The 72089-nt window shown below is 35.5% G+C and overlaps 1 protein-coding gene and 1 long non-coding RNA gene across 3 annotated transcripts; one reads left to right on the top strand and one right to left on the bottom strand.

Annotated features, from left to right (window-relative positions):
• Positions 1 to 5630: 5630 nt before the first annotated feature.
• Positions 5631 to 29435, top strand: LOC126967100 (uncharacterized). 2 transcript variants are annotated; one of them, XM_050811492.1, is made up of 7 exons: positions 5631 to 5840; positions 13088 to 13205; positions 13726 to 13881; positions 15211 to 15396; positions 18404 to 18504; positions 25144 to 25308; positions 28079 to 29435. In XM_050811492.1, exons 1-7 carry the CDS (start codon positions 5631 to 5633, stop codon positions 28136 to 28138), a joined length of 996 nt encoding a protein of 331 aa, XP_050667449.1. In that variant the 3' UTR covers positions 28139 to 29435. The 2 variants fall into 2 exon arrangements, 1 of the variants encoding a protein (XP_050667449.1); XR_007729921.1 differs by lacking the exon at positions 15211 to 15396 and having other exon boundaries at positions 5729 to 5840.
• LOC126967591 (uncharacterized) lies at positions 5820 to 40153 on the bottom strand. Its single transcript, XR_007730038.1, has 3 exons — positions 39986 to 40153; positions 35421 to 35617; positions 5820 to 6705 (listed from the first exon to the last, which is right to left on the bottom strand). It is a non-coding gene; the product is annotated as an uncharacterized LOC126967591 (long non-coding RNA).
• Positions 40154 to 72089: the final 31936 nt, after the last annotated feature.

Genomic DNA, 72089 nt, shown 5'->3' on the forward strand with positions numbered 1-72089 from the left:
GACTTCAATATTTTTAAATTTTAACATGATGTTATGGAACAGTCTCCTGCACCATGGAAATAAGGTCACTACAATCGTAACCCACCCGTGACAAAGCAGGCTATATAGCACAAGGACTAATGGAAAAATAGTTATATTACTCGCATTTTGAACCCTTGTAGTATTCTATTTTTATATTATCCTGTTGAAATATAATGATGAAAAGTACAGTAAATTCCATGCATTAGTAGCTTTAGAGCCTGTAAAGTTTTTCTTCACTATCCAAATTGTACAAACATGGCCTCTTTCAATTTTATTTCATGTATAGAGTATAGAAAACGTGATAATCGCTTTACTCAAACAAAATACTAACTTAATGTATATTTAAGACAGCAAATAATGTTTTGTTTTTTTTGTAGAGATATATTAACATTGAAATTTAAATAACAATACAAGGATGGATGATAGTTGTGTCGTCGGACGTCATCTAGCTTTTGTTTTGTTCGTGTCTCGCATGCTCGGTATAGCTCCAGTGTCGATAAGGAAACAAAATGGCAATTACACCGTGCGAGTCTCACGACCCTACGTGATCTGTGGAATGATATTCGTCGCCATATTCAGTAATTTTTTATCATTTATACTTACGAATCTATTTACTTAATTCATCAGTTCGTCTGAGACTGTTATGCGTGTTAATTTTGTGTCAAGTTATAATCGTAAACAATTGTTTCATTTACTTTACGTATAGCTCCATCCTCCTAAGCGTAATGTAAGGTCCTCATGAGGTGGCAGTGCTTGACCTTAAGTTACGTGCAAATGTTACACATACATTTTTTATCATTTTTATTTTTACTTGCGTCGACATTCTGGCTCCTTCTGATGTACAAGTTACGTCATATGGTGCTGGGGCTGCTGCTTCGACTGCCGAAGACAGAGAGCGTCGCAAATATGTCGGTCTCAGTGCATCATACGTCTTTGTGCGGTATGGTGTGGAGACACTTGGCCCGGGGGGCCCAGAGGCGCGGAGAATGTACTAAGTACTATCTTTGCGCCTCAATAAGGCTACTGAAAACCCAAGCGCTGGCAGCTATTTCGGAAATGCTGCCAGCATCCTTGGTACGCTTCCCCGTAATGATAGTTTAAATTTTATATAGCCACAGTATTGTAAATAAGATTTGTTTTTTTTGAATAAATAATACATTTTTTTATCAATTAAGTGTCACTAGAAATGTGAGTGTCTTTCAATGACTTTAGAGGAAAAGATTCAAACTTAATTTACTTGATTTTGTTAGATACACACGGGGACAACTTAAACAAAAAGCTTCTTAATAATATCTTATCAAAAACATATTAAGTTCCCTTGGGACTCGATTAATACTCATAATGGTGTAGATGAAATGATTGATATTTTCAACAAATACGTTACAAGTTTATTTGACCTTCACGGTCCAATACATAAATCAATTATAAGAAATAACTCTAAAACCTGGATAACGAACATGATTAAATTTATGATGACGTTACGAGACGAAGCTTTAGCAAACGCACTGAACAATAAAAGAGAGAGTTCTAAAAACTATTATCGGAATGTGAAAAACCATCTTAACGATCCAAACAAAATATGTGAGCATTTTCTGATCCTACCAGCCAATATTAGAACATACTCAGATATCGGAATTAGTAATGTCACACCCATCAATGACACCCTCAATTTGAAACCAACGACAGAAATAATTTGAAAGAAAATTATTATAAATATCAAGTCAAACGCGTCAGGTATTGATTGCCTAAATATAGAAATGCTAAAACTAACTCTTGATGTAACCCTTCCTATTATAACAAGAATAATCAATAAGTCCATCGAAACCAGCAGATTTCCATCTTGCTGGAAGAAAGCGATCGTAAGACCATGTCCGAAGAAGAACTGTGTTACTGAACTAAAAGATCTCCGCCCAATTTCAATTCTGCCCGTGCTGTCTAAAGTCTTGAATTAGTCCTGGTTAGATTATTCTCGTGCATTTGACTGTTTGCACCCGCAGTTACTTTTAGCTAAACTGCATCGATACGGTTTTTCAAGGAACACGTATAACTGGTTTAGATAATTTCTTACAGATAGATAGCAAATGGTGGTAATTGAAGGAAAAAATGGTGATAAGAGTTTCTCAACCTTAAGACCGCTGGTAAGAGGCGTACCGCAGGGCTCTCTATTAAGCCCTATTTTATTCACCATATTTACAGCTGACTTACACAATAATATTAAACATTTCAAATACCATCTTTATGCAGACAACTACTATTACTAGTAGTACAAACTAGTAGTACAAACTACTCGTTTGATAAAAAAGATACAATAGAGTCTATTAATAAAATTAACGACGATCTTAAAAATATCTACACATTGTCGGAGAATAACAGGCTGGTCCTAAACCCTACAAAATCTCAAATGATAGTCCTAGGAACGAAAACCCAAATTAATGCAGTGTTGGAAAGTAGCCTAAAAATTGACAACGTGGTCTTAGAACGGGTAACGTCCGCACGTAACCTTGGAGTTCTACTGGATGGTGAACAAAAGTTTGTGGAACACGTGAATACTAAAATTTGAACAGCTTTTTTTTAAATTAATGATCTTGTATCAAATTAGAAACTATCTTATAGTTAGTAGATTTGCGTTTACTTCTGTGCGAGTCTGTGGTACTATCGCAGTTCAATTACTGTAGCTCCGTCTATGGGCCGAGGTTGACCGCTAGTGCAGAGTGGGCAATACAGAGAGTGCAAAACTCATGTGTACGCTTTTGTTTCAACATACCCAGGAAAGCATATATAACTCCCTACTTGAATAGCAAGGGCATCCTGAACATGAGTGCAAGAAGACAACTTCACTATGCTTGTTGAACTCAAAAGGTTATTTGGAACAAGAAGCCTGAATATTTATTTGAAAAGCTCCGTTGGGTTAAAGATTTCAACGTACAACACATCTTGCGTGCAAACAGACAACTCGGCCTGATAATCCCTAAGCACAAAACAGCTCGGTTTAGGGGATCTTTCAGATTCTCTGCAGCGAAAATATGGAATGACTTACCTCCTCCTCTAAAGAAACAAATGAGTATCGAGACCTTTAAAAAATACCGTTTTGCTCTATTAAAAAAGCAACTTGCTGCGGAGAAATTGAACCACCTCTACTGGAAATATCTTTCTCTAAAAGATTTTTTCTGTGTACGGACATAAACACACGCTCACACTCACGCACATACGCAAACACACACGTACATACACACACACACTTACATACACTTGCAAGGGTAATCAGAACACTTTGTTTTTCTAATATTACATTTTATAAAAAAAAAGATAGCTTAAGTAGATAATTGGGGAGCCACAATACATTCACTCCCGCTAAACACCTTAGGGAGGAGGGGATGGCTGAAAAATAGCGCTGCATGGAAACATAAATCCATGATTCCATGTAGGTGAAGCTGAGCCTTTTCCTTTTGCCTTTTGTTTCATCGCGTATCCTAATTGTTCATTTTTGTATGGCAATAAAGAATTTATTATTATTATTATTACTATTAAAATACCGTCAAAGTTCCATTATATAAGTTTAATATTTGAATGGTGAATTAGCCGGAAAAGATTACCTAAGTATTGAGATTATTTAAAAGGATTACAGGATCTGTACAAGAACTTCCAATATTCCAAAATAGATTTTAAGCAAAATGTCATGTTTTTCAAATAGTAAAACTACAGGAAGTCATACATTTTAAATATTTTGTATAGAAGTCACTTCCTCATAGTAACTACACTGGCCTGCAAAAGTAAGTATCACACTTTTCAAATTAAATTTTTTTCTTAACTATAGAAGGTAGAGATTTAAGATTAAAAACGTTTTGTTGCAAATTTTATAGGCTTTAATTCTTAGAAACTAAAATTATACATTAGTATCATTTTTAACTTAAAAAAGATAAAACAATGTAAATAGACATTTTTAGTTTAGTCTAAAAAATTCAACTAAAATGTTTTACATGTTATTTAATTTTTAATAACTGGTATTGCCTCCTCGAGCTCTGATTACAGCTTCGAGCCGGTATGGCATACTGAACACTAGGTTTCAGAGCCGATGTTTGGCAATATTCTCGCATTCTTCTACTAGGGCCTGCTTTAGTGCTCTGAGGCTAGTAGGTGGTGGTCTGCGATTTCTGACTAGCCTCCCAAGCTCATCCCAGACAAGTTCAATCGGGTTGAGATCAGGACTTCTTGATGGCCAAGCCATCACGCTGATACCGACCTCCTGAATATACTCTTGTACGATATGAGCCGTGTGTGGCCGGGTATTATCATGCATCAGCATCGATCCATCACCCATTTTTGCTAAATACGGCCCTGCATACTCATTGAGAATCTCTTGAGCATATCTTTGCCCAGTGAGGGTGCCATTTTCTATGGCTACTAGCTCTGTGCGACCTTCTGAAGATATGCCAGCCCATACATGTACACTGCCTCCACCGTATCGCTCACCAGGTCACCTGTAAACACTTCGCCTTCCATAAGAAGTGTAGAGGGAGAATCGAGACTCATCTGCAAACAAAATTCTTGACCATTCTTCTTCATCCCACTGCATGTGTTCACGGGCGTATCGCAGTCTCGCTACTCGATGCTGTCTCTCGAGGTTTGGGCCACTCGCTGGTCTTCGGGGTTTCAAATTTGCTTCAGCAAGTCTTCTTCTCACTGTACTGTCACTAATGTAGTCCCTCCGGGTCTGAAGAAGCTGTTGCTGGACTTCAACTGCATTTTGGTGGCGATTTCTTAACACAGTGGAAATAATATAACGATCTTCTCGGGCACTGGTACACCTGGCTCTGCCATTACAAGGTTTCCTCAGATGGTGTCCAGTCTCTTCGTACCTTCGCTTTACCTTCTGGACCGTTCGTACCGTCACACCCACCATTCTTGCAGTGCGACGCATACTGATGCTTAGTTCCAGAAAAGCCATGATCCTCGCACATTCTTCAACTGAAAGAGGCATGATAAATAAATGTTATGTGCTTTTTAGCATAAATTTTTAAAACAAGACCCATCGATCTTGAAAAAAATTTAAAACATAAAGAAAAATGTGAATGGTAAAATTGTAATTCGGAAACGTCCACTTTGAAAAAGGAATGGTTTTGTTTTTGAAGTTTTTTTTCAGCTAATTCTTAAAAGAAGGTTACCGACTATAAAGTTTTTATGTACAAAATTAAATTCTCTTTGGAGTCCTTTTTATTTCGAAAGTATATCTTGTGAACTTGAAACGTTATCCCAATTTTAAAAGTGTGATACTTACTTTTGAAGGCCAGTGTATATCTCATAATTAATATAAAGCCTAACGTTCGTAACACTACTATGGTAACACTGTATTGTTACATAGATATGATCTAACTTACACACATAAAGAGCTATTTTGATAGATCGACTAACACTGGATGTTTTCATTGTGGTATTTTAGATTTAGTATGATATGGTAAGGTAATAAGTAATTATGAGCAATATCACAGATGAGATGAGATGGATAGGTACTCGTACTGACGTAGTCCTAATATAGAAACATCAGCATTAAGCAAAATAAAATCACATTACGCTGATATATTTAATTTGTTATAATTTCAGGTTGTATCAACATGTTTGTCACAGTAAATCTATATAATGTATTGTTTGAACATGATTATGCAATGACAACAATACTGGTAATTGTGGGAAAATGCTTAATAAGACAGATCGTGATCCTACATAGCAGCATATATGGACGACAGAGGATGATGGTGTTATCAAATTATGTGAATCAACTAAATGGTGTAAAACTGTCTTTAAATATAGTTGGAAACAACACCGTAAGTATATATATAAAAAATCTAATAATTTTAATAATGACAAAATAATTTTGCTGTAATATGGGTCTCGAAGCTAATTGTGGATTACAATTCTAGCGTTGTCTTGACTTAGGAATAGATTGATATGAAGTATACATGTATTGTTGTGGAACAATTATTGTCAACACTAGACTCAAGACAGCTACTATGTTTGGAATATTATCTAATGTAATATGAGTTTTTCAATCATGAAAAGTAAATCCTGCCAGTCCTTTTTCAACTGGCCCGTGGACCATATTTATTTTTTGTTGTTTTCTTTAGTGAGTACCCAGCTTCCAACTTTGTTTAACTCCTATACAATCATTCGTAAATTATCTGGAACGTCGTTATGGAGAGCGATGTCGTCGGCAAATAGATGGTTTCTCAATCACGCTCCGGGTATAATAAGGTCGCGGTTAAACCAATTAATATTTTGATTCATCCTTTAAGTGGTGATCTAGGTGATAATTTCTGACTGCATTCCTGATGTTTCTCTCTATCTCTATCTCATCTCTGACTCTGAACATGTGAATGTTGGTTTGTCTTTCCTTGACCTGGCTTAGAAGATGGTATTGCAACAGTTGGGATTGCTGCTATAGCAGAAAACGATACCGGAGTTCTTTGCTCATCATCAAGTTCTTGGGCACAAGCAACTGCCAAACAGATTCAGAGCAGTGATGGTCCAGAAATTATGGCCATATCTAGTCTTGGTCTTCAGCGATTTGATCCGATTCTTGGGCTACAAGCGACGCTGCCGTAAAATTCAATAAGTAAATTCCCGAGGCTCTAAATCAGGATTCTGTTTTACTTATATTCGCAACTAGTACGTATCCTTTTTTGAAAATACCTGCAACATCGTTTCATATCTAAAACGATAAAAAATAAGTTACTAAGGAGTAATGGCGCTCAGGTGTGCGGTATAACCCCAAACGGTCGTTTTGTAATTAATTTAAAAATAAAAAAAATTCATGCACTATTGTTTAAAATTGATAGCATTATCACAAAATAGAATAGTTTCTTGTCAGAAAAGTAAAATTAATAATTAAATAAACATTAAAGTTTTGGACTTGAAAAAACACCGAACCAAAATTTAGATCAGCGATCGAAGAAACGCACTTCACAGTAGCTTGACGCGAGCTGGCTGTCCGTTTGCAGCGCTGTCGTTTAGAGACCCCGTTCTCTCGTGCTTCACGGGACATGGCATGTTGCTAGGTTCCATTATAACAGAGTTACAGAGGTGAGCTCCATTAAGCCAGTGAGCGCTATTCCCCCTCCCTACCCTACACCGCCCATTGATGATACCTTCGTGGTAGCATTATTGTATCTATGTTTTCTAGATTCGTAGAGCTGTAGATAGAATATTATTTTATTAAGTAGCTCAAGCTAATAGTGAGTTGATGGATATCGGCCATACCAGAGCCGATAGAGATGAGTTGCCATCCTTAGAAATAAGACTGTGCGTTGAGCTTTTGGAGATACTTATAAGAAGTTTCGGTACAGGATTAATGCAGAAAGAATTTTGCACACAGTGGCTGTGCAAGGCAACAATTTCTCACGAATCGCATAGGGTGGAATGGCAGACATCAACCTCACGTTCTTTTGCAATATGTATACCCTTACCTAGATTGTAATTATAAATATTGTCCGTGTTATAATAATTGCAACGTTATGTATGTTTATATGTAGTTAATTATCCTTAATCAATTACCGAGTAAAATAAAATAAAAATATCGACTTGATGTCGCTTCATTGTGTGTCTTCTGCAGCATTTACCACGGAGGGTGTTTTGAAGACCTGTTTGACCTGATTCTTGCCATTGAATTTCCTTCTCCTACCACATGCCATAAACTTTATCCAAGTTCCTCATCATGGATGTATAGCGTTCCTCTTCAGTGGGGTTTTAAGGGAACTTTGTGCCACGTACAACCGAACCGTGTAATTTGTTTCCTTGCGCAATGTTTCCAAGACTATATGTGATGGATTCCTTCATACAAAGCGCCTACACCTACCACTCTCATGATTCAACAACGAAATATATACAATTTTTAACTGATAGATATTGATCAGATTTATTTTTAACTTACCTAAATAATAAAGGTAAAAGCAAATATCTTCAATGAAATCAAGACTTCTGAGACTTTTACGAAATACAATTATTGAAGTTAAACTTCTTTAGAAACGACTTCGACGTAACATAGATTTTGTTTGGAAGAAAAGCTGAGGTACCCTTTAACCGTAAATTTTTGTTGTTAACCATTAAAATGGAACGGTTTAATCAATCAATCAATCAAATTCTTTATTTGCGTATAAGCATGGTATGTAACGATGGTATAATCTTACAGTTTCTTATGTTGCGCTTAACTAGGCATGCAAATTAATTTAATACAGTAAATAGTATAAGTTAAATAACACATAACAAGATTAGATGATATATGTCTAAGTGTCAGAAACAATAAATATTAATTATCATAACGCTAAAAAATAATACAGAATTACAGACTCACATAATAATAAAATAATAACAGCCTACATAATAATAATAAATATTGTCTAATTAATTATTAACAAAAAGTTTCACATTTTATGTTATGACATTACTCGCGTTCAGAAATTCATTTATCGTATGAAATAGTCGCTCACTTAACCAATGTCTAAGTTTTTTCTTAAAAAGTCTTTTATTTAATAATTTTAAATTAATGGGCAGTTTATTGTATATTCTGACACTCACAGCAAGACAACTCTTGTCATACTGCAAGGTCAGGGGGTTTCGTCGAAAATTAGTCTATTTGGATCCCGGTGGTTTCTTTGAGGGTTAGTGTCACAAACTTTCTTGAATAACTCACTATTGAATTTCACAAATACACACAGTTCATAGATATAAAGACAAGCAAGTGGTAATAGTCCAAGTTTACCAAACAGAGGTCTGCAAGACTCATCAGGTGGCACGTTGCAAATAGCTCTCACACATTTTTTTGCGATATAAAAACCCTAGAAATATTTGTACAATTACCCCATAAGAACAGTCCGTAACGCAAAACAGACTCAATGTAAGCGTGATACGCTAATAATGTTGTTTGTAAACAAGTAACTTTTTTTATTTGCCGAAGAGCATAAACAAATTTGTTGATCTTGCTACAAACGTCAGAAATATATGACTCCCATCTAATGGTGTCATCCAGGAGCAATCCCAAAAACTTTGTGTGATTTGCTGTGTTAAGTGGTGGTATTATAATTAACATTTAGAATTGGGGTTTTGCTTTTAGTTGCGTTAAATTGAACATAATTTGTCTTTGCCAGATTTATCTTAAGGTTATTATGTCTAATCCATTGACTAATTGAATTCATCGTCATGTTTATGTCAGCTTCATGATCACTTACGGAGGCATTTGTGTCAGAAGCCAAAACTATAGAAATATCGTCTGCAAAGAGGACACATTTGTATCTTGATATGTTTATAATGTCACTAATATAAATTAAAAATAGAAACGGGCCAAGAACACTTCCCTGAGGAACCCCTTATTTAGTTAATTTATGGTCAGATGCGTATGACTTCATCTCGTTATTTTCATCAGGTTTCGTGGTGATAACTTATTGAGGTCTGTTTGAAAGGTATAAAGTTAACCATTCAAGGGTTCCTCTTATACTATGATCTTCAAGTTTTTTAATTAATATAGGATGAGATACTCTGTCGAAAGGCTTTGAAAGATCAAAAAATAGCCCAGTAGTCCAGTTTTTCTTGTTGAGATTAGATAAGATATTCTGTAGTAGTGAAAACATTGCTTGAGTCGCAGACTTCTCTTTCTGAAATCCATACTGATCAGTAGTAATTACATTTAATTAGAGACAAAATTCCATCCATCTTTTGTGAATGCATTTTTCAAAAACCTTTGAGAAGTTTGAGATTAATGTTATTGGGCGATAGTTCCTAATGTCGGACTTATTACCTTTCTTAAATATAGGCCTTATCACTGATAGTTTAAGTTAATATGGGAATGTACCACCGGCGAAAGATAAGTTTATTAAAAATGTCAGAACAGTTAAAAGACCACCACAACTTGCCTTCAAAACCTCTGTACACACTTCGTCATACCCTTCGGAGTTAGTATTTTTTAATGACATAATCTCGTTTAAAACCTCAACTTCCAACATAGGTCTTAAGAAAATAGTTCGCAAAGAGCTTTGATTGATAGGTGCATGTGGATGTCCATTTGTAGTCAAAACGGCATCAGTAAATTTGATAAAGTAATCATTAAATTCATTTGCTATTCTGTAGCATCTAACCCATACGGAATTATTTTTAATATCAATGTTCTTTATAATCTTATATTTGTTTGCAGTACTTATTTCATTGTCATTTACAGCCCATGAAGCTTTACACTTATTTTTACTATTCATTTTATATTTAATGTTGACATTTCTTTTTGAATTATAAATAAAGTTTTTTTAGAATTTTGAATATGTTTGGTATTTATTTTTGTCTCTCTTGGTTTTCAGTTTGTAAAAACGCAGTCTTCTTTTTGTTTTACAGCTTTGCTTAAGACCTTTACTAATCCAGTTTTGCTTTGAAGATTTATCACCGGAAATTTTAATTTTAATTTTGGGAAAGCATGACTTATATATGAGGCAAAACAACTCGTGAAATTCGGTAAAACCAACAGTAACATCAGTTGCTCTGTAGACTTCAGACCATGAAAAGGAATTTAAATAACTTGTAAATCTCGAGATATTTTCGTTACTATAATCTCTTTTATAAATGTAGTAAAGTTTATATTTTGTGATTTTATTTTTTATGGGAAATTTTAACATTTGTGCTGTATTGTGGTCAGACCGGTAAAGGGGCAATACTTCACACTATGAATTTTTAATGTTGCTCAGTCAATACAAGATTCTTTCCTCGTAGGTTCTTGGATGTGAATTGTTAGATTATGACTTTGTGCTAAATCCCGTAATTGATGGGTAATTTTATTCAGTTTTAAAGTATTTATGTTGAAATCTCCAGTGATGATAATATTTATTTTAACTTTGTATTTTATGGATATATCGTGTAGTAGACAATCAAGTTTAATCAGGAACTCAGTTGGGTTTGACTTGGGAGTTCTATAGACACATATAATTAGGAGTTTATTTCAAGGGATTTCTATACCACGCCATTCAAAGGCTTGTTTCATCGCATGCTTGTTTTATCCAAAAAAGTTAGTATGTTGCATGCTAATCCTATTTTGACGAGTATACAAGAGCCGACTCTGTTTATCTTTACTATTTTTTGACCTACAGTAGTTTGAAGCCATTTCGTAATTATGAAGATTAACAAAGTCAACACTTCCTTTTTTCAAGAAGGTCTCTGTAAAACATAAGACGTCCGGCTCTTTATCTTTTGATTTTAACTCTTGGATAGTTAGATCTAATAACTCTTTTTTGGATAAAAGGCTGGCGATGTTTTGAAATGAAATGAAATGAAATGATTTATTTGTATGAATCGTGGTAACATAGTTGTTAACAATTAATTGGTGTTCAGCACAATTTGCCAATATATCGGCATACAAACATTTGATTGTCAATATTGGAATTTTTTTATTTATACGTCATTAATACACATTACATAGCTTTAATTCAATAATATAATATAAAAAAAACATTAGTTTGTAGGTACCTCTCAAAAAATTACATTTAATACTATTATTTTTGGCTAAAGAATTCTTTTAAACTATAAAAGCATTTATCTATTAGCCATAATTTAAATTTTTTATGCATTAATATTTTAGGCATCTCTCTAATATTCTTTGGAAGGTGGTTCAAGACCCTAATACACATAACATTTGCGTTATTTTGATGAAGCGCTGTTCTACAGTATGGAGTCATCAGTCTATCAGAAGGCGAGTTGGATCTGTTAATCCTAATATGGAATAGTCCTTTGCTGGTTTAAAAAGTTCACCATGTTTTTTAATGAACATACAAATTTCTAATATATATAGACCAGTAAGCGTTAACAGACGGTGCTTTTTGAATAACGGTCTACACGATTCTAGAGTGATTTTTTGCCAGATTTTGTGCCAGAAAAACATTTGAAATATTAGTGAAGTTTCCCCATAGTATTAACCCGTACCGTACAAATGACGCAATAAAACCGTGGTATGCAGTAAGTGCAGCATTAAAGGATACAGTTTGTCGGAGCCTTCTTAAAGCCAAAACGAAATTATTTATTTTGCCTTGCCACTGTATCACATTGAGCTTTCCAGTTACAATTGCAATCTAATATAAGGCCTAAAAATTGTATTGTGTTTGTTTCTTTAATCGTTTGGTCACTGTGTGTTATATTAAGAGATTTATGTATTGTTTTATAATTATAAAATTGTATATATTTAGTTTTTGTCATATTAGCGAATAAATTATTCTCATTGAACCATGTCAATATAGTTTCAAAATTTTTATTAATAGTTATATTATAATTATTAATCGCTTTATGCTCGTCAGGAATAATTATGGATATGTCATCTGAAAATAATACACAGTTATAGTCAACCACATCGGGTAAATCATTCAAATAAATTAAAAATAGTAAATCCCATAAGACTTCCTTGAGGAACTCCAAATTTACTAATTAAATGGGGTGACTTGTATGTAGTCATCTCCAGTTTCTCATTTATTTTATTTATTTCTACAATTTTGTTTTTTATATATTACTGTACAAAGATATCTACACGGTATTTTTGTGAAATAAAACAAAAAGTTGTTGAAACAAATCGAATATTATCGTTTGTGGGGACGTATTTAACGATAAATAAAAAGCTTTGTCTCACTATTTACGTAAAAGCTAGTTTTCTGGCACAGGAATGTCACCTTGGTCAGTCCATTCAAGGCTTCTATTTATGGTGGAGGTTTAGGTAGGTGGAAGTTTGCATAAGAGGTGTATTAAATTAGTTTTTGAAGTCGGTATCGTAGTTTATTTTTGTATATGATTTGTTCATTGAGTTTTCTCATGTTGGCGCCAATACAGCATACAATATTTTGCGATATTAAAATTAAGTGGGGTGATAAAGAGAACCGAATCACTGTGAACTTATATGAACAAGTGGGTGGTATAGGTCCCACTTAAGTATTGAACACAACTATATGAATTATTGTATGTACAAACTTGACAGTTGTTTGATTTTGACTTATAAGTAATTTGATTATGTTATGGTACGTACTAGCCTGTGTTAAATTTAACTTCAGATTATGTTTGTTTTCAGAGATTGTCGAGGTTTCAGAGGTTTATGAATAAAATAATTAAAATAATGAAATTGATGTGTCTTGTGTTCTATTATATGTTGGTGTTTTTTGCGTATTGCTATCTTGGCTTCCCTAAGGGTAAGTTTTAAGAATATGTAATGTAATAGAATAAACAAGTATACGAATCAATTGTATTTATGATCAAAGTCAGACATTTGAAAGTATTCATGTCATATAGACTTGGAAACACTGCCCATAGCACAAGGAAGTATATTCCACATTTAGTAATATTATATGGATGAAAGTTTCTTGAAAACCGCTCTGTGGATGTACCATACAAGTATCTGCACAAAATGGCTCCCCAAGTGCTACAATATCTATATTGGCAGTCTACTGCCAACCATTGTGGTAATTACTTTCGGGATAGGTCTTATTAGTAAACTTCTTATTTTAGGAGTAGTAGGGATTCACCGGTTCTGACTCAAGAGTAGTAGCGATTCCCCGGTTCTGACTCCCGGGTTCTTGCTCATTTGTTCATGAAGCCTACTAAAAAAACTTGGAGGGCGCCCAGTGCCCTGGTCTTGAATGATAATGATAATGATATAATGATCTTAGATTTCTAGAGAGAAAACTTAACTTAATATAACATTTATTTCAGACTTCACATTATACAATAATTTATTTTTTGGCTTTTGTTGTCTGATGGTAGATCTTATAACATACCGCACAGTGCTGCTCTTCAATGAAATCTCCTCTACTTTGAATGCTCTTAACAAAAGCTTGTATGACTTCTCATGTTCAATTGTTCAAACAGGTAACATATTTTTTATTTAAATACCCATACTGTTTGTCACAAAAATGTTAATTTTACTTTAAACTTAAGTTAAAGACATAATAATGTACAGGTATGACATACAACGGACATAAAGATCTGTGACATGACGTGTCTATCGAATTGAAAAATATTAAAACAGATTATGACCATAAGTAACAAACATAAACTTGTTATGCCTACTACTCGGTTGGGTCGAGTAAGTAAGTCTTATGTTGGGCAATGTATATGCTTCTACAATATGATCCGAGAAAATGTACAAAACATTTGTGTTACGAAATTTAAAAGAATTGTTAAAAAACGTTTGTGGTCTTCTCAGGTCTGAGGCAGTCTCTTTTGAATGGGTGGTAGTTTTTGAGGTACAATAAGTGATTTTTAATCCTATTTTGAATAAAAATATTAGAATTTGAATTACTATCAGAGGTCTTCCGCACTTTTCGTACTTCTTGGTGGACCGACATTAGAAATGAGCTTTTTACGATCACTGCCCCGTCGCCTCTGTCCATGAATCCAGCTCGGAATCTCGTATTCGGCTCGGCTACTTCCAGCCAATAATCTTCTCCGGTATGGAGATTATCGGTTGACAGAAAGAAATCGGATGACGGAAGCCATATAGCGTAAACTACCATAGAAATAGTTCTACTCTCCGGACCTTGTTTTGACGGATACGGGTCGGACTCTAATCGGACGTAGTGCTTAAGCGCTTTTATTAGGTTATAGACAAGAATTTCATGCGATTATCATAACTGTTTCTAAAAGTTTGATAATTGTAGATTTTTTTGCTTTGATACTCAACTTTAAGATTAATAGAGGCTTTAACATTAAATATTAAAAATAATTGTTTACTATTGGAGAAATTGATACAAGTTGGACACAAATGTAAAATCTTTTTCAAAGTTAACTTTTACACGTTACGTTAAACGTTTATTTTATAATGTATAAATAATATAAATTCTACTCAAATATTATAATTATACTCCAAGAGAGTAAGGCACTGTATTATGTCATAGGCGTCATATTGGATATTGTGCATAGCGATGGATTCCTTGGTGAAGACCTGAGCGAAGCAAGGAAATTAAAACATAGAAATAGGTTTAATTATAAATATATAAGTTAGTAACAATAGTTCATTAAAATTTCCCAGCAACCGTTTTGTACCGCAACAGACTCACCTAAAGCCTAAAATAATTAGTTTTTAGCAGTACAATCAATCACTTGAGAGGTGAACAGTGTCGTTTTCACGTCTTTTGCTACATTTAATAATTATATTATGTTATATTAATAATATTTATTTTATTAATCTCGATCCAGGTCGGAACCGTTCGATCGAATGTGCAAATGAATTACGATTTTACAACAACAATTACGGAATGATTTGCAACGCTGGAAACAGTTTTCAAGAATCCATTCAATTTGAAATCGCAGTAATAATCTTCTTTTTAGTTTGTGACTGTGTTCACCAAGTTTCTACCGTACATTATTTAATAATAGTGAACTGTGAGTGTCTTCTTAGTTATAACAAAGTATATATTATAATAGTACAACTACCTAGTTATAATTCACATCTCTTTCCTAAGACATGCCCGAACCAATGGAGCACAAATTTCTATTTTATTAGTAGTGTTTTGTTTTACATAAAACTCATAGAGGTCTAGCATGTGGTGTCACACCAGATATCACCACCCCATTTCCTCCCGTGGGTGTGGTAAGAGAAGACTAGGGAACGGAGGATGGGCAACAGCATCTGTAACTACGTTTACTACGTTTCTACTTCAGTAAGAATTGGGAACTAGGTGAAACTAAATGGGTATACTATGCTTTGAACCAGACATTCCTTAGGTCATCTCTAATGACTATGTGAAGTCAGAAATGAATTAGGATTATAATTTAATACAATATTTAAAGTGCTAAGTTTTCGCAAAAACTATGATTCCCTCAACCCTAATCAGCTGTTTTTTGAACTCTCTTTGACCTTTAACAGAAGAAAAACGTAGATGTGACATAATATCAGATAATAGTAAAATGCCTACGATTCATTGCAGCTGTGAAGCAATTTGTGTTCTACTTTTGCCATGAAGACAAAGTTATTTTGTATGAGCATTTGCTTTAGCTGACATTGAAAATACTTCTAAATTTGTATTTGCTGTAGTTATGTATTACCTAATTAAGGATTTTTTTAATTCTAATCTTATTATGAAACTATGTAATGTTATTATTTACTCTGATTTCCGCGAGTGTTACAAATTTAAATAAAACACGTTTAAAAGATAAAAACTAGTGTAATTGTAACTATGTTTTTACATTTTGTGGTTTTTTAAATATGTTAGGTTGAAAAGATCGTCCTGTCTGCGTTAATACTCTTTGAATTGTGCTTTGAACCACGGTATTTACTGCTGTGTGTGTAAATGTCTATTCTAAAGGCATATACACATACTTCAATGTAGAATTACTTGAAGTTTTCTTCAAGTTACATTGAAAATAATTCCAAATTTGTAATTGTAGATTATGGGTACCACAACGGCACCTTTTTCTGTCGTGAAGCAAAAATGTGTAAGCATTATTATGGTTTGGTCTGAATGGCACTGCAGCTGTTCTTATTACTGCGCAAATGAGTCTTGACATTTTAATTCAAAAATATTTTATCCAATAAAGATAATTCTAATAGACTCCTATTAAGAAATTGTTCTTCACGGATTTTTTTTTGTCAAATATGGATATCTTTGACCATCCTCGTCACCGACACAGACACGCACACACCGCCTTCGCAGGCGTAGGCGCGGTCAACCACAGCAAACCACTGGCACTCGTCACTCTGACGATGGCCAGCGGCCCGCACCCTAGATACACCACACATTGTTTTGATACCCGACGAGACGTTAGTCCTCGTACAGTAATCGTTTCACTACACTCACTAACACATGGACTGACTGACGGACTGACATACACCACTTACACAACCACAAACACACTCAACAAACAGACACAAACACAAACATTCACACAAACATTCACACAAACATTCACACACATGCACACTAACATTTACACTACTTACACACATACAAACATACATACATACAATCATAAACACATACACACACACTTACATACATTACACTAAACATCACCACACTCGCCGGCGAGTGTTTTCTTCTCATCTTTTCATCTTCATTTCATCTTCATTTTCATTCTCTCTCCTTCCCACAAGCACACAGCCGGTCTGAGGTTCGAGTCTCCTTAGGAGACGCCCCGCGACTGTTGTTGCGTCGTCTTTGCGGCCTCCACGGCCCACGTCCTACTTCGCTGTGAAAGTCAGGGCTGCTAACAGCACAGAGGAGGTTTTAGTCGGTATGGGGCGTCCGCTTACGCGGACACTCGTAACAGTATTTCCTCCTCTCAAAAAAAAAAAAAAACCATCCTCGTATTAATAATATGTACTGAATTCCCGGACCGGGTTTTGTACCCGGCCTGGGTATGGAATGGGGCAGTTATTGAGTTTTTCGTAGGAAATTTCTCACTAGCAGCCCATAGTTCAGAAATGTAGATGCTCGCCCCCTATTACGTGGGAATTAAACATAGTGAAACGTGGTGGATACACCTCTAATCCTTCAGGAATACAGACGTGAAACTGTGTAATTTTATGTAATTTCTTATTTTGTTTATTTGTTTCAATAACAGGAAGTAAAAAATGATTGAATAATAACATAGACACAAGCCACATTTCATGTAGTGTGCATACTCCTTAATCATAGATTATTGTTTATGTTTAAGTCCATAGGTAGGTGACCTCAATCTGTTTATAAACAAAGGCCCCGCCTAAAACTGGCAGTCTCTTTAAATTTAGGGTTGTCTAAGAAAAGAAATTGAAAAATAATATTTTTTTTTCGTAGGGAAGTCTTTTTCTTTTATTTATTTATTAAAACTTAAACATCGCCATACTATTGCATATGACCCAAATAACGTACCATTGAAGGGATGTTATACCCTTTCTGGTTCACGTTGTATACTCTGGAAATTGTTGACTAGTACGTCTACTTTGTACAAACAATCCAGTTAGGCAGGTCCAATTTCGCGAAAGAGGACACTCGTCGCATGCAACTTCGGGAAGCTCCATTAAATCTTCTCGTCCCAAATAACGCAGTGTCTAAAGACGAACGTTTTCAACCAGTGTGTGAGTGATGACTTACGGTATGCAGACGTGGTCCCTAACTGTGGGCCTTATGAGAAATCTCATGATCGCTCAGAGGGCAATGGAAAGGGCTATGTTCGGAGTTTTCCTGCGAGATCGAAATAGAAATAATGAGATCCGAAGGAGAACCAAAGACTCCGACATAGCCCAAATGATTGCGAAACTGAAGTGTGTAAGAAGCCCTTAGCTCTAGCTAACTTATTAAATGGCACGTACAGTTTTTTTTCTTTTTGTGTTGTTCTGCACGCAACCTCACTATTGTCCATCTTATCACTCTGATATGTTAGTTTACAATTGAAAAAGTTCTTTTTTTAGCTGTCGACACACATAAGTTATTAGAAGACACGGTGTGGCTTGTTATGCAAGCATCAAAAATTATGGCGTTAACGGAACAGTGTCACAAAGCGCAACAAGAGGTACGTTTGAAATCTTCTACATCCTTCTTACTACTTCGATATAAATTAATGTATGTGTTAAGAAATATTCTGTAAACCAAAATAATAATCTATGCAAGTAAATGCAATAATCTAATAAAAGCTACAGAAGAAGGAGTTTATCTCCAGTCAAACAATATAAACAATAAAATCAAGCCAGCTGCAGCTAGACTTGTTCGGAGAACGCGGGGAGATGTTTTAAAAAAAGACAACTTGGATTTAAATTTAATTAATTAATTATGTCTAATACAACGAGTGTTTTAATTCTGAATTATTAATAGCTGAGTGTTAAATATTTATAATTTGAACTGTCGAGATTAAAGTATCCAGGTAAATTAAAATAGTTGCTTAAATTAATTTATTGATCTCATTATGTTCACGACGAGACACTGAGGCTTATTAAACAAAAATATTCAAAAAAAATGATCATAAAATGATAACTACTGGGCAAAACTACGTCAAATGGAACCAAATGACAAAAATTCCGCATCAAAGTAAAGAAGAATCACGAAAATGGGATCATAAATCTCAGCGTAATCGATTTACATACATAAAAAAATACAATTCGAATTTAAAAACTCATTTTGGAAGTCCGTTAAAAAGAAGGGCATTATCTCCAATGAATCAATATCTTCAAAAATCACTTCTATATTGTTTATAATTAATTTGCAATAAAAATTACACTTAAGACAATCCTCTCCACTATACACTAAGAGTATGTTACGTAGCGAGTGCGCTCGATCAATTGATTCCTAAACCTGCTTTTGGGTCTTCCGCGTAGGCCCTCACGGGCCTCGGTGTAACTTTCAGTGATGTCATCGCCGTCTCCAACAACGAGTGGGGCTCTGGGTGGGACCGGTTGGTCCGTGGTGTCGTATCCGGTGGTATCCTGATGTAGTGCGATCGATCCCGCGTAGTGTTGTGAGCGATCTGCGGACTGCGGCAGGGTAGTTGGTTTGCGCCCGCTGCTGAGCGAGCGGCGAGACCTAGTGACCTACGTGATCTAGTCGCCTGACTAGGTCACGTGGTAGTTCTCTTATGTCCGGCGGTCGTCTATGGTATGGCCCCAAGCCACGCAGATGCTGGAATCGCGCTCCATCGGTGCGTGCGAACACAGAGGTGATAAAGCAACGATTGAAGTCGTCCAGGCTCTCCATGCGCTGGAGATGACCTGATCCCGTACGAAGCGTGGTGCTCCGGAGATGGTGCGGCATTCGCAGCGACTTGCAGCCCATCTTGCGAACTTGGCTGGGGCCGCATAGGTGAGTCACGTGCAAACATACGCCTTGTACACGCCAGCACGGGACGGAGAAGGTTCCGTTGCAGCGCGCGTCTGAGCGACCACGTTCTTCACATGGCGCCGGCATCGAGAGGGTCCTGGTCACGCCGAGGTATTTGGCCTTCGTGGACCATTTGACGGTCTCGCCCATGAGTGACACTGGAGACGGCAATAAGCGCCCGCCCTATGGAAATCGCCTGAGTCTTCGCCATGTTGACCTTGAGTCTCCAGTCCTTCAGCCAGGTGGGAAGCGCGTCAAGTGCTCACTGCATCTTCAGCGCTGCAAGCCGGGTATTCAGCGAGGTGGTAATGAACGCCACGTCGTAGGCATTCAGCGATAACATAGCGCTCACGGCTCGACTGGGATGTCGTGCGTGTATCTGCTTTATTATACGGGTTACAGGCAGTTTCCCTGGAGCACACCGGCTCGGATGGGGCGCTCCGTGTATAGAGCGTCTTCAACTGCGACTTGAAAACATCTGTCTTCCAAAAAGGACTTAGGTACTCGGTTGGGAGAAGTAGGCGTGGACAGCTTGTACACGGGGCTGGCGTGCCAGGCGCGACCGAACGCCTTCTCCATATCGAGGAATACTGCTACTGACTGCTCTTGCTTATTGTAGATGGTAGCGAGGTGATACCTCCACCACTTTACAAGTGACGAGGGTTCTCCTCGTCATTCGGAGTCACGTGGCTGAAGATGAGGCGTGATGTGCAGCGCACACACACAATAGATTGTTGGCTCCCAATAGACTGGAGCGCTACTAATAGCAATTTATATTTAGATAAAAATAAGCCGCAGGTGTCGTCTCTGTTTCACTGTGTTTATCGAGAAGCAGCGCTTGGTATCACAAAAAGTTGCAGTTGGTGTTTTTCTTAAACATGTGCAACCTGTTTATCACACATGTATGTTTTTGATCGATTGCTTACCAATCAAGAAAAGCTATTTCACAAATATATCGTCGCAAGAAAGGCAAATTTACTGAAGCTCCAAATGACCATTTCGAGAAAAAGCCGTTTAAAGTTTTTTTTTTCGTTTTTAATTCATAACTTTTTTCCCAGCACACGAATTTCGATGACGTGAAGGTAAACTTTTATTAATTTATCATTTTCTATGTCCAGAAGTACAAACCATATTAATTTGACTGCTGGTTTGTGATATAGTGGCGCTTAAGTAAAAATGACTTTTTAATTAAGCGCCACTATATCACAAATTAAGCAAAATTTCTTAACCGCCATTTGATTCAATGCAATCAATCAAATCAAAAATCAATCAAAGCAATCAAAATTACTTATAACTCTTACGTATATAAATTGGAAAACGACAAATTTTCTGGAACTATAACAATAATGTAATTATCGTAATCTTAAATTACTGGAAGGAGTTTTACAAGTCTGGTTTCATCATGTTAAAACAACTTAAAAAGTGATCGGCTCATTATGTTGAATCACTAAAAATCCTTAAAGGTTTTTGTTTTTTAGAGTAAAAAGACGTAAGAGATTATTACTTTTGTCTAGTCACACCTTTAAAACTACTTACAACTTCAGTTAATACACAATAAGAGCTACTTAAATACTGTAGTGCTAAAATTAAAGTTACTTGAACCATAATTAATAACGTATACTCCATTACTAATGTGTAAGAGTAAAGTCTTAATTGCTTAAGATTATGAAAATTCCTCTTTTTTTTAATAGTGTTACGTAAATTAGTAGGGCATTGAGATGGGCTAGAGCCGGGTTGCCTCCTCTGATAAGAGCTCAGTTCTTAAATTGGATAGATAGCTGGGCAAAGGCCTCCTATTTGAGTTAAGAGGGAAATAGTTTCGAGAAATAAATTAAAATACAGCTGTTAATTCGTATTTTTTTAACAATATTTAGAATCTTAGAGATTGGTATCTAAGTACCTACCTTTTACCAAAAATTATCAACTACTGAAATAAAAAAAAATGAGAATCAACGTTTCTTTCAGTCTTTGACATTTAAAAATAAAATAAAATAAATTTCTAATCAATACAATCTGCATTAACTAATAAACTTTTTCGACGGTATTTAAAAAAACCAGTATAAAATAGCAAATGGTGAGTTGGATCCATTTCAATCTTAGGCCAATACTTCATCTTCCTCGTCTGTTTCAGCCAAGCAGTTTTGAACTTTGGGATCATTATTCATACTTCGATATTCCGTATGGTACACAGTTGATATCACATTATTTGAGCACAATTTGTTCAGATCCGTGTATTTCTTTTTGCAAATTGTTGCATTGCTTTGTAGCATGGTTTAAGCTGTAGGTTATTTTTCTTAACTATCTCGATTTGTTCTGTTTGCGCATCCGGATTCATAGAGCATTACACAAAAGCCATATTTGCCACCGATTTCTTAAATGTTAATGTCCTCAAATTGCTAATTTTTCCGGTTACCTTTAAAATATTTTGCAGCAACTGTGTCCCGTTTGTTAAAATCAGCATAATTGGTGGTATATGGTCTTGGTGACTTTCTAGACATAGTAAAAATTGTGCTCCACTGCGACGGTGCCCACACTATAATGCCTCATAAGCTTTTATCTATAATGGAGTGCATAGAATCGACCGGCATATAGGTATGCCCCGGGAGCAAATAATTTATTTAAATTGATAGAAGAGTGTTACTTCACTTCTTGAGTATTTCATTTATACATGTTAATACTATCTTATTTTTATTTTGCCCCGGACATGGGTCACAATATAGTAATAAATGTTTCACTGTACCCCTTAGATCCACATTATTGATGTATTTCTCTAAAATTGATGATATCTCATTGGCACCCCTTTTTCCAGTATTTTCTGACCATGTGTAGCAGAACCCGTTTCTAGTGCCTGATTCATAGAATTTTAAATTATAGACAGCCACTTTGTGCGAGTAATATCATCAACAGCATCATGCTTTCACCATGGGGCGTGTTCAACACCTTTTGAAGGTCAACTGATGCGCATAAAACACTGTTGTCTTTATTATGAATACTTTGATGTGCTAAACCTTTCAGCAGATTTCTCTTTGTCAATTAAGTGTTTCCGTTTTTCTTCTTCATCAAAACTCTTATTATTCTCATATTGTGCACATTTCAGACACTTATCTTTGCGGGGGAAATGGAATCCAATGTTAAATTCAGTGTTGAATATTATTTTAAAAAGTTTTTCTCCAGCATAGGCGTTGCCATTTGCAAGCTGAGTCTCTTCTCTGCTATTTTCTTCTCTTCTCTATTCTTGTGCTATTTTCCTGCAGTAAAGTGAAGGCAAACCTGATAATTCCTTTATGTATGTTCGTACCTTTTCGGTAACTAAATTTGGGGTTTTATTTTGTGGTTCGTGTTTTCCACGCATATCTTCTTTTGCTCTACCAAATGATGCGTTGTTTACTGTATTGTACAATGTTTTCTACTTGAGATCTAGTGTACAAGTCAAAAATTGTTGACACACTTGGGCTTGCCCTTCACCATCGTTAATAAAGTAATTAAAAGTGTTGGTACGCTTAGCCGTATCTGCTCGGTTTCTTTTTACACCCATCTTTTTAGAATGGCTTACCAACCAGTCTTTACGTCTTTCAGACGATAAACCCCAAAAATGTCAAAATATCTCTTTTCTCTTTCCATCAGTTATTTCGTAACATGCGTTAGAGCAATTTTGTGAATAACAGTGATTTTGTTTCATTTCTTTGGCTGTAATAACTTTTCCTTTAGAATTTACATACTCAGTTGGCCCGGAATCTTTTTTTGCTTTGTTTTGTTTTCTTTTGTTTTTCTGTTTCTTCTTTTCTCTACCCTCAACTTCAGAAACTTCATTCTCCTCTTCTTGAATCTTCGATTTCGTAGTCTTCATAGATCTCTCATTTTTCTTCTTTGATTTCTTACTTTTCTTCGTACCATCGGATACCGATCCAGATGATGAATGTTCCCATGACGAAGAACTCCATACAAAATCTTCATTATCTGACAAAGAGTACGTACTTCTCTCTTGTTTGTTGTCTCAACCGCTTATTTTTTATGTATCATCATGATCATTTTTTGTAACATTTTCATGCTTCTCTTGGTTACTATCTCTATGATTGTCAGTTCTTATCTCATCTTTTTCATCTCCACTTTTCTTATTATAAAAATTGGCGTTTTCGCTTATATGCGATTCATTTTGTACTGTTTCATTATTTCAGGTATATCTTTACAAATCTCTCCTTCATAGCTTTTTTAGTCTTCCTGTATAATTCATTCCTATGTTAATAAAATTAATTTCAGCGGTTACTTTTCCATTTTACTGTAAATTAATAATATCTATTTCATTGAAATCTTCCATGCATTTAAAATCTATGTCGTTGTTACAAATACCGACACACGTGTACACACTCTCAGTGGCTCTGTCGAGCAGACTGACTGATACGCGGCGTACGCGCGGGTTAATCAGGTTTTGCAGTATTGCAGTATTCCATATTTTTTTACTTTAGCGACGTAAATGCCGTATTGACCAGCTTTCTATTTTTACTTCTATAACTTTTGCGAAAATATTTCTTCATAGTAAAGATACTGAAAGTCAAAAACTTGCTCAATAACAGTAAGGCAAAATTACGTATACGCCGCTTCCTGCGTAAAAATGGAAAGGCATATATTCTTACAAGCCTTACTTATTATAAATACTTCAATTCAAAATTACTTATACCAACTTTTATGTTTGTTTCAAGTAGTCCAAAAATACTTAGGTGACAGGCACGAATAAAATGCCAAAAAAAGTGTCGTTTAAGGACTCTGGCTGATGAAAAATCCCCTTTTTCTCCATTTACTGAAACGCCAAAACAGTGCTCGTATCGCTATGGGACATAGACTGATCGACGCAGAAAAAAACGCTGATTCCGAATATCTATATAACTCAATATGCCTATTTTGGCGCTTCAGTAATTCTGCCTTTCTTGCGACAATATGAAACTTGTATTTTATTATTATTATATATTTTATATTATTTATTTCAACATAGTGTCGCGTAGCAACTCTTCTACGTATATGACGAGAGTTGTCAAACTTCATGACATTGATAATTACAACAGCTCCGTCAGCAATACTCGTAGCTTTGGCGTAAAAGTGTTTACTTTAGACGCTGTAGACCCGGGTTCGATACACCTACCAGTGTATGGAACATTTTAAAATCGTCAAATTAAGAAAATATCTGTCATTAATAATTATATTACAACAGTGATTACTTAAGAGACATCAGATTCAGACTCAGAAACAGACATACTTCCATAGTTGTTGTATTTTCACTTTTGTCTGAATCAAATTCGAAAAGTTAATGACTTTAACCTTGACTTGCTGAAACCCTATATATATTCAGATGTCGAATACTAAGGCCCTGGTGAGAGAGTTCCTGTTCAGTGACATGACGCTACAGAAACCATTTCGTAATGAGCTGTTGCAGCTTTATGACTTGGTCTCGAAGCAAGGCATTGAGTTCCAGGTGTTGGGCACATGGGAGTTATCAAGATCAACAGTTCTCACAGTTTGTATATTTATTAAAATTAAGTCTACAATCAATTTAAAGTTAGCGCACTTTGTCGAGAAATCCGAAAAGCGATTCAAACATATTAAACATTCAAGAGACGTAGTTCAAATAATACATAGAGCCTATATTATATTTGTCAAGTATACATGGGCATTTGGTATTAAACGAGCTTATTATAAACTATAGCTAATAGCATTGCATGCCTCACAACACACCAGCATGCGGGCACGGAACAGAAAAAACTTGTGGAAGTGGCATGTGGGCCTTACCCTGTTGCCACTATTGTGTACAAATGTACCTACTTGAGGCTCAAGTGAGACCAGTCATTTGATGTCAAGTGAAGTATAATTATCATAAAAAAAAATACAAATATACCTTATTGTGCCATTTTTGACTGTAGAAATCATAGTCGCAAAAATATATGCAAATCATAGTCGCAGTAAATATATGTCCAATGAAGGGATTTCCCATCATCGGTAATCATAATTTTCCTATTTAAATACAATTAATATTTTTTATGTCTTGTACAAAATATACAATTAAAAATGAACCAAAATATTTCGACGTATAGTTTATTTAAAGGTTTATTTATTTAAATTTAACCTTTAATCGATGTAACTTGTAATGTAATGTTAGAATAATTAATGTAAACAATAAAAATATCTTACTGCTTAACAAGTGCATGCATGTACATATTATCGATATAATATTAACGAAATAAATTTTATCTTTATAAACTGTATTCAAGTATTGCTCTTTTCCATGCATAATGCGATAAGGGTGTAAGTAAGCAAAATGTTATAATATGGTTGTGGTAATTGTGAATAATACAAGAGAAACTACGATGAATTTAAATTAATAGTTTAGTACGTACAGCTAATTATTACTTAACAAATATGTGTAATATTCGCTTTAAACTAAATAAGTGTTAATTTATAAACATAGACAAACAATATTTCTTAATTACATGTTCATGTTGACATATATTGAGGTTCCACCGATAAGGTTGCACATTTAGGTGGAGTAGAAGAAAAACCTCATCACAGTATGGAGTAGGGGAAATAGGCCATAGAATTGTAAAAAATAAAATTGTATCAAAATCATGAATTCTGGAAATTTTTGCCATCATTGTAGCATATGTACATAATTATAATATAAAATATCGTATAATATCATAAGACTTACAAGATTATTAATACTTCATCAGTACATATAGCTTCTCCCTTTATTAATCATTCGTTACTGCTTGTTTTGGAAATATCTTTCCGCCCACGCATTACGTATGGAAGCAGTACGGTTTATAAAATCTCATTTCTAACTGGCCCCTGGGTTTATACAGAATAACGATGAATTCTTATAAAAAAAAGCTATGTTTTATGCGCGTATTGCTTCCCAAGTAAATATAATATTGATATTGTAACTTTCCAAGACTATTCGTGTACGCTGTCTTGATTTATTTGAATTGAGCTAAATACTGTCCATCCTTTTAAATAAAACTATACCTAAGAAAAATTATTGGCCTATTATTATTTTAGCTTACGACGTACTTTGTGGGTAATATACTTTAACAACCCTGATTACACATCATTTCTAGTTTTCACTAACTTATCGATATGTTTATTCATTTTCGTACGACACCTAGGTATTTTCACAGAAGTCAAATCTGTGGTTACTGAGTTCCTAATACTTCAACTCTTTATGTTATGTTATTTTTCGCAATTTAAGAAAAAGTTCTGAGGTTGTCTGAAAGTGATTTTACTTTAAGAATATGAGATTAGCGTAAGTAATTAAGTTCGAAACTGATGTAAATAAATTTGTAGTTATGTCTTTTCGTGATTGTGAATTTAGGCCTATAATAAAGCCGGAATTAAGTGTGAGTATTACATATTTAAAAGATAATGTGTGAGTTTGGTGACATCGGTTTTCATAGTAAAATAACAGGATGCCACTTCTGCTAAGTTTTTCTGTTCTGTGCATGCGGGAGTGGTCTACTCTGAACATGCCGCCGTGTCACTATTTTACAATATTAATTATTTTTGGGTGTCAATTTAATTAATAAAAAGTGATGTTGGAAAACTAGATTTATAACGAATTGCTAAGTCGGTGTATTAATTTGTATGAAATAAATTTTTATGGTAAATTCTCTATTTATCGTCTGCACGAAGAAGAGATAATGCTGCTGTTTGAGTATTTATCATAATAGAAACTTAATTACACTTTACATCCTATCACAGCCCTTGAACCCGTGTCTGTGATGACCGATTGTATAGTTAAGAAACAAATCTAATATTCTAGCTAATATTATTATAGTTAGGATTGAGTACCGTGAAGACGCTAGAAAGTAGCTTATGTTTGTGTCCAATCTGTAAGCAAGCAAGTTTAGAAATATCTTTGTAACAAGCATTAATATTCTACCATTAGTACTTTGACTGCAATAAACGCTATTGTCTATAAACATTGTACGTATGCTTCTTCTACGGAAGAGGAAAGGTCATGGTAAGTGACAACTGCCGCTCTCTTGCAACACCAGAGAAACCATCAGGTGGTTCCACGCGCTTTTTTTTGAAGGGCATATCGAATCTTCCTAGAAACACCTCCCAAGGAAGTCCATTGCATAGTTTGGAAGTGCGAAAGTTCATTTAAATAGCTCTGTGAGGGAACGTCACCAGTACCATGCGAGATTGATATTTGAGTATGTGGTATCAAACGAAATCTACTTTTAATAAAGATTATTAGTTATAACAAATCCGTATTAATTTTGTTCCAGATGATCGGGACTTTTACGACATTCTTGGGAGTCGCGGCTCAATTTAGAGTGAAGTTGTAATTCAATCAGATAAGGCTACTCGACCTGTTTAAATTTTGCAAGGCTACCATAGTATAATTACAACTAGTTAGGTTGTTTATCACGTGTTATTTCCGTAACTCGACATCTACTGTACTGTATACAAGTTTTACTTGCAGTCTGTCTGCAGTTTTGAGTTGACAACTGGCCCAGTTCGAGCTCCTCAACTTTGAATCTATTTGCAGGTGTTTGTGTGTGTGTGTGTTGGATTTATCACGATTTTTCCCGTCACCGTAAGAGCGTCCAGTAAACGAATATATGAATTCGGAAAAGCGATAACAAATTGGTTCGCGGTAGGTGGACGTAACCTTAGCGCCATTGACGCTCTTACATATTACGAGTCGTTGAATTAATTTCCTTTCAATAAATCACCAGTGGACAGTCGCACTTTTACCGTGTTAAATTTGAGTTGTCTTAAATAGAAATATTTAATGAAAATGTTAAATTAGTCCTGTGTTCTACATAAGCCAAACCTAGATTCTCACTAATTAAGTGACACATGTCAACAAGGGATAGAGAAGCATGCTGAATTTAAAAATTACACGTAAAGTACAAAACTATGAGCAAGAAGAACAAACTAACAGACGCATCTTCATAGACTCTTCATAGCAGTGGGACGCCCATCACGAGTCACAGAAAAGAGGTGAACCTTACGAGTCACGACATGGAGAGAGAGACGAGAGAAGAGATTGTGGCAAGACCAATACAAATGGACGGAAGACATTATAGTAATAAGAGAAAAGAGAAAACTGGAAATGTGATGCGGTTACTTTAAATTTGTTTTCCAGAATGTTATCGGGCACGGTATAGTGTATGTTTTGGTAAACTTAAAGATAATTTGGAGAAAAAATTCAGAAAAAACATTATAAAATGTAATACATATTAATAAATCGAATAATTCAAATAATGTTTACGTTCCTACTAACAAAAGAGAGAAATCAGAATGTTACATATAATATGACAGATTCAGTAAGTACCAAAATGATTAAGGAAAATATTATTATTTGCTTTTGATGAATAAAACACCTGATTAAAGTTTTATCTTAAGAAAATTATGAATAATTATGAATAATTGTCGTCGAATATCTGCCATTTTAGCTATACAGGGTTACCTCGTTAGTCGACCTAGATCCTTTATGGGGTTATAGTTTAGATCATTTCTGACTGATTTGACTATGAAACACCCTATCCTAAATCCAATGGTTTTCAAGATAATCTAATTTTGAGTATTTTCATAAAGAGTCCGTTTTTTGCCTTGTGTTGTATCTCCTTTTTGTAATCTGAGCCTCTGGTATGTTTGTTTATACGTTTTATTATAGAATAAAAAAAATACAGTTGCAGAATAAAATGAGTCGTGAAAGATGGAGAATAGTGAAAAATCTTACAAAAAAAAACCTAAGATGTGTTTTTCTTTAAGGGATACTTAAAAGAAAATCTATTTGCAGATGAGCTTAAAACATCTCCATGTTGTCAGGTATCCAAAAAGGTATAACATTATAGGGTAATATCAACATAGGGTATTTCATAGTCAAATCAGTCAGAAATGATCTAAATTATAGCTCAATAAAGGATCTAGGTCGACTTACGAGGTAACCCTGTATATTAAATTTACTTAAAGTAAACACTGCTAATTTTATTATTAAATTATGAAATAAAAAACTAATTATAAATACTCACTGATAAACAAACTAAATGATACAGCGTGACAGTACCATTTTTTTATGGAAAAGGAGGACAAACGAGCGTACGGGTCGCATGGTGTTAAGTAACCACCGCCGCCCACATTATCTATCAACACCAGAGGAATACCAAGATGTACGTACTTTTTTTAAAGGTATCCATGTCGTATCGTCCCGGGAATACCGCACAAGGGAGCTCATTCCACAGCTTTGCAGTACGTTCAAGAAAGTTCCTTGAAAACGCACTGTGAAAGACCGCCACACATCCAGATGGTGGGGATGATATCCTAATTTGTATCGTGTCGTGCGAAGGTGGAATTCGGCGGCAGGAATCAGGTGAAATAGCTCTACGGAATACTCCCGTGATAAATGCGGTGGAATACACACAACGAAGCACTGTCTGTACGCAACGCCAAGTGATCCAGCCGTTCACAGAGCACTGGGTCCCCGACAAATGAAGATGGTATGCGTCGTACGCGGTCAAATGGATCGAGCTGATATTGAGGTGCGCCAAACCAGAGATGACAGCAATCCTCCATATGTGACCAGACCTGCGCTTTATAGAGCACTAGAATGTGGGCTGGCTTGGGGTGTGGTGGGCTCTATTTATGACGCCCAGCTTGATCAAAGCCAATTTGGCTTTGCCCTCCAGTAAATAGGAACCTGCTCGACGATTTTGCGAACGTGCTTCGATTTTACGCGTTCGATTTGCCGCTTAATAAATCTGAAGGAGTCTGGAAACTTTGCAGTCTGGATCCTTTGTGGCCAGCACCGCAACCACTCCGGTCATCGACACTATCATCATTTCAGCCGGAAGACGTCCACTGCTGGACAAAGGCCTCCCCCGAAGATCGCCATGACGATCGGTCCTGCGCTGCCCACATCCAACCTACTTCGGCGATCTTGAACAGATGGTTGGGAGCCTACCAACACTACGCCTTCCGGTACGTGGTCGCCATTAGAGGACCTTATTGCCCCAACAGCCATCTTCGACACTTACCTACGCGAAACAAAGCGGAACTACATCGCTACTTCACGCCGGTATTCAAAATCAAATATTTTTATTCAAAAAATTTTTAAGAAAAAAACAACCGACGACAAAAACACTATTTCAAAACAATAGATATAATATGCACTAAAAAGTAAAAAAATAATTGCGTATTTTTAGTTACGATTCTAGTTACGATTTTTGTCATTTTATTTTATGATTTTTAGTGAATTTGAAGTACAATAACTAACAATCCAATCATGGATTCCGTAATCAGAACCTAACCAAACTATCTTTGAAGTATATCCTTTCGAATAAAAAAAGAATCATCGAAATCGGTTGGCGTGAAATTGAATTTTGCTATACGTGTGTATAGCAAATTTAAGACTTTTATGGTTCTCTCATGGATGCCATTGTCAGATCTGGACCAAATTACAATGGAACCACACGAGAAGCCCCAGCTTCAAAAGAATTATCAAATTCGGTTCACCCAGTCGAAAATTTTAAGGTAACAAACATAAAAGAAAAAAGTACATACCGACGAATTGAGAACCTCCTCCTTTTTGGAAGTCGGTTAAAAATAGGGTGTGACATCACTTATTGAAAGTCAAAAACTACCACCCATTCCAAAACGAATGAGCGCAATAAACTCAGCGGCCTTCTATTTCAAGTCATCCCCAATCGCCTTGACTCTTTAACTTTGCGTAGAGATATGGGTTCTCTCTGCACCTTCTACCGCATTTATCACAGGGAGTGCTCAGAGGGTTCGGGTTGATTCCAGCGGCTGAATTCCACCACCGGACGTTACGTCAAAATGCAAAATACCACCCGCATCACGTTGACGTATGGTATTCCACAACCGCGCGTTTTTCAAGAAATATCTTGCCACACACAGAGACTTAGTGGAAACAATTACCGGCTGTTGTTTTCTCGAACCGATACGACTTAGTGACCTTCAAGAAAAGAGCAAAATCCCACCTTAAATGCCGGCAACGAATCTCAAGACACCTGTTGTGGCGGATCTCTTCTATCTCTATTTTATATAAAAAAGGTGTAGTAAATTAAATCTTTATATAGTTAAGTAGATATATTGTGATTTAATCGAACCTACTTATGAGTTTATTTTTTTTTTGGTTACAACCTGTCAAAACAGAAACACGTACTTAGCAACGCTCCAATAAAACATAAATAAAATATTAAAATAAGTGTTTAAATTGTGATTTTAAAGTGTGAATACTTGACTGGATTGAGTAAGTGATTTTAACTGAAGATAAAACACAAATTCAATTACCGTATTTACAAGCATTTACTTACGGTAAAAATCGAGGGAGTCACATAATTCTTTATTACACTAAACAGAGTTAAGAATTGGGGAAATTACAAGATTTGAAACAATTTCAATTATCATATTCAACTTAACGAAAAAAAAAGGTGAAGTGTGAATACATTGCTGTGAGATAAATTAATAATCATTATATATTAGAATAAGAATAATATATTTAAATTGATCTTTTTACAAATGCATTGTCATTAAATTACATTAACTTTAAATATTTTACAAGCTTATATTATATATAAGCTATGCGTATGACTAAGTTATGATTGCCATATAAATACATAATAATTAATCATTCATATTCATGTTGTTATTATCATTAAAATTTAGTGTTTGGATGTCAAAAAGCGCGTACACCTTCGTTAAAGGCCGGCAACGATCTTGTGATTCCTCTGGTGTTGCAAGAGAATGTGGGCGGCGGTGATCATTTAACACCAGGTGCCCCTCACGCTCGTTTGTCCTCCTATTCCATAAAAAAAAGTCAAAACTGTCAAACTGTAAATTAGATCAACAAGACATTCTACGCCATAGACAGTATAAAAGGGCTGGAGTTTATGGCCTGGTAACAAGACCTTTAAGCCAAAACGTAAAAGGGCTGCTCACTCTATAGTGTTGCTATTTCGAAAACATACTATACATACTACAAATTTTAACAATCATCATTTCATTCGTTTTATTCAAAATCTTACAAAATGGATGTACAAATGCAATTATTATTTTCAAAAATGCAAACAGAAATGAAAAAAACAAACAGAGGAAATAACTAATTGATTAGTACAATCATTTGAAGAAAAAATTAATGTTTTAGTAAAAGAAAATTTACAGCTACGAAATACTGTGGATGAATTGAATAAGAAAGTTTGCAAATTAGAAAAAGATATACGAAAATACAATTTGATATCACACGGAGTTGATGAAGTTGAAACGAACTCGATGAGCTAAATGAACTTATTACCAAAGTCCTACGAAACATGAAGATCGAAATAGGGCATCTAGAAATTAGAGCAGCTTATAAAATTGTAAAGTAAAATTAGTTAAACAAGAGACCTATATTATTTACCTTAACAACAACGTGGAAAAAAACACAAATCCTTAAATCAAAAAAATATCTTGCAAATATAATAAATAAAAGTGAAGATTACCCTAGAGAAATTTTAGCGAAGCGGAAAGAACTGCAGGTAAAATTACAAGAAGAACGCAAAAAGGGAAGAAACGCATACATCAAGTATGACAAGTTGGTAGTACAAGAAAACAAGACAACAAAAATCCAAACAAGGAAGAGATTTAACCCAACATCTGGAGTTGGTGGTTCAGTGGAGGATATTGTTAACCCCCACAAGGTAAATAAGATCACAAATTTCATGAGAAAAAGATCAGATTCACTTAACAGCTTACAGATGGAGAAAAAAAGTAATAACTAGCAATTAGTACGCAGCAACCGAAATAGACAAGATAACAAGAAAATAAACTTAAATGATCAAAAAATCAACAATAGTAAACATTCCCCAAAACGGTTGGTTCCCGCGGGGAATCAAGACCAAACCCCTCCAAGGAACATGAACAAAAAATCCGTTTGCTTAAATGTAGCAACAATCAATGTCAGAACATTAAGTACCCCAGAAAAGTTAATCGAGCTTGAAACTGCTTTACAAAAGTTAAAGTGGAATATAATTGGCATAAGCGAACTAAGAAGTCTAGGAGAAAAAATAGAGCAATATAATGAATATATTTTATTTTACAAAGGTGAAACACCAGGTCAATTATTAGCTCACATATTAGATGAAATAAAAGGAGTTTCCGAACGAATAGCAGTCTTACGTCTCACTATTCCAGACAGCAATGGCAAGGAAGAAAAAAAATTCTATCATACAGGTATATGCATCCACAGAACCAACAAATGAAGAAGGTTTGCTGAAAACAGAACATTTTTTTGAAACCCAGCAAAGTACATTAAAGCAAGCACAAAAAAATATAATTTTGATGGGCAACTTCAATGAAAAAAAGGGTAAAAGGAAAAAAAAGAAGTGGCGAAGAACAAATACTAGATAAATACTGCTACGGGAAAAGAAATAAAAATAGCGAAAGATTGATAAGCTTTGCACTGCAGAATAATTTATTCATTCTGAATAGCTCATGCAACTTAAAAGAGAACAAGAAATGGACATGGATTTCACCCGACGGCAAATACCAAAACGAGATAGATTTCATTTTGACGAACAATAGAAAATACTTTAATAAAATAAATATTATAAGTCAATCTCAATTCAATTTCGACACAGACCACAGAATGGTACGATCAGAATTGATTATTTCTATGACAAAAAGGCCAAGAACATTACACAGATCAGAAAGGCCACTACGGTGTAAAGCTAATGAAAATAAGTTAACGCAAATATTAAAGTCTATAAATAACATTACAATGGGAAAATGCACGACCATAGAAGAAAAATACAACAGCTTTATTACAAATCTTAAAACAGAAACAAAAAACATAATGAATCCAACAAAACCAAAATATCCGACAACATTAAAAAAATGATGAATCCAAGAAAAATATTATTAGAAAATAGAAAAGAACATATAAAAGAAATTACGACATTAAGTAAAAAAATTAAAGAAAATATAAGGAAAGAAAGGAAGTCAAAAAGAACTGAAATATTACAAAGACACATAGAAAAGACAGGAGGAGTGAAGAAGGCTTTTAAAGAACTGATTGATGCAAAGGAATGGATGCCAAGTTTAAAAGACAAAAACAACAAAGAAAAACTTAAGAGACAAGAAATTGCAAACACAGCATCAAATTATTACAAAGAGCTTTATAAAAGAAGGGAAAACCAGGTAGATCGAAAAATTAAAGGAAACCAAGGTACTGAAGAAGTATGTGTGCGAGGCGCGGGGAGAAGGCAGCGTGGAAAAGGGCGCGCGAGCGCGGGCCGTCCGGCCTCCTGCCTACACGCATCTCCGCTCCGCCGCGCCGCTTGATCGCTCGACGCGGCAGAAAATGAGACTTATGGGACATCTCCTCTCCTCTCCGCTTGATCCATTTCCACCGGAGCTAAATGGAGAGGAGATGTGGCAATAACAAAATCTGATTGATTCCCAAAATACATCTCCTCTCCGCTTTGGTGGATACCAGACCTAACGCGCCAAAAATAGCTAACTCAAATAATAATTACTTTTTATAAATGTAAATTTACAATTTTCAACGTTTTTTCATAAATATTATAAGGCTTTCTTCAAAGGAACGATATTAAGTATTACCTCAAAATGGCTTTGAACAATAGCGATCATGACATTCATGCGTTTTCTTATTCTGATAGCTGCATTCGCGTACAAAAGAGCGGTCAGGGTTAACACCAGCATCGGAATCTTATTTTTCATTCCGATTTTTCCTTTCTTTTCGTCAGTGTTAATGCCGTCGATACCTTTATTATGAAATTTCCAGGCAAAGGAAAACACTGAAAAATATTATAAATACTTATAAATTTTAAAATGTCCACTATCTAGAGTCCTGATTCATATCTTCGATCAATGAACAATCATATTTTTGTCATTTCTCCATATTTTTTTCAGAAATAGTCACAAGTCAATAATAATATCCCACTGCGATTTACATTAGTATTAACCGCTTGGGATTCATACAAATACATTGAGGGAGCGCTCAGAATGTGTGGAGGAGATGTTGGTAATGAACAATAAGATTGCTTCACTGAAGACTGAACTCTCTGAGCTTCATATACAAAAAATGGATCTTCTAGACCAGAGGGATAGACTACAAGAAACAATAACATATTCCAATAATTGTAGTGATACTTTCCAACAGTCTCTGTGTCACATCACTAAATTAGTTAAGGAAAGAGAGGAACTACTTTCTGAAATTCAACACTACAGTATCCATTCTACAATAAGAGGCTAGTGATAGAGATAAAAATCAGCTAAAAGCCCAAATTGATTGCCTCCATTCTAAACTAACACAAACCAACCTTAAGTATGAGAAAGAAACTCATGAATATATAGTTAAATTTGATGAAATCTTAATAATGCGTAGAGATAATCTTAGCCAAGTACAGGCCTTATCCAATTATAAACTGTGTACTGAGTGCACAAAAATATTGTCACCAGCCTGCGAGGATCAGATTTTAAATATTGTAGATAATCCAATTAATTGCTCTCCCAAGACAAATTAAATAAATCGTTATAATATCTCTGATGGCAAAAAGACTTATATTACCTCTGATGGGCTAGGTAAAAATTTTAGCGAGATATTAAGTGTCTATTTAAAACAACCTACATATAACACATGTTTGCCTGGTGCTAGGATATATCACTTAATACAAAATATAAAAACAATAAATTTGGACTCAACATCTACAGTTATTATACTATACGGTGATAGCATTTCTGTCACAAAAAAAGAAATCATTTATTTAAACAATACTTTGATAGACCTTCATACAAGTAAAGGTTGTAGGTTTATTGTTTGTAATATGTCATATGCAAGAAATCTATCTGATATCCAAAACAAGCATATACAAAAACTTAATTCATTATTATATACTAGTACACTTTTTTACAATAATGTAAATTTATTAATTGACCTAAATAAGTTTATTAAATCATATATATTGACAAAAGATAGAATGTATCTTCTCTATCTATCTCTTTTTAATAGGCGACATATTGCTAAGTTATTAGCATACAATATTCAAATTGACCCAGGTACCACAAGGGTATCTACTTCGGCCAATATATCGGTAAAACAATCTGCTTTTATTGAGCAGAGTAAATGTATTTTAAACTAGATAAGGAGACAACAGAGGCTTTCTCTTGCTTGAAAAGTAATTTTAAGGAGGGCTTACTCACAAACAAAGTGAATCAAACCACTTGTTATCAACCTGGTTCACCAAAATATCAGATGCATAAAAGGAAAAGAGCTTGAAATAGAATTGTTTTTAAATAACTTTAATATTGATATAATATGTTTCACACAACACTGGTTAAAAAGTTTTGAATGTATTTTTAATTTAAACAATTACCTGGTTGGTAGCTTGTGTACGAGAACCGCTGCAATTCATGGAGGTTCATTAATTTTACTGAAGAAAAAGTTAAAGTATAAGAATCGAAATGATATTGTCTGCCTGTCTATTGAGCGGATAATTGAGCTAGCCTCAATTGAATTGAAGCAATTCATTGTTGTGTCTGTTTATAGACCACCCTGTGCTAACTTTGAACTTTTTGAGAAAGTTATGGATGAAGTTTTATTCAAAACCACAAAAACAAATAAAAAACTGCTTGTTTGTGGAGACTTTAATATAAATATTTTAGAAAATAGTGCTTTAAGTATTAAATTATTAAATCTATTTAAATCATACAACTTATCCAATATGTTCATGGAACCCACAAGAATAACTTCTACTAGTGCCACATGTATTGATAATATTTTTACAAATGTGAGGGCTACTAGTAAAAACATAATTAGTAAATTAGATTCGGACCACTGTGGTCAGTTAATTCAGTTTGAATCTTTAAAACCCAATATAACTAAACACAAAATAACTTTTGTGCCAGTTACATCAGACCGCATAGAAACAGTGAGGGCCACTCTTGTTAGAGACCTCCCATTTTTACATAATACATTAAAACCAAATGAAATGTATAATTTATTCTTTAATAAGTTCTATAATTAAATAAATTCTATTTTCACTCCTAAATCGGTCCTCAAAACTGATGCAATAGTTTTTAGCGAGTGGGCAACAGTTGAATTACACAAAAATAGGCAAAAATTTTACGATTTATATGCGGAGCGACAATATAACTGTAGTGATGACTTCAAAAGATATGTTCAACAGTTCTCTAAAAATTTAAAAAAAGGTTGTACTATTGCCAAGTCAAGGTATATACGAGATAAAATAATCAATAGTTCTAACGAGATAAAAACGACTTGGAAAATAATAAATGAAGAAGCCGGAAGGGTGACCCATAAAATATACGAGTTCAATTTAAACTTTGATAACAGGTCCTTAAAGTCGAATTGCGAAGTTGCACCAATTTTCGAAACATTCTTTACAGATATACCTGTTACCACTACAAATTCGTTGAACTCATCACCAGACTCCGCTCTTTCACTATTGAAAGATAACATTTTTGAATGTGATAAAATCTTTAAATTTGATCATGTTTCTGGCTCTGATGTTATAAAAGCTTTTAAATCTATTAAAAATAAGGCGACAAATGATCTTTGGGGCATATCAGTTAAACTTGTCCAGTATGTGATACTAAATCTGGCGCAATAATATCTTATTGCGCCAGATTTAGCTATAATATTTAACAATTGTATAGAATATGGTGAATTTCCTGACCTAATGAAACATAGTAAAGTAGTTCCACTGTTTAAATCAGGTTGTACCAGTGACCCTACTAATTATAGACCAATATATGTACTACCCACTTTTAGTAAAATTTTTGAAAAGTTAATTTTAAATCAATTGCTTCGTCATTTTTTCCATAATAATTTATTGCACTCCAAACAGTTTGGTTTCACCCAGGGTCGTTCAACTACCGATGCTGGTATTGACTTGATATATAATATATTTGAAGCCTGGGAGGAGTCTCGTGATGCACTTGGCGTCTTTTGTGACTTATCTAAGGAGTTCGATTGTGTTGAACACGAAACATTACTTAGAAAACTTCACCATTACGGTATTAAAAATAAAGCATTGGACTTAATGACATCCTATTTAAATTGTAGAATACAAAAGGTGGATATCAATGGAAAGAGGTCCTCTGGATCAACAGTTAAAATGGGGGTTCCACAGGGCTCGATTTTAAGACCTTTTCTATTCCTTATTTATATAAATGATCTCCAATTGTGTTGTTTGCTGATGATACATCACTCATGTTTAAAATACATCGTTGCATACCAAATTTTGATGTTGTTAACAATGCTTTAACTAAAGTTGTGCATTGGTTTGAAGCTAATAACTTGTTACTTAATGGTAATAAAACGAAAGGCATTAAATTTACTTTACCTAATGTTAAGCAAGTGTCAATCCATATACAGCTTAAAAATGAGAAATTAGATATAGTTGATACCGCTGTTTTTCTTGGAATAACGCTAGATGCAAAACTCCAATGGGGCCCTCATATAGATAATTTATCAAGTAGACTAAGTTCTGCTGCATACGCAGTAAAAAAGATTCGTTCCTTAACAGACATTGAAACTGCAAGATTGGTTTATTTTATGTCATATGGTATATTATTATGGGGTAATGCTGCTGATATTGAATCTATTTTCGTGCTGCAGAAAAGAGCTGTTCGGGCAATTTATGGTATGGGACCAAGAGAGTCGCTTAGATCTAGATTTAAAGATTTTAAAATTATGACTATTTATTTATGAAAATTTATTGTATGTTCATAAAAATGTCAATAAATTTCAAAAGGTATATGAAAAACATAATATTACTACTAGAAATGGAAATGTCCCTCAACAAGTTCAAAGCCTATATTAAATATAAACTTATGGAAAAATCGTATTACAATTTAAAGGATTATTTAGCTGATAAGAAAGCATGGGTATGAATTGCTCTAAAAGATTTGAGCTTTAGTTACCCTTAATTAAATATAATAGAATTTATAATTATGAATAATTTTTGAAAAGTGAATAATTTATACTAAAAGAGAGAGGCGATGGCTAGCCCATGCGTCATGCTCGTGAACGGGCGCTACTTGCGGTGGCAGGATGATCGTGGGGCCGGAAACTCTGCCTCACGGTTTTTAAATTAAAAATTATATTTTTTATAATTGCTAATAAAATGGTCGCTAAATACCTTTATTTATTTACGGTGTGTGTGGATTGATGCATCTACTGTACCATGGCCTAGTATTATTGTTGATACAGTAGTAGACGGCCGTGAATGTACTCAATAGCTCTTGTTTTTACGTATTAATTTACATTTTTTTTAGTATTTGTAGTTTGAGTATTATTGCTGCATCACTTTACATATATTGTAACTGAAATGATTTGTGAGTGATTGCCACAACATTTTTGACAATCATAAGTGTCATTTCCGTGACCCACGTGAATAAACTGATTTTGATTTGATTTGAAACATTTACCTAAAAAAAGATGTGGTGTCTTGGGACACCAGGTAGGAACGAAGTTCCTTCGGCTAATATAGAATCGACACAATTTGTAAAAAAAAATCGTGTTCAATTTTATGTAGGTTTTCTTGATTTTTCTCTTAAATTTTGCAGATTAGTTTTTATTTAACTACACGAAAGTATTTAGGAAATTCAGTATTTTAGGAAATAATAAATTACGTAAAATAAATAAAAAATCGTAATCCAAATTATTTATTAAAATAACAAAATATGTCTCTTTATTTTTGTTTGACTACATAAAATTACATAGAAATAGAAACGACTGTCGCGCCTGCGCACGTCACATTTAACGGTTTTATTCCACGGACTTTTTCTTACGGTCTTACTATCACAGTTTTTTCAGTTCGGTCCCGCAGCAAAATCCCTATCTCCTCCAAGCCTGCCGTAAGGAACTTCGTTCCAATAAATTTTTTAAAGCTGATAAATATTTGGGCTTTTACTGAAATTTGGAAAGCCGGCCAACAAAAATAAATTGATACATAGTAAACGTTGTACCTACTTATGCCCGTACGGTAAAAACTGTAGACGTTTGACTATTAGTCATTTTTAATCGTTATTATTTGATTTCTGAAATTTGATTTGAAGCATTGTCATTATAGCGCCAAAACTATAGTATAATTATCTGTTCTTTTATAGAAGCTACAAACATTCTCCAGCCTAATTCGTATGTCGAGCCACACACCATAAACTAATATATCGTCCTCTGCAACTGCAATGTGTAGTGTTCCTTCACAGTACAATTTTCAGAGAATTTTTTTCAACATACAACCCAAGTGTGGAATAAAATTCCCTACGTGGTGTTTCTAGGATGACACACCAAGAGTGTCTTCACAAGAAACTCGTAATCCCTTTAATGATATAAGAGCAAAAACGATTAAAAGTGATCACTCCCACCTTTCAGGTTCAGGATTCGGCAGGAAGAAACAGCACTTAGAAAAACTCTTCGTAATAAATGCTGCTAAAAACACACAGTTAGGTGCAAGCCTCTACGCAACGGCGATAGGGCCGTTCAATGAAAAGAGGATCCACTTTATGTTGCAATAGATCAAATGGGACCAGAGATGAGAGCAATACTCTATAATTGCCGTAACTTCGATTGATAAAGCGCTAGAATGTGGGCTTGAAGTTTTATCTGGCTATATTGATTGCCCCCAGATAATCCGAAGCCAATTTCGGCTTTACTGCCCAGGTGACCGCGGAATTGCAGTCACTCGAGATTTCGGACAAGGTATTCCAATACAAACTGAGCCATTAAGGGCAGTGTTGTAGACCAAAATCGTTCTACAAAAACACTTCCTTACTACGACAAAAGTTTTGTTTAACGCTCAGACTTGAGTTTTCTGGGGGTTAATGATGAAAACAAGTGAACGGTAACATTTAGGCATTAAAATTAATATTGTATAAGATTAGAAAAATGTTTAACCTATTTTGCGAATTACTCCATTTTTTTTAATGTTAATAATGTTAAATATTGAAAAAGAAGTCATGATGAAGAAATTGAAATTTAACGTGCGAAAGGAAATATAGAACAATTTACCATTGAAAAAAGGCCGAATTAAATCAACAAATTTTATTAATACCATTTAAACGTCTCTGAGTCTAACAACCATCAGTAATACCTATCATACTGATGATGGATGAATGGAAACTTACTAACAAATATCTATTTTATATCGTCCCTTAAATTTTATAAAAAGTAATATGTTGTTGGTATTTAAGAAGGGGGTTATGTGAGTGCAAGTAAGTGATATTGGAATGAAACCTGACTGAATCACTCCTCTAGTTCCTCAGTCAGTCCTGTAGTTACTTTTCCTCTTCTTGATAATTTATCATGATCAATGTATCCTCAATTTTTATTTGAGAAGGTTTTTAAATACCAATATACATCTCCCAATATTAATCAACAGTTAAAAATTCGTTGTGCGGTAGCGTGATGTATTCCGAAGGTTTGTACGTTGTGTATGTGTTGTGTTATGTGTATAGTTGTTGATGTCGATAACAAATTTAACCTCTTACTGCCTGCAACGAAGACAAGGAGTCCATAGACGTAGAGAGCATTAGAAATATACACGTAGTTTGACGCGTGTGTGGTATGCGAGGCGAGAGTGGCCACGAACACGAGCACGCGGGTCGTTCGCCACATCTTCACTGACGAGCATTTGTCGCTGCACACTCTTGACATTGGTGATTACTACCACAATCAGGTGCGACTCGTGCAAAACAACTAAAACATAATTTATCATATTATTATTGACGTCGAGCGAACGCATACAAACGAGGGAAACTCATTCCACAATTTGGCTGTACGTGGCAGAAAGTTCCATGGAGACTGCACCTTTATAAGGTCGACAACGCTCTTGTTATTCCATTGAGCGATGCTGGAGCTGATACTGAATGATTCCATGAAACCAGAAATGAGAGCAATACTTGTATATGACCAGACGTGCCTGATAAATAAAAGAATGAAATATTTGCCTATTTACTCACTATTACGCGCAGTCGAAGTTTCAACTCGATTCCGCTTCAGGTCACACATAAATAACCATTAATTGGGGAGGGTTTTATGATTCACATTATTAGCTTTTAGTGGCGAGTGATCGACCAAGTAATGTAAGTCAATATGCTGTGTTCATACATAAATCATGTTGATATATTCTATGTAAGTTCATAAAAGACATGTTTTTGTCTATGATTTATGTTTCATATTTAATATATTTAAATAAAATTTTAATTGTAGTTAAAGGATCTCTTCAATAAGTTGATCATATAGAATTCTTCTGTTGGATTTTACATTTCATTTAAATTAGACTTAAAAAATCAGGCATACAAATTCAAATATGGTAATTCAAGTATTATATTTTTAATTATATATAATGATAACTCGATAATCGACTTCCAGTTGCTTTTTTTACTCAGCTTTGACAAGAAAGATGGATACTTCAAAAATTCTAACGCGGTAGAAACAGCTCGCAATATCTTAGACTTTGGCGGTAGTTATAAGACCTCAGAGGAATGCCGTGGGTACTGTTTTTTAACTATCTATATTTTGTAGCGTAAGAATTAAAATGCCCTGCTCTTCCCCGGGGGCCGGGGCAAAAAAAGAATATGGAAGGCCCAGGATTAAAGGTGTAAGAGGCGACTTAGGGCATTTGTGGGAGACATCTTTGGATTCGATGCCGGCTAGTTAAGGGCACCACAACTGAACTTTTTTCTGCCCTGAAGCAGTAATGTGTAAGCAGCGGTCTGAAGGGCGCCATAGCCAGTGAAATTACTGCGCAAATGAGACTTAACATCTTATGTCTCAAGGTGACGAGAGCAGTAATTGTAGTACCGCTCAGAATTTTTGGGTTTTCCAAGAATCCTGAACGCCACTTCTTGTAATGGGCAGTGTGTATCAATTGCCATCAGCGGAACGATCTGCTCGTCTCGTCCCTTATTGTCATAAAAAAAATTAAATATTACCTTGTAAATAATCAACTTCAAAATATAATATAATACAATATAATAATAAAATAATTTAATGTAAAAACAATAAATATTGATCTCTATAGAGCTATATTATTATGAATTTCAAATATAAATAAATTAATATTAGATGTACTTACCGTACTATAACTTCACAAATAAGCATTTTTCTTTCTTCTTTTTTCTTTCACTGCAATATAAAACTGACAATAATGATTAATTTGTAATCCAAGAGGTTCAGATCTATGCTAGACGAGGGCTAGTCTTCAGGGCTTATAAAGTCCGGAACGTTGACTTTGTAACCAGGTGCTGACCCTTGCTGGAAAGCCCAAGATGTATTTTAAAAAGGGATGCTAAGAGGTTTCACTATACGAACTAAGATCTTTTTTGTAATGACAAACCGTAAATCTGCTTCATTTCAATATTGAGACTTAATATTAATCTCGAAAGCGGTAGGTATGTGAAATGGTAGGGAATGATTGAAGTTTCTTTCATAAATTAATATAATAAACGCGTTACAAATTTGTATAAAAAAAATAAAACTCAGTTTTACTTAATATAGATCAAATGCAATGCAATATCGAACTCTATAAAGATAAAGTGATTTCAGCAATAATTTTTTAACGCGTTCACGTAAACTGATTTAACATGTCAAAAACAAAATAATCATCAAATAGTTGTCAAAACTGTTACCGATAAGTATGAAGAAGATCAAAATTCTTATAAATAATATGTTCACGATTCTTTAACGATAATGACAATGATAGCTCTTGAACACGATCAAATATATTTATCGTAATTTTGGACTACAGCTGATTTAGTTTGTATTGGTGGAATGCGAATTGAATCTGCAAACTAGTAAAGGCGTAAATTTAATTCAAAGTGATCTAATTGCGTTTTATTTCAATGGTGAAATCAGCACTTAGAGTAAAGTTAGAAAGCATGAACTAGGTACAAACAGGCTGCTTGAAAATACCAAACAAAAATGCAGATGATGAAGACTTGGATTGATATTTATCATAGGATAACAAGTAAGTATTGAGAATTATTTTGACAAAAGTCGGGTGGAATAGAAATTTGTATCTTGAGCGGCTTGCGGATTTGAAATTCGACGGGCCATCTAACCAACGTTCACAAATGTATTTTATTATTCAATGAAGATCTTGTACTAAATTTGTATGAATCACCAACGGTTTAGATTAAGCCCCTTTCTTTATGGTATTATTATTACCCGCGCCTGCTTTAGAAGCTCCACTCATCGAGTTTTGAGTACTAGAATGCTTTACAAAGACAGGACCGAATCGTGCAATCCGCTTAAAACAACACAAACAGGCTTGAACACATGGATCGAGCAAAGGAAATATTATTAAATTTTTAAGATAAAATCTCACATGGCGCAATAATTGTTATCTATGACATAGAACTCGTTTGCCTTCCACAACTTCTTTAACTACAAATTAGACTCGTCAAATGACAACAAATTCAAATCCATTTTTTTGAATAACATTTATTTCATAATAAGGCAAATATACGATTACATATCTTTTTTTCTTCAATTCCTTAAAATTTTTCCATTATCGTGGACGACGACCGACCCAGTTATTCCTTTAGCTTTATCGGAGACAAGGAAGAAGGCAAATTCCGCGATCTCCTCAGGTTCTGACACTCTGTGAAGCGCCGTTGTACTCGCGAATTCATCCCAACTTATGTGGTGTGTGTTTGTGTTCTCCAATTTATCAGTATTTTTTAATATATCAGTCTTCACTGGTCCGGGACTGATCACGTTCAGCCTGACTCCGTGAGGGGATAGCTCCAGCGCCGCATGCTTGGAGAAATGGTCCAATGCCGCCTTCAACGATGAGTACATCATCAAGCCGAGAATTGGACAAACCCGCTGTCCGCTGATACTGGAAATATTTATTATATTTCCCTTTGTTTGTATCAGATACGGTGCTGCCAACTTGGTTAAATATACAATGGCTCGGAAGTTAATCTTGAACAGTTCATCCAAGGATCTCATGAGATCTCCAGTGAAAAGACTTCCACATAAGGATATTCCAGCGTTGTTCACAAGAATGTCAAGTTTGCCGAACGTCTGTATTGTTTCGTCGATAATACGTTTGACGTCATCATCATTGGCCAACTCGGCTCTGACGACGAGCGGATCGTTGCACTTCACCGCAACCGCGTTGAGTTTGGTTTGGTTCCGACCGACGAGCACAACCTTGGCTCCTTCGCTGCTGAACTTCACCGCAATTGCTGCCCCAATCCCTGAACTCGAGCCTGTCACTATTGCAACTTTATTTTTTAAGCTCATTGTGCTCTTCGTTGACGGTAGAACAATCAAATCAAAAAAAATCGCTAGCGTCGCAGGTACAGACTGATTATGATATCTACACACCAGCTATATATATTTACGACGCATTAAACCTTAAATATTTTTTAATTTATCGGCGGATGCTTAGAGTTATACGACCCGCGCAGGATATGTATGGTAGTAGCGCACGCGCGTAAGCCTCTCATTATCGTTGCCATGCGTCCACATGAATGCTAATGTATCATAATTATTTAAATGTTGGCCATCTTTGGTCTAACTGAATTAAAGAATTGCCACCCCACCCATCATTTTATTGATACGCCGCGCCGTCGATAGATTAACAAATTTAAAAATTTTTCAATGTGTGAGTGGAGAGCAACTATGACTAACAATGCCATAACTAAATAAGTTTTCAATACAGTTGTTAAACATTGCGTACTTTCAGAGGCTATAACCACAGAATACTAAGAGTGGATACTAACGTATTATCTATTATAACTATCATTCGAAAATAATCTTTAAGGCATCTTTTATGTGATCATGACTTTCTTTTACGAGTTCGATCAATACTTTTAAAGATAAGTTCCAAATTTATAAGTCAATTTAGAAAGTTTTGTTTCAAGGAGTTTTGTATATAAAATTAAAATGGACCAAGAAAACTGAATGTGTCTGTACGTACCATAGCAGTGAACTCTCAAAATACTTTTTACGTCAAACTTTGTCAAATATCGATTAGGCTATTTAAGCGTGCGATACAATTGCCTAGTTTTGTTGTAAAAAATAATTCCAGTCGCAAAAACGCGCCATTTTCTGAAAGAATGTTGAAATAATTATAATATATAATTTTTTGAGTTGCATTTTTACTATTTCCCACATAGTATTGAAAAACGTAGTGTGACAGGCGCATGATAAACGGGTGTGTAGGTTATTTCAAACACTGGCCTTCGGGTCGGGTTAATAACAGCTCGTTTGCAATAACCTACTTTCCATCCCTCTTTCACAATGTACTATTTCCATTTGAAACACACATAATTCCAGATTGTTAAACACAATTTAATTTATTTGTCCCTGTACCACAGTGTCTGAAGACCATGATGTGTTGCCAGTGACGACTTACGGTACGCAGACGTGGTTGCTAACTACAGGCCTGATGAGAAAGCTCATGGTCGCTCAGAGGGCAATGGAGAGGGCTATGCTCGGAGTTTCCCTGCGAGATCGAATCAGAGAATGAGGAAATCCGTAGAAGAATCAAAGTCACTGACATAGCCCAAATGATTGCGAAACTGAAGTGGCAGTAGTCAGTGTACATAGTTCGGCTGACACATGGTCGTTGTGGCAGTAAAGTTACCGAATGGTGACCATCTACCGGAAGATGCAGTGTTAGTAAGCCCCCCACAAGATGGACCGACGCTCTGGTGAAGATCGCAGAAATACGTTGGATGAGGGCAGCGCAGGACCGATCGTCGTGGAGATCTTTGGGGGAGGCCTTTGTCCAGCAGTGGACGTCTTCCGGCTGATGATGATGATGATGATGACATATCTCATTAAAATTGTGTCCACTGTCCGGTTGAATTAACAGTCCGCTTCTTACCTATTTCAAAATTTTATATTTTATATCCTACAGTGGTTCATCGCTTATACTTACATTATATAAGAATAATATCAGTTTTGTTAATCGCAGTATCAGCGCAGGACCGATCGAGGGAAGCGATGGCTGCTCCGTGCGGCATGCTCCTGAACGGGCGCTCCTTGTGGAGGCTGGATGATACTGTTATAGGAAACTCTGCTTTATATCTTTAAGTTAAAGTTATTTAATATAACTACCAATACTACAATATGTATGTTTACTTCAATAAAACTATAAACTAAAATTATACTTACTTAAATAAGTTTATACTTACATCCAAATTAGAAGGCTTCAAAAGCTTATTTTTTAAAATTGCCAAATGTATTAAAATTTATATCTATACTACTTCTACACAGGAACATTTCTTTGGACTTAACTTCAAGTTTGCACCCCGCAGTTTTGCGAAGAGTTTTTCGAGCTTCTTAAGATGATCTTCAAAACTTCGTTCCATAATGATTATGTCATCCAAGTAGACACGGCAGGTTTCTCCAAACATACCTGCCAGCACATGCTCCATCAACCTTTCGAAAGTAGCTGGGGTAATCCGAAGGGCATTGTTTTGAACTGCCATAACCCTTTTCCGGTTGAAAAAGCCGGCTTCTCTTTGTCTTTAGGGTCCAAATCGACTTGCCAGTAGCCACTTTTCAAATCCAGAGTAGAGAACCACGTCATGTTACAAAGTGAATCTAAGGTGTCATCGATTCTTGGCAATGGATAACTGTCTTTCTTAGTAACATCGTTCAAACGCCGATAGTCCACACAAAATCTAGTTGATCCATCCTTCTTCTTTACCAGAACCACTGGAGAACACCATGGACTCGATGACGGTTCTATCACACCATTTTCTTTCATATCCCGAATCATGTCTTCCACTTCTTGTTCGCGTGCAAACGGAATACGTCTTGGTCTTTGCCGTATCGGAACAGTGTCTCCTGTGTCGATCTTGTGTTTTACCAAACCAGTTCTTCCGATGTCCCCGTCGTTCTTTGAGAACATCCCGGCGTAGCGTAGCAGGAAATTTCTCGCTTTTATTAACTGTAGCTTGGTAAGACCTTGTCCTTACAGCCATCCAGAAGTTTCTGTATGTTCACATCCTGGCTTGCAGCTACGGTCTTCCTCCCTTCTTCACACTTTACCTCACTCACAGGCTCCGATCACTGTTCCCTTCCTAATGATTTGCTTGTCCTCATGAGGATTAAACACGGGAACCATCGCAATTTGGGAGTTTCCCACAACAGTATTGGCTGGGATCCATATCGTGTCCGGTGTCTCTCTTTCTATTAAAGTGCATTTACAAGGTCTTCCTCTGTCATCCCTTGGCAGTACTACCGGGACTAGGGTCTGCGATCTCGGATTTAAGGTAGTGTCTCTTAAGCACAACACTTTCCCAAAAGTTCCGCCTTTTATTGGAATTTCTTCACCTCCACCACCTCCACCTCCTGCTTCAATACACCATGTTTCATGTCAATGGTACACTGATGATTTCGAAGAAAATCTAACCCAATGATGCAGTCATCTGTGATATCCGCGATTACCACTTTTTGCCAGTACAACGTATCCCCGAGTTTCATGGCTACGACCTTCTCTCCCTGGACTGGTATGCGCTGGCCTGTAGCTGTTGTCAGCGTTTAGTTTACATTTTCTCGCATATGTCGTCTTCCGATGCTCTTTAGTCTTCTTTGGCTAACGACTGTACGTGAGGCTCCCGTATCCAAAGTGAAACGGCAAGATTTTCCATTTATCATTCCTTCTATAACCAAAGTGTTTCCGTCACATGCTTGCTTCACGAAGGTCCCGCCCCACTGCTCTGGCCTTTTCCTGTTGCTCCAGCGGTGACGTTGAGATTGTCGCATCCTCCCCACCTTGCGTTATGCGCTCAAGTCTGGGGCAAGTGCTCCTGAGGTGTCCTCGCTCCCAACAGCCGTAGCATACCGGGTTGTATTCTCGCATTCGGCTGGAATCTGCTGGTACAATTTCGCGGAGTCTCAACGCCCGTGAATTGTGGCGCACCGTTTCTACTTCCAACGCATGTGCCACCGCTTTCTTCAAGCAAATATGATAACTCAATCGTACGTCTGCTCTTACTTCGGCGTCCCGTATTCCATCGATGAACTCTTGGAGCAACATTTCTTCTATTACAGCTGGCTATGACTGATATGCTTTACGCACTAGCTTCTCAGCTTCCACGGACCATTGCTGCAGAGTTTCGTTGGCCCTTTGACTGTGGTCCTTAAGTTGCGCCTCCAAGGCGTCAAGAAGGTCTGTGTTAGTCACTTCCTGCTTCCCAGCGCCGAGTATTCCAATACGGAGAGTGAATCGTCACGGAGAGCTAGTGCGAGGGCAGAGTGCGCTTCTTGGTCACTTCAACCGCAGGCTCTTCTGACGGTCTCCAATTGTAGCTTGAAGGCAGCCCAGGAAGACTTGCCGTCGTAGGGAGGTACTTTTAAATTTCTGGTCGATGTGGTTCCGCAGGTTACTCCTGTGTTAGTTGAAGGACACACAACCCTCCCACTGAGCTGATGAATGGTTATTTCCATCTCTCCCATCTTCCGTTTAAAGTTTTCTTCAACTTTGTCCATCTTCTTTTCCACACTGTAGATCCGGGCGATCTCTTTTTCCACAGCGTCAATACGAGTGGAGTTTTCCTGCACAACGGATAAAATGTCTATGGAGAGGCCTTCATGCAGGCCTCGCAGCTGCTGCACCTGTCGGCGTGCTTGTTCCTCCTGTTGGCGCGCTTGCTCTTCCTGCCGGCGCGCTTGTTCCTCTTGTCGGCGCGCTTGTTCATCTTGCAAGCCTCGCAGCTGCTCCTCCTGTCGGCGCGCTTGTTCTTGCATCGTGGCGGCCATCTGCTGCATGGGCGCACTGATGTCTACGGCAGGAGCCTGCGGTGCTGACACGGTCGCACTGAGTCCAGAGCCGGATGCTTCTTGTGACTCGTCCTCTGTCGCTGCAGCTGCTCCCGCTCGCGTGGTCACTCCCTTCTCGTTCCTGGGCACTAATGGCATCTTTCCAATCCCACTTCTGACACCAATTGACACGAGAGTGGGTCAGGGATTGAAAATAATACCCGCTCATAGGAACGAGTCTTTATTTGCGTTCACTTTTTCTGAACTTGCACTTCGCCGGTCTGCCGCTGTTCCTCTTGTGGGCGGCGGTACCTTCAACGCGTCACACTGCACCGAACACTAAGTCTCTTCTATCTTCTGCTTCTTGGAACACTTCCACTTTTCACTACTTCTTCTTTTCTTCTTCTTCATTACACTTTCGAGTCAGAACTAGAACTGCCGTAGGCCACGCGTACTGCTTATATACCCCCGGATCTGTTCTATTTTCAAAATGATTCTCCCATTCCATCTTTAAATTTAAATTGTACTAGAAAATTCTTTTAACTATTTCCATCCTGTTTACACATTTTCCATCTCTTTTTTTCTGTTCGATTTGATCCTGAACTTACTAGAAATTTCCATTAACTTTACAAAACCAAAAAAATTCCATACATACAGGTGTATCGAACCCGGGTCTACAGCGTCTAAAGTAAACACGTTTACGCCAAAGCTTTGAGTATTGCTGACGGAGCTGTTGAAATTATCAATGTCTTGAAGTTTGACAACTCTCATCATGTACGTTGCTGCACGGTATGGCGTTTGACAACTCTCGTCATATACGTCGAAGCGTTGCTACGCGACATTATGTATGAAAAATCGTACATGTACTGGCAGATATGTACTAATACGACAATGATTAATAAGGTGGTACACATAATACAATCTTAGATAGAAGTAATGGGCAGTCTATTTGATTATTTAATAATTTATATAAGATAAGAATTTGTGTTGCATTTATTTGCAATTCTAAGGTTTTCATATTAAAGATTTTTAATTTGTCTTTGTAACCTATAATTGTGTAATTATTATTAATAACATTACTCAACTTGGATATAAATTCTTTTGAACTGACTCAATCTTAGTGATGTACGTTTTGTAATAGAGGCACCAGACCACCGAATTGTGTTCAATGTGTATTGAATGTGATCTTTAAAAAATTCATTCAAGATGGAATTACATTGTATAACCTCTTTTAGATTTTATGTAAGACCAGAACATTTTTAGCTTTACTTTTATATTATCTTATTTTTTTTATATATTTTTCATAAGAACTATTTATAAGCACACGAGATCTTTCTTTTAATAAGTTATACGAGTATTTATTGAATTAGGCGTTACTTTGCGGAAATCCATAATTATACAAATGATTTAAGTTTTTCTTTAGTGTTAATTCCGCCAATATTTGTTTTTAAAACAATTCGACACGTGTTTCGCCTCTACACGAGGCATCCTCAGGACGTGTTGTCTCATCAAAATCTGGCACGAGACTGGATCAAATGAGCCGGAAGCCGCTCTTTTATACCCTCGTTCCATGAAATGACGCGCTGTTGTGACGTATTACCTCCGGAAGAAACACGTAACAAAGGTGATGGGACTAAATTTGTTTGTTCATTCAACAATGTAAACACTTGTAACGGGGTATATATAGGTCAAACAGGTCGAAATTTCGAAATTAGATTAAAGGAACATATTGCCGCATTTACGAATAATCATCCCGAAAAATCACACTTCGCGAAACATTTAATTGATACAGGTCACTCACTCGGAAACAATAATAATTTTAATATTTTACATACATGTGAAAAAGGATTCCGCTTAAATGTGATAGAGCAATTAGAAATAATAAAACACTAAAATAACATGTTTACATTGTTGAATGAACAAACAAATTTAGTCCCATCACCTTTGTTACGAGTCAAATATTGGCGGAATTAACACTAAAGAAAACTTAAATCATTTGTATAAGTTATATTGTAGTTTATCCATTTCATTCATATATTTTTTGTAGCGTTTTCGTATCTTTTCTTTCTCATTCAACAAATGGATAGGGTTAAGTGTGAACCACCGAGGGTATTTATGATTACGTTTGAATTGTTTAGAAACATGTAGTTTTATAAATTTATATAAAATGGAATAAAATTTCGTTACCATAGCATGGATATAGCCATACAGCTACTTAATTCTGACAAATAGTTTATAGATGAAATTTCACATTTTATTAATTCATATGCATCCTTGAAGAAATTCAGAGAATTTTCACGGACATTATTTTTTTCTATTAAATAAGTCATTGGAGGCAGGTCTACCGACACATTTAATAGTGGATGATGATAATCCCTACTTGGGATAGCATCAAATTTCTCCACCACCGTCACACTCTCTATGTCTGACAATACCAAATCTAAAACTCGACTATTTTTATTTAACACAGAATTAAATTGTTTGAAAGCTGTTCGGGTTGATTACACCACCGGACATTACGTGCAAAGTACCATCCGCATCACGTTGACGTGTGGTATTCCACAACCGCGCGTTTTACTAGACATTTCTTGCCTCGCACAGCCACTTTGTGGAATCAATTACCAGCTGCGATTTTCCCGAACAGATACGACTTAAGGACCTTCAAGAAAAAAGTATACTCCCACCTTAAATGCTGGCAACGCATTTTTTGACACACCTGTTGTTGCGGATGTCCATGGGCGGTTGTCTCACCTATGCCCATCCCGTGAGCCTTTTGCCCGTTTGCCCCCTCTTGTATAAAAAATTAAGTTGTTTACTATTACAATAATCCATGTGGTCAATCAATGAGGTACCTATTAGAGTTTGAAAATTAATGGGTTCCAGAAATTTATTTATTATCCATTTTATTAAACTCATATTAAAATCCCCAATTATCAAATGTTTCATAGATTCATTTACAGCAATAGATGATTTCGAGAAAAAAAGCCTGAATAACTGTTTTAGCAATAGGAGGAGACATATATACGACGCATAAACTTAATTTGTCAAACCCATTAGCATTTCGAATCTCTAATTCTACCCATAAGTCTTCAGCAATTCTTTCTTTAGGTCATTCTATGAGATTTAATACATTTGTATACACCGCCACCATCCCTATTAATATAAGAAGTATATAAATCTCATAGCGGTCGTCGAATATTTCTCCATCATATATATTGTTATTGAGCAGGTCTAATAACGAGTAATTATCATATGATTATGTAATAACACGTTTTTATTAATCTCAGTAGTAAATATCTAATGTGGCATTATAAAAAACATTTAAATTAATAGACATAAAAATAAAATTAAAACAGAACGGTGAGAAAACAATATAAACAAGAATTCTAAAAACAAAAAGAAAATTATTTAAATAACTTTCCAGGTGTTCCAGGCTCAAAATAGTCATGGAGGAGGAATTTTCGTTTTTACGGATAATTATTTTACTGTCTCTTACCCAAACAAATGTATAACCGTTTTCTCTGGCTCTCTTTCTACTTCTTCTTACTTGACAAATTTCGTAAATGGCAGCCTTCAACTGCCGTCAACGAAAATAATGTGGCTACTATTAATCGGCTAATTGAAGAAAACCCGCGGTTTACCTATGAGACAATTCGAGGACAATTGGGGATTGGTATGAGCCAAATTCAGAAAATTTTACACCAAGTATTGATAGTTCGGAAACTTTATTGTCATTGGATCCCTCATAAACTGACAGCGGAGCAGAAGTGGGTTCGCGTGGAATGGTGCTCACAGATGCTAATGAAGTACAACCACGGACATTCTAATGCTGCTTATGACATTGTCACAGGAGACGAAACGTGGATTATATTATATTATGCTCTAACTTAATAATACTAAAAATTGTATTTGACATGTTAAGTCAGGTTTCGTAAACGAACTCAAAATGTATTGGTAAAATCGCTTTGCCCTCGAGATCTAGACTGACATTAAGGCTTAAGTAAAACGGAGTTTTATTAAACTCAGTTTAAAGTGTCATTAATGAAAATGGGGCTAATGCGTACGAGAGTAAGTCTGAAATGTATAGAGCGTACTTAGACTTTGCTCAGACTTTGCTTACGTAAAACTTACCTATTAGTGTAAGCTTAGCATAATATTTGATTTCGTTTTTATAGTCATCTGACAGCTGTAATTATATTGAGCTTAAGCTAAAACAGCCCAATGCAAAAGTCAAGATTTCGTTTTATCACACTAAAGCTAAGTATTACGTAAGTAAGGTCTGAGCAAAGTTACCAGTGGGAGGCTCCTTCGCACAGGATGCCGGCTAGATTATGGGTACCACAGCGGTGCCTATTTCTGCCGTGAAGCAGTAATGTGTGAGCATTATTGTGTTTCGGTCTGAAGGGCGCCGTAGCTAATGAAATTACTGGGCAAAAGAGACTTAACTTCTTATGTCTCAGGGTGACGAGCGCAATTTTAGTACCGCTCAGAGTTTTTGGGGTTTTTAAGAATCCTGAGCGGTATTGCATTGTATTTGGCAGGGTGCGTCAATTACCATCAGTTGAACGTCCTGCTCGTCTCGTCCCGTATTGGCATAAAAAAAGGCTAAGTATGCTCTTTAGATCTCAGCCTAAGAGATGAGATGCACTTTACGGGAAAGTGTCATAAAGAGCCTATCTTAATTGTGATTTGTATCACAAGGGTGGAAAGCATGTCTTTTTTTTTCAAGTCCCGGTTTGTTTGGTTTGTCATAATATATTCATCACCATCTCTATCTCATTATTTTTGAGAGGACAATGCAGAGCGCTTTTCTTGCATTCAGCCAATTCAATGACAATAATTTATCTAAGATCATAATAATTTAATTGCATCTTTTATTAATTTGTATAATACATATTTAAAAAAGACATTTTATATAAAATATATATATACATAAATCGGTGAAGTTATTTCAGGGATAGGCCGGGCAAATAGACAGATAAGCAGAAAGTTTAATAAATAATTGTCTGGTAGGTCAAGATTTCATATGCATGTAATGCATGCAGTAAAAAGCTGTTATTTTAAAATTACACGCAGACCAACGCGTTTTGACTTTACATAACTATATTTTTTTATTCAAATAATTAAGAAATATCAACAGAAATCAAAGGTTATCATGGTCATCTTGCACATCAAGTTATATGTTTAATAATTATTAATATTTATTTTATATATATTTTATTATATATATTTATTATAAGGTTTATTCTGCATATTTATGCTGTAGCATTCCGTTGACATGTAATTAATGTCATTAAAAGATAAAATTCAAGTTTAAATCCAACGTAATCTTTTAAGTATCACAAAAGCAAGTTTAATATTCTTATTGAAAAATAGTTTTATATTTAGTTCTTGTTAACACTTACAATTTATTTTTATTGCAATATTATGACGTGCAGTGTCGGCATTGAATAATATTATTGACTGTTTTTCACATGTGCCTATTGCAATATTCCAAGATACAAAAGTTTCTTTTGTAATACTGAAGTATACAACCGCAATAAAATAAAATAGAAAAGAAAACACTGATTTTCAGACAAGATGCCAATGGATGGGGAAGAGTTTCCTCTCGAGGAGGAGTACAAAAAGGACATTGGTATAAAAGAAGATGACATCAAGGATTTGCGACGCTGGCTGAGGACTCAGCCACATTTGCCTGAGAAATATATCACAGGTACTTAAATCTAATCACACCAATGTAACGTATACGTATAAGAATCAAAAGTGTTTTTTTTTTTTTTTTTTATAAAACTCATAAAAGTATTTACAATTTACTTATACATAATCCACAATCAATCAAAACAGTTTTCTTATTTTATTTATTTATTCATTGAACAAAATTATCTTAATATAAAGCGCGTACACCTTCCTTAAAGGCCGGCATCGCTCCTGTGATTCCTCTGGTGTTGCAAGAGATTGTGGGCGGCGGTGATCACTTAACAACAGGTGACCCGTACGCTCGTTTGTCCTCCAATTGCATAAAAAAAAAAAAAATAAAGACATACTCGCAAAACCTCTAAGGTTTATGTGCGAGCGGTAAGTTCGCATTACAATAATTGTCTTAATTACTCAAGACTTAATATAACATTAAGTAGTATTATTAAAAATATACATCATAGGTATTCCAGGTTATTAGCTTCTAGATAGTATTTTTTTAGCTTTACTTTGAAATTTTTCTTTTGCAGATATATATCTATTAGATCATTAGGTAATGTATTTAATATCCTAGGTAATACATAGTTACAGGTTCTTTTACCATATACATTGTTATATTTAGGTAGACAAAACTTATTAAGGTAGGCTAGTTTCCTCGTATTTTGTTTTCTTTCATATTTCTTAACATTACAATATGTATTATTATATTCTACAACTAAAATAGCGAATCTTATTTAAGAGTGTATTGAAAGTAGGTATTAAAAATTACACTTTTTCACGTCAAATAATTACACACACAGTTCTTGAAAAGATTTAAATAATACATATAAATATGGTCTGATAGCCAAAAGTGTATTAACTTTTTAGAGGCCTTAGAAGTGACCACTTAAAAATTTTTGAATTTGAAAATTTATAATGTTTCAAAATAATTTGTGAATGTGTAATACATTGTGGTATGAAATCAGTTACTGTATCTATGAATAAAATTAGAAAGTAGTAAAACCTGATACTATTGCTTTACAGAAGACTTATTTTTTTAGAATAATAAAATTGGGCTTATATGTCCTTTCACAAAAACAATTGATTGATGATAGATATTAGCTGACTTGATGGGTAGGCCACTTTATGAGGGGTGAAACACCAAAATATATTAGAGCAATAACAAAACTGTGGAGAATAGAAGAAGGTAGTTCATACGATGGGAGAATTAACTGAAACAGATAGGAGGACCACTATGGACTAGAATAACCAGTAACCGGAAAGAATGGAAGACCTTGTAGAAGAGAAGGACAAATAATAAACAGAAAGTGGACACAGGCTGTTTAAAAGTTACTGCATATAATTAATAATTTATTTAATATCGTTATGCAAGTTAACCTTCCAAAATCGGCAAGTGTCCCCGCGCCGCGTATTCCATAGATCGGCGCGATTTTGGCGCGCGGCAGCGGCCTGACAAAGCGAATTATTTTACGTGTATAAATAGATTGCTTATAATTATGATTATTTGAGTGAATGTATAAAAAAGCCATTGAAAAAGCTATAAAACTATGGATAATATACCATCTTATAAACCAAATGAGGGTCAAAACTTGGCCAGGGCGTTGTGTGCCATACGGCACTTTCGAATTTGGTGTATATGAAAAATATATTGACATTTAGAAGTTTAAAATGTATTCTATCAATATAGTTAGTAAGCAAATATTATGTTTTGTTAACTTTTATAAAGGCTTTATTATTATTACCTAACGTACGTATTTCAGACCTGGATCTGATCCTGGCGTACCACGCCTGTGACCGCAGCTCCAGCGGGACCAAGGATGTGTTGGACCTACACTACACCCTCAAGACGTTCTTCACACCCTACTTCAAGGACAGGACCCTCGACGATAGCGTTCAACGGACGCTTAAAACTATGTAAGACATTATATCACTATCACTACATATTATTTAAAAAAAAAGTCCTCCGCCGCGTCTGTATGTCTGTCTGTTCACGATAAATTCAAAAACTACTGCACCGATTATCGTGTTGTTTTCACCAATTGATAGCATGATTCTCGAGGAAGATTTAAGTGTGTAACTTGTTTAGTTTTTGTTTATATTTTGTATACATTAATGATATTTGTTGGAGGTGTCAGAAAAAATAAGCCGCCTGGGAGCTTTAAATAAAAACGCTGTCTAAACCCATTGAAATATAACAAAATCATGTATGGTGGAACTGTGTATTTTATGAGTTGTGGGTGGCTAAAAGGGTTTTTTGATGTGACAGAGTCATGCTGTCGTCCTATGACTACAGTACAATCGGACCAGACTCGATCAGATTAAGATCCTCACTCGCACAGAATAATAAAAGAATAATAATATCGGTAGGTGTGTTTGTTGGGGAGGATATCTGCTATCAACGTTTCGGCAATTTCAAGGGTAGGGTGTACTCTCTGGCTGCGAGTAGATTATGAAGACCGGTCATGTCTACAGGTCATCTGGAAGGTGTCAAGGAAGCCAAATTGGCTTAAATCAAGCTAGGGGTCATTAATAGATCACGGTAATACTTCAAGCTGACCTAGATTCTAGCGCTCTCCAAAAGCACAGGAACACCAGATACAGCCTGTATTGTTGTCACCTCTGGTCGGACGCATCCCAGTATCAGCTAGAACCTATTGCCCGCGTGCAACGCATAGCTGCTCGAATTGTCGGGGATCCAGTGCTCTGTGAATGGCCATTCACTTTTTTTCACAATGATCTGGCCAGATCATTCGGCGTTGCTGGGAGTTTCCAAACAACTGCTTGACCTGATTCCTGCCGCCGAATTCCACTTTAGCACGACTCGCCACAAATTATGATATCATCTCAACCATCAGGATGTCAGGCGTTCCCTTACAGTGCCTTTTTCAAAGAAGTTTCGTCCTTGACATAGATATCTTTAAAATCAGCCTGTACACCTTTCTAAAAGCCCGGCAATGCTCCTGTGATTCCTTTGGTATTGTAAGAGAATGTGGGCGGCGGTGATCAATTAACATCAGGTGTCCTGTACACTCATTAGACCGTTTAATAAAACCTGAGTAGCAACGGGTAAGTTGATACGGTTTTTAAAAATTAGATTGCTTTGTATTACATAACATGTAAGACATTAAAAAACGTTATTGTTTATTTCTCCTTTGTTTATAATTATTATCTGTTTACGACTTAATAAAAATAATTTCAATAATTTCATTTTGATTTCATTTCATTAAATACACTAAGTAAGTATTTAAGTTTAAGTAATTTAGTAAGCGTAGTGTTTTAAGGTTTTTTACGATATTTCTAGAAACCACTGTGCGCTAAGTATTTAAAGTAAAATACCTTTTTGAATCGGGTATTATTTCCTTTAACCTTTAAGGACGCGTTTACGAATCCGACAAAAATAAGATATTTTTCGGTAGAGTTTGTGATGATATGAAACTAAATCTAACAAAACTAAATATTGCCACAAATAGATTACTTCTTTATCTCCAATTAGCGGGAAATTTTTGCTTTGAAATTTTGATATTTTATGTCGTAAAAACTTATTATTGTATATGATTATCCGTTACCTCTTCACACAAAATTGACGAAATGGGGCTTCATTCAGGACCAGTTTTCTGCTACTATTTACATAATTTTTCTCTTAAAAATTACGTAAGGAATGCAGATATAATATTTTCAAAAACACGGGAAATAAATTAATGAATATGTTATAAATAATCTCAGAAAAAAATATAAATGAATCGTCTAAAATTCATATATTTTTCTGATAAGCATGAGCTTTAAAGTGTGGTATTAAGGGTTATTTTATTTTGTCACTCCGTACGCATTGCACAAAAAGATCTATCGAAACAACGTCAGTCCGTTCTCGGCCGCCGTCGTGGGTAGTTACTGTGTCGGTTGTAAGCAGCAGCTCGTACTCGGAAAGATCGCTGTACGAACATGAATATTCTTTATAAGCTCTATAATACCGTCTTTGATACTTTACATTTTTTAAGCAGTCAGATTTAAAAAAAAAATATGTTTCTGTATTTTTTTGAAGAATTAGTGATTTATTTTCATCTCTAAATATAAGGTCTATATTAAATCGAAATCCAAGATGGCGCCTATGATATTTACCAACTTCTCTTCATGGGTGTCATTTTCATGGTTTTCGTGGTCAACAATAACAAATATCGGGTCAAAGTCCAAATCCAAGATGGCGCCTATGAAATTTACCAACTTCTCTTCATGGGTGTCATTTTCATGGTTTTCGGGGTCAACAATAACGAATATTGGGTCAAAATCGAAATCCATGATGGCGCCTAGGAAATCTACAAAATTTTCTTCATGGGTGTTATTTACATCGTCAAAATTAGAATTCATTCATAAACTTAAATTATATTATAAAAGGCCTGTCTAACAATATCCCACATGCGAAATTAATTCTTCATTCCGTAAATATATAAATAGTTACAAAACACATTCCTTTACCAATCTAATTAAAAAATCTCAAAATTTGATTTTGAAAGACCTACCTAATAATACCATAGTTGAAATCAAATTTTGCGCGGCGGCTATCTTGGATTTCAAAAATGACTCCAAATTCGTTTTCTGTATCTTTGCAAACCTCGGATTCGGTATCCATATTGTTGAAATCATAATTTTGCGCGGCGGCCATCTTGGATTCAAAAATGATCCCAAAATCGTTCTCTGCACCCTCGATAACCTCTGATCCGATACCCATATTGTTGAAATCATAATTTTTCGCGGCGGTCATCTTGGATTTCAAAAATTATCCCAAAATCGTTCGCTGCACCCTCGATAACCTCGGATACGATACCCATATTGCTAAAATCATAATTTTTCGCAGCGGCCATCTTGGATTTAAAAAAAACTGCGTATACTGCACACGACGTTATGCGACAGAAGTGCCATCTAAAGTTCTAATATTAAACTACTAAACGAATACGTCAACCAATTATCAAAAATACATAGGTATTAAAACAAAACAAAATTCAAACTTGCTAAAGTATCAAATTCATTTGATTCCCGAAATTAACTTTAAGTTCGTGTATGTGTTTGAGCGGTGTCAGTGTAGTGGTGCGATTCGATACCTCTCTGTTTTGAGAACGCGTCCTTAATTAGGCGCGCGGGGTCGCCGCGACCCCGCTCTTGTGATTCCTCTGGTGTTGCAAGAGAATGTGGGCGGCAGTGATCACTTAACACCAGGTGACCCGGACGCTCGTTTGTCCTCCTATTCCATAAAAAAAACCCCAATTGATCTTCAAGTTAGGTTTGTTTTTTACCTATTAACGCTGTCAACCCGAATTTCTTGCTAGTTTCCTAACTCTCTAGTCCCCTCTCGATTCTGTGTCGCTCGTGCTGCGGAGTTGATCACAGGTGCTGCACGGAGGGGCTTGGGGTCGTGGCGACCCCGCGCGACTTATAGTGTAGTTCAAATTTAGGTAAGTAAATATTTTTAATATTATGATTTTAAGTAAATATGTAATAAGGCATTATGTAATGGTTGATGCTAAGACTGCCTATCTCCAGAAATTTGAAGTTTACGCAGGGAAACAGCCAGGCGGGCCCTACAATATCCATACCATATATGTACAATGACACAAAAAGTCTCGTCAAACTATTGACAGAAACAATCTAGAATACAGGACGTAATATTACTTTGGATAATTATTTAATTAGCCTCTCGTATGTTAACTGTCTAAATGATAATTCAAGCCCTGTGGATCCCATTACTGGACTTTCCACAGATCTGGGTTTGAGCGCTAATTTTTGAGACCTAGGTTTGAAAAAACTAAATGTTCTCTTAATCTAGTTAAAAATTTGTAAAACTACAGATAATTTTATAATTAAGATATATTCTTGAAATTTCTTACACTACTTACACTTAACTTTGTATTGCATTGCAACTGTTGTAGGTTAAATAATATTGGTCTCCTAAAACTTAACTTTTATTCTCTCATGTATAAAAAATAAAACGATTGCTGGATGTAATATTATATTTTTTTGATATAATCTAACATATATGATACAATTAAAAAACAAATGGCATAAATAATGACACGTTGTAATATTCAACAAATCTTGAGTATGAAAGTATCAAAAATGAGACAAAAAACATTGTCTCATAAAGACTAAGATCTTACAGAGTTATGTTGATACAAGAGTTATCATTATTAATTATTCAAGATTTAAACAGAACTAGGACTTAAATACAACGAAAAAACAGACATGTTTGGACGTGAAATATCAAAATGCTCTATGAAAGCTATATAGTATGGATACAACTTATACATGTATGTTAACGCATCCCATTACAGGACACTGTAATTTGGTTGTGTCAGTAGAAGGTTTTCGGACTATTATTATTATTATAAACAGCCTGTACTGTCTCACTGCTGGCAAAAGGCCTCCCTCAACACCTTCCAATTATACCTGTATTTTTTTCGGACTAAAATTAAATTAAAAATTAATGTTGTATGGCTCGTAGCAAGTGAATACACACATTGCCACATTGCAAGCTTTACAATATGTAATGGTCCTCTTCTTGCAGACGGCGCACTGGCGCTTAAGTCAGTCTGGCTTTCCGGGCTTAATAAAATCATATTGTGCAGGAGTGTGTACTGCTGCTCGGATCGGGTGCATTGGGTGCAGGCGTTCTGCATGCTGCCAACAAATCTGTAATTAACGTCTTCCGGAATTAATTGATTCGTCATAATAACTGCCTTAGACACAGCATCCAATCACTTTTTAAAATATAGCTATATGAAAAAAATAATAATAATTAAAATAAAAGAAAATCGATCAAAAAATCGAACATGAATTTCAATAGCCTGTTCCATATTATCCAACCGGCGGCCATTTTGTGATTCAAATTCCTATCTGTGGCAAGTCCCAGAACAGGACTTTTGAGTGTCTTCATGTCTTTGGGCTCGGAATTTACACATTTTCACAATTATATTGAAGATCAATATAATTGTGACCTAACTACACATATGCGTTAAGGTTTTAATAATTTTTCAACCAAGTATGACAAAACGAAATCCACATACAAATTTGTAAAGTTACTTGTACGTTGGTTCTAAGGCTGTTTTTTACTTTAAAAGTAAAGAATATGTCAATATGAGTTAATAAAATGAAATATTACTTACTATTCCATGATTATTCCAGTTTAAATCACTAAAAAATACTAAGTTCAGCACAAAAACAATCGTGGAATCGCGACAATCGCTGATTGAACTTGTCACAGATTAAAACAACAAATTTGAACATTTTTGTACCATAGACGTGCTAAATTATATATGAGAGCGAGAGTCAGTTCATTCTGATACAATTTTTCATGTGTTCAAAAGAGTATGAACTATAAGAACGTCAAAAGATGCTCGAAACTGGACAAGGTGATCGTGGCGGGTCCTGTGACAGGACCATCCACAGACTGTGTCCTGTGTAATGTGTCCTGTAATGGGCGCGTTAACATACAAGAGGCTAGTGTTGAGTTAGCTGAAAACCTTTTTGAAGACAAATTGACAATAGTAGATACGTTGAGAAAAAATAAAAAAGAAATACCACAAGCATTTTTGCCTGATAGACGTCGTGTAGATATAGTGTACTTCACACTCAACGTGATTTGTTCATGAAGAACTGACTTTGTTCTCCTATGTCTCAAAAAAATCTAAAGCTATTATTGTCGTCTATGCATCATGATGAATTATAGAATTGAAGAAGCTTTATTTTTTTCATTCATTCATTGCATTCGTTATTTATAACTTCAACAACAATGAGGTTACCATAAACAGACGAATTTATCTAAAATTATTAAGCAACAAAATTAGTAAAAGCACATAGATTAGCGCGAGCAATAGTTCCGTCCCTGCCTAGTGCTTTGAAAAAGCGATTGGCAAAACCTGAAGTTGCGACTCCTTCAACGTCTAACACTGGATTGCATTAAATTAAAAGAGGAAGGTGCTACATCTGTCAACGTAAAGGCGACAGTAAAACGACCGCAAAGTTTAATAAGTGCAACAAATTTATCTTTGGCGATCATACAAAGAAAGTTTGTGATAATTGTTGAATTATTATAGTATTTACGAAAAACATATTTCCATACTGTTAATATCTTCTTGAGATTTTTTTGTATTTTGCTAAAAGTCTATTAAGAATTAAGTAGAATAAAAGCAATTAAAGTTGATTACTAATTTAAATGTTTTTTATTTCATACCTATCAATTTGGGTTAACTGCAGACCCCGCGCGACTAACAATGTTAGTTTATTGGCGCGCCTAATTAAAGGTTAAAAGAAGCTATTTATCGATAGGTTGCGCCCTGCCCTAAGCCCGTCCGCGTTCTTTCACTTTAGGACGGTCCGACACGTTTGAAGTCACCGCGAGAAGCGGACAGGCAACATCGATTGTGTTCTATCCGACAAACGACCAGCGTCTTTGCACTTGAAGCACGCGGGATGGCAACATCGCATTTTGATGTGCAAAGATTCAAGTTCATTGAATCATTGAGTGTTGACCCAGTGACCTGTGACCCAAATGTACAATGAACAGCATGTTAATATTCGCTCAAAATTAAAAGTCTACTTTTTGACCTAACTAGTGCACCGATTTTTTTATGTTTTGTATATCGTCAGCAAATGTTATAACAAGTATAGTGGCTACATTTAATTCATAGATGTAATATACATACTGTATATATATATATATATATATATATATATATATATATATATATATATTCACGAAGTAGTTAACATTATGTTTCTGAACTTTTTCTCCATTATAGAAACTTTCAGGTAACCAAAACTTACACTACCCCGTGGACAGTCTACTTATCTAAAGTAACCACATCGACTTTTGATTTAAGATTATAATATAATTTAATTAAAATATAGATAAGAAATTTCCTTCATGGATGAAGAACTCCCCCAGCCACATCCAGTTCTATCCTCTAATTACCACAATCTCATCAAACCACCTTTTGTATGGGTCTTCCCACACATCTTTTCCGAATAAATCTCCCAAGAAGAGGTTTGTAAGGAAGGTTTGCTCTCTTTTCTGTGACTCTTAATACGTGGAGGGTCCATCGTTATAAAGAGGCTGTGATAGTGCGTGCATAAATCAGGTCTTCTTTCTGTTCCTTTTTTTGTTGTTCGTTTCGTGTACTTTTTAATTTCAGCATGCTTATTCCAATCACTCGTTGACATGTTTCACTTTATTTGTGACAGTCTAGGTTTGGCCATCGTATAACAGGGTACAACACAAGTCTTCTTTGACTCAGATTAATAACTTCCATAAAATATTTATGTTTGGGATCAGCTCATGGTTAAAAAGAGGAAAAGTGCGAAACTCCACTAGTGAATTAAAAGGAAATTAATTCAACGACTGGTAATACATAAGTGCGTCGATGGAGCCAAGATCCGTAGGCTCTCAAGCGAGAGGTGCCGGTTCGATACCCTGGTAGGTACCGTAACAATTTGTTGTTGATTTTCCGAATTCATATGAACGTTTACGCGACGCTCTAAGGGTGATGAATAACACCGTGAGGAAAGCAGCACACACAAACACCTGCAAATAGATTCAAAATTGAGGAACTGGAACTTGGTGGGTCGTCGACTAAAAACTGTATATAGTCTCAAAAGCGCTTGGACCCTGGGCAGATTACAAGTTATAATTATATTATGGTTGCCTTACAATAGTTAAACATGGCGAGTAGCCTTATATTGAATTAAAACTTCACTCTAAATTGAGTCATGACTGTCAAGAATGTCGAAATACTCCCGATCATCTGGAACAAAATATAGCGGCTTTGTTATAACTAATAATCTTTATCAAAAGTAAATTTCTTGTGAAACCACATACTGAAATATCAATCCTGCATGGGTCTGGTGACTTGCCCTCACAGTGCTGTTAAAAATGAACTTTCGCACTCTCAAACTATGCAATGAACTTACATGGGCAGTGTTTCCAGGAAGATGAGACATGGTCGGTTGAAAAAAATCGTGCAACCACTTATAAGGCCGGCAACGCTCTTATGGTTTCTCTTGTGTTGCAAGAGAGCGGGAGATGTCACTTTCCCTGACCTTTCCTCTTCCATAGACAAAGCTTACGTACAATGTATAATACAACAACTGCGTATTTTTTAGTCAAAGTCATGATAGTAAAAAATAAATGCCTGTTACAAAGACATTTTTAAGCTTGTTTGCTTACAGATTGGACATAAACATAAGCTACTTTCTAGCGTCTTCACGGTACTCAATCCTTACTATAATAATATTAGTTCGAATATGAGTTTGGTTTCTTAACTATACAATCGATCATCACACAAATGTGTTCAAGGGTTGTGATAAAATGTAGGGTGCCATTAAGATTCTATTATGATAAATGCTCAAACAGCAGCATCACATATCTTTCTCATCCAAACGATAAATAGATATTTTACCATAACAAAATATTTCATAAACATAAAGAAATGACGCCGACTTTATAATTCTAACTTTATAAATCTAGTTTTCCAACGTCCCTTATTATTGATTAAATTGACACCCAAAAAAATATAATATTGCAAAATAGTGACACGGCGGCATATCGAGAGAAGAACACTCCCTCACGTTGATGTGTTGTGAGGCATGCAATGCTATTAGCTGTTGTTCATAATAAATATTTAGCTCGTTTTATTACCAAATGCCGATGTATACTTGACAGACATATAGGCTCTATGTATTATTTGAACTACGTCTCTTGAATGTAATTGGGTTTTATCCGTTTTGACCTGTTTTTCGGATCTTTCGCCATCATCATCATCATCGGCCGGAAGACGTCCACTGCTGGACAAAGGCCTCCCCCAAAGATCTTGACCAGATCGTCGGTCCATCTTGTGGGGACCTACCAACACTGCGTCTTCCGATTCGAGGACTTTACTGCCCCAACGGCCATCTGTCCGTCGAACTATGTACCCTGCCCACTGCCACTTCAGTTTCGCAATCATTTGGACTATGTCGGTAACTTTGGTTCTACTACGGATGTCCTCATTTCTCATTCGATCTCGCAGGGAAATTCCGACCATAGCCCTCTCCATTGCCCTCTGAGCGACCATGAGCTTTCTCATAAGGCCCATAGGTAGCGACCACGTCTGCGTACCATAAGTCATCACTGGCAACACACACTGGTTGAAAACCTTCGTCTTCAGACACTATGGTATTTGGTTTCTCGCCATAGTGCGCTTTAAATGGATAGTAGAACTAATTTAAATATAAATACAAACTGTGATAACTGTAGATCTTGATAGCTCCCATGTGCCCAGCACCTGGAACTCTATGCTTTGTGTCGAGACCAAGTCATACAGCTGCAACAGCTCATTACGAAATGGTTTCTGTAGCGTCATGTCACTGAACAGGAACTCTCTCACCAGGGCCTTAGTATTCGACATCTGAATATAAAATAAATATGATATAAGCAAGTCAAGGTCATATTCATTAACTTATCGAATTTGCTTCAGATAAAAGTGAAAATACAACCACTATGAAAATATGTTAATCTAATGTTACATAAATATTTACTGTTGTAATATAATTAGTGACAGATATTTTCTTAATTCGAAGATTTTTAAATTAAATTTGTAAACGAAATTGATGGACTCGATACCGCGACCTCTCGGGTTGCGTCTGAGCGCTGAGCCAACCGTTCGAGTGACGTATCGTTCGTAAATCTTGATATTAAGTGTTGTTCAACTCTCATATAACGAATTGTTCTAAATTGAAAGAGCGACATCTCAAGTCAATTTCCTAATATGCAATGGGTTGAACAGCTTATAATATGCAGTAGATCTTGTAAAGTGAAAGTGAAGCTTTGAACGAAACATAATATAAAATGTGAGAATTGTGAACATAACAATAACTATGTTGTATAAGTTTTTTTGAGAGAAATGTTGAGTTGACTCGGCTATAGTTTGAATCCTGAAATTCTTGGAGCAGCAGTGGAATGTTGACAACGATAGACCTAGGCGTTCATACCTTGTTGACCCATTTTAATATACTTACTATACGCTACTTAGCGGCTAGCAATAAAAAAGATCAGCTAAGCAAGTGATCTTAGCAGTACATTGTAAAGTGGATACCTAGCTATTATTCAAGGTTTACCTAAGCGATAGACCTGCTAGCGCAACCCTAGCAATTTTTCTAAACCGACATTGTCCAATATTTTTTCCTTGGTTTTCAACCCTAGCTCAATATAGTTTTCAAAAAAGATCAATATCATCATTAACTGTGTCTTTCTGTTTTGTTTTATTTTTGATAGTTTTGTTTTGGTTAGATAATTTCGAACAATCAGAAACCTAGTATACATATCCGCCCATTAAAATCGGAATATATAAACAGTACGACGAACTTCCTTCAAATTAAATAAAAAAACCTTCAGCCCTCACCATTGGTACCAAAACCTGTGACTCAAGTAGCTCATGGTTACCCTCACAAGTTACCCTTTCACTCAGTTCCAAATAATAATTTTAGAGTAATAGCACATACTTAATAATTTTAGGTTCAGCATCATCGGCAAACTTTTGGGTATATACCAAACTTTGGACATCAATCCCCTAGGTTTGCACTGCTAATGCTAGGATTACGCTTTGGAATATCTCAAAAAGTGGTTTAAAATTAGGGATTCCGAAACAGCAAAATTTTAAGTTCGGCATCCCTCAAAAACTACCAGTGACTAAGGCACCAAACTCTGATGTCACGATGCGTGCTGCACCTGTAATACAGAATATGATGGTAAACGAATTATATTGTGAAGAGCCATCTACGGATCAAGAATACACCCCCGACACCGAGAACTATACATTCGAACACGACACAGATCAGATGACATAGAAGACAACCTGGCAATGAATACTACCACCTTTATAATGCAGACAAGGTAAACTCAAAGAATATCGACACTCAATCAGACAACTTCAGGACTCAGCCGGAAACGGATGAAATGAAGTAATAAGGTTAAACTATTGTAGCAGTATACTTAAATTACCGCACATAGTGATACCTGAAATAAATTCCAATTTTTTTGTTGATACTTGCCGCTTCTTTATAAGTCCATCTAAAGCCCAAGAGTTTTTCAGTGACCCTAAATATTATGAGCCCTTCAAGGTCATCGGAATTCATGCTCAAAGCGTCTGCAATGAGGTAATTTTTATACCCCTCCTGAAAGACCCGACTCCGAACTCATAGGTTCTGACCTCCTGTCGAAAATAGGCACCAACACAGAAATGCGCAGGAGAATTTTACATACCCACAACACTTGCACTGCAATCATTTACGACCCTCTGTATGACAAGAACTATTTTTCAAATACAGTCATTTCATCCGACGAGAAAGCTATTCTGAAATTAACAGAACCTTTCGCAGTTACAAAGCTAGAAATTGAAGAGTACGATGTTTGCATTGTGAAAGATGATTGCATGATTTGTGATTTACTAAAAGAAATTTTGAGAAAATTGCGACGAGACCATATGAACAAAGAAGTAAAACAAAATTGAAACGAAAACGTGTCACTTAACAGGCGCTATAGACGACAATGTATCAATAAAATTAAATGTTCATATGAAAGAAGAAGAAACTAAAGCGTCAGATCTGCCAGAAACCTTATAGTGCTCTAGATCATAAAAGTTTTAGTATAGGAAACCTAGTGGCCTTACGTCACTAGCACTTAAGATTAAAATTATGAAAATCTTTATTAATATTTTTTTTTATTATTATTGAACCAACAATTATTAAACACACAAAAATTAAACTAATTGCAAAAATATTATGCGATGGCCGACTGCCAATTACAGGTTCACACTATTTATGGTAAAACATTTAACGCTCTAATTAAACTATGATTAAATCAAAATAAAAATAAAAAAATAGATTTTCATAATTTAATTTATTTTAAATTTTAGATTTTGTGTGTATGAGTGTATGTGCTTATATCTTAAGTCGTTATCAACTCCTCGATTACACTCGTATACTTAAAATGATTTCCATTTTGAAACAGCTTTTAGTATGGACGAATATATCTGTTGGTAAGAAATTGTTATTATTATAGACAGACCACCGAATTCTGGGCATAAATAGAGTGAGTAATTGGGATATTAAAAAGGGTGGTATGCCTTGTACGCTTCTTCGGGACTCTTAATTGCATGAATAAAGATGTAAGTTAGGGGCAGTCAATTTTTTTGTTGCACACGTCATACAGAAATAACATATCGAGTAAAGTTCGCCGGTCTTTTAATTGCATTAATTTATGGTGGCTACAGGATTCCTCATAACTAGAACCATAATGCTGAAGGCGATATTCTAATACCTATACAAATTTTGATTTTATATCCTCTATTTCATCGATATATATCCTATAATATGGGTTCCAGATATTACAGCAGTATCTAAGACGCTACGAACATATGAGAAATAAAGAACTTTTATTCACTCTGAACTTGAAAAAGGTTGACTTACACGTATAACGAAACCTAGATTCCTGTAAGCTTTTTCAGTTATTGCAGCAATGTGATCTGACATTGACATTTTTGTTTCAAACAATATTCCTCAATCCCTAATGCTATTTGTTTGTGTTAAAGGAACATCAAGTAATGTGTATTGATATTCTAATTTATTTCTTTTTCGCGTAAAGGTGATTTGAAAACATTTAGAAACATTACATAAGAAACTTAGCAAACTGGAAACAGTTGCCAATATCATATAAGTAGAATAAATATAATAATGGTCCTACAATTGACACTTGCGGAACTCCAGAAGGAATATCCACAAGACCACAGCTTGCGAATGATTGTACAGGTAAGCCTCCATCCAACGAAGAAGATCACCACGAATCCCTAGTTCCTGCAACTTGCGTAGAAGTATTATATGGTCGACTCCATCAAACGCCTTCTCAAAATCAGTATAAATTACGTCAATTTGATAACCATCATCCATTCCACGCTGAACGTAATTAGTAAAAACAGCAAGATTGGTATTAGTGGAGCGACCATGTATGAAACCATGCTGCTCTAGAGGTAAGTGACGGATGATTATGGGGTACAAGTTAATTGTGTGCAACCCTTTCCATTAATTTACCTAACGTATTAAGAATTAATATAGGCCTATAATTTTCAACGGATGCTTTAGACCCTTTTTTATGAATTGGTACAATATTAGCAGTTTTCCATATTTTGGGGAAATATCCTTCAAGAAAGCAGCGATTAAATACTGATGTTATAGGCGCCGATAAAGAAAGCCAGAAAGCTTGGTTGAATTTTATCACAACCCGGGCCTTTTGATCTATCAAGAGTTTTTAGTAATTTTTTTACCTCATCAATCGTAAGTTGAATATTGCTGATTGTATCATGACAAATAGACTGTTCCTCTGAAAAAACTTTATATTGCGATGCAGGTGAAATAAATTTTTTGCAGAAGAAATCATTAAAAGCATTACAAATATCATATTGATTTGAGATAGTTTCATTTTTATAAAACATCACGCCAGGGTAAGCAGATTTATTATTTCTTTTGGATTTAACATAAGTTCAGATTAATTTAGGTGTAGATTTTATTTTATCCTCAGAGTTCCTACTATATTCTGAATAGAATTTTAAACTTTTTAACACGCCAACGTAATTTAGAAAAAGAAGCATAGTCGCTCGGATTATTGTATTTTTAGATAGATAGATGATGATATTTTGCTTTCTCTCTTATTATGTTTATGAGAGCCTTAGTGTACCACATAGGATGTGTGTAAGTGTGCGAAACAGTTTTATGAGGTACAAATATCGATTCATACAATATGGAGT

This window comes from Leptidea sinapis, chromosome 1, assembly GCF_905404315.1.
Source record: "Leptidea sinapis chromosome 1, ilLepSina1.1, whole genome shotgun sequence".
In the NCBI taxonomy this organism is placed as follows: domain Eukaryota; kingdom Metazoa; phylum Arthropoda; class Insecta; order Lepidoptera; family Pieridae; genus Leptidea; species Leptidea sinapis.

Coding starts and splice junctions, on each gene's coding strand:
- LOC126967100 (XM_050811492.1), top strand. CDS start 5,631: ATGTTTGTCACAGTAAATCTATATAATGTATTGTTTGAACATGATTAT. Junction 13,206..13,725: donor CTATCTTGGCTTCCCTAAGG/GTAAGTTTTAAG, acceptor CATTTATTTCAG/ACTTCACATTATACAATAAT. Junction 13,882..15,210: donor ATGTTCAATTGTTCAAACAG/GTAACATATTTT, acceptor ATCTCGATCCAG/GTCGGAACCGTTCGATCGAA.